Raw genomic sequence first — 72,089 nt, 5'->3', positions numbered from 1 at the left:
GTGTCTCTCTTCTTCAGGGTTTGTTGCAAGAAGCTTACTTTCCTGCTTTTTTTAGTTTTTATAGTTTCCCTCCTTGTGTTGGAGGTTTATTTTTTAATCTATTATCCTTTGTAGTGCTGGATTTGTGGGAAGATATTGTGTAAATTTGGTTTGTCATGGAATTTCTTGGTTTCTCCATTTATGTTAATTGAGAGTTTTCCTGGATATATTATCCTGGGCTGGCATTTGTGTTCCCTTAGAGTCTGAATGACATCTTTCCAGGATCTTCTGGCCTTCATAATCTCTGATGAGAAGTCTGGTGTATTCTTATAGGTCTGCTTTCATATGTTACTTGACCTTTTCCCCTAACTGCTTTTAATATTCTTTGTTTTGTGCGTTTTGTGTTCTGACTATATGTGATGGAAGGAATTTCTTTTCTGGTCCAATCTATTTGGAGTTCTGTAGGCTTCATGTATGTTTATGGGCATCTCTTTAGGTTAGGGATGTTTTCTTCTATAATTATATTGATGTGTACTAGCCCTTTAAGTTGGGAATCATTGCTTTCTTCCATATATATTATCTTTAGGTTTGATCTTCTCATTGTGACCTAGATTTCCTGGATGTTTTGGGTAAAGAGCATTTTGTGTTTTATATTTTCTTTGACAGTTGTGTCAATGTTTTCTGTGGTATCTTCTGCTCCTGGGAATCTCTCTTCTATCTCTTGCATTCTGTTGGTAATGCTTGTGTCTATGATTCCTGATCTCTTTCCTAGGTTTTCTACCTCCAGGGTTGTCTTCCTTTGTGATTTCTTTATTATTCTTATTTCCATTTATAGATCCTGGATGGTTTTGTTCAATTCCTTCACCTGTGTGGTTGTGTTTTCTGGGAATCTTTAAGAGCTTTTTATGTTTCCTCTTTAAGGGTTTCTACCTGTTTACCTGTGATGTCCTGTATTTCTTTAAGGGAGTTATTTATGTCCTTCTTAAAGTCCTCTATCATCATCATGAGATGTAATTTTCAATTCAAATCCTGCTTTTCTGGTGTGTTTGGATATCCAGTATTTGCTTTGGTGGGTGAATAGGGCTCTGATGATGCCAAGTAGTCTTGGTTTCTGTTGCTTCGGTTCCTGCTCTTGCCTGTTACCATCAGGTTGTCTCTGATGTTAGCTTGTTTTCTATCTCTGGCATTGGTTTTACCCTCCTGTAGGCCTGTGTGTCAGCACTCCTGTAGGCTTATTTTCTTACAGCTGGATCTTTGTACAGAGAGCTGTGGGACCAGTTAAGCTTCAGGTGCAGGCAGAAACCTGAAGGGTCCTGTCCCAGACTGCTCCTGGGTTTGTGTGTCCTGAGGCCTCCAGGTGGGTTGCTCAGAGGAGAAGAGTTGGTCTTACATCTGCTCTCATGTGTGTTAGCCCAGACACACTTTTATAAGTAAGGCCTTTCTAAGTGACCTGGTAAGACTCACTTGTTGATGTGCCCAGAGAATGACTCCCTAGGTACCTAAGATCTACCTTCTGCGAAGACTGCCAGAGGTGCCAGCTGGTGTCACATGGAAACATAAGGTTGTTGTCATCTATGACCTTTGACTAATGAAAAACAACAGGAACAGAAATATACTCATCTCTCTTTCACCTGATGTACTATCTCAAGTTTTATATTAAGTTTCTGGGGATGTCATCGGGTATGAATTACCAGCCACACAACCAACACTGACTTTTTAAAAATCTTTCCCTTCAGTATTTTACTTGATTTTCCTCTCCCTCTTTTTTTTCTGGAACTGGGGAAGCAAAAGAGAGTTTGCAGTAACTTTTGGCAGAACAATAGAATAGAACAATTCTAGGCAATGCATGCCACTGTGGGAATTTAAAAATTACTTGCATTTTATAAGTGAATGTTTGTTCACCTATAAAACAGCTAAACTCGTTACTCAGAATGTGTAGATTAACATAATCTTGTTCACTAAGGAAAGTAAGGACAACATTTAGATCATATTTTTCTCTCCATTTTAAAATTATTTCACTAAAAAATAGAGAGCAGAACCAGAATGTTCTAGAAACTTTAGTGAAGCTTAGTGGAAATGAAGAACAGGGTGGCCTCCTTCCTTCCCATGACCCAGGTAACATTTACTAAATACCAAGAGTCTGATTCTTCTGGGGTTATTGTCAAACTATTTCTTGAACTGAAGCAATCTCTCTGCTAGGAAGCTCAGAAAGAAACTAAAGAAACTGGCCAACTCGCAGAGACTCAGAAAGTTGCAAGATTAACAAGGCCTCTCTTTAAAGATATAGAAAAAGTAAGAAGTCATCAGGGGTACAAAGACACTTGGTTGGAATGCTTACAGCTTGGGTGGGGAGCTCCAGGGATGCAGCTTTCATGAGCTGTCACTCTGGCAAGATGGTCTTTTAGTAGCTTCTGTCCCCGTAACCCATCAATCATGCTCCTGTAACTAACCCCCTCCCCAAACCTCACTGCCTCGGCATCCTGTATTTGGGTGGAATTGTCTCTTTCATCTTTTTGTGCCATATCTGGTATGAACATATATTTGTTCAGGTCTCCCAAGAAATGTCAAACAGGTATCACTACTGAAGCTACCAAGGATGAAGTTAGAGTGGATTCTATTTATATTGAAATTCTCTAGCTAAAACTCCCCTGCTATAATGAAACAGCATTTTCAAATCTATTCTGCTGTGAAGAAAAATTATAATTATAAAGAGAAATCAAGCAAGAATAAAATTGTAAATAAATAAGTTGTAATTATAAAAGGAGATAAGGATTTGATTGGGCAGGGAGAAGCCTACAAAGCCAAGAGAATGAATAGAAATAGAAGCTTTGCTGGGTGAGGGACAGGGGAAACCACTAGACTGAAGGTAAGGCTATCCAGAGAATACCCCAAATTGGGGTTCATCCCATATACAACCATCAAACCCAGACACTATTGCCGATGCCAAGATGTGCTTGCAGACAGGAGCCTGGTTTGGCAGTCCTCTGAGAGGCTTGAACAGCACCTGACTTAGACAGATACAGATACTTACAGCCAACCATTGGACTGAGCCCCGGACCCCTATGGAAGAGGAAGGATTGAAGAGGCAGAAGGGGATTGCAACCCCATAGGAAAAACAACAGTATCAACTAACCATGCACCTCAGAACTCCCAGGGACTAAGTTACCAACCAAACAGCATACATGGACTGGTCCCTGCTATATACGTGGCAGAGGACAGCCTTGTCTGGCCTCAGAGGAAAGGCCCTTTGTCCTGTGAAGGCTTGATGCCCCAGAGAAGAAGGATGCAAGAAAAGTGAGCTGGCAGTGTGGGGTGGGGAGCACCCTCATGGAGGTGAAGGGGGTGGGTGGAATGGGAGCTCATAGAGGGGGTACTGTGAAGGGGGACAATGTTTGAAATGTATATATCTAAAATAATTAAAAAGTAAAAATTAAAAATTAAAAAATAATTATTTCAAATCATGAGATAAGAGCAATTCAGAGTACAAGAGTAAGACACATGCAGATAAAGAAGGTCTTCTTAGGATTCACAGTAAAACATCCAGACAAACACACTAATAACAGACCACATGTATCATGTTCAAAAACTAAGAAACTGATTAAATAATTGAACCTGTAATTTGGACACTAATCTAAATATTTGACATATGTGATGTAATTTTATCCTTCAGCATACTTGTAAGATAGGTTCAAAAGCAGCCCAATTAAGTATTGTCCTTATAAGAAAAAAAAAGTTAAAGACACAAGGACAAAAAGGCTGAATAGCTCACCAACTCCATACAGACAAGAAAAGGGTTAAAATAGGTCTTTAATTGGGCAGTTCAGTCTCCAGCCTCACCCTAACGAAGCTCCTACTTCCCAAAGTGCTAATGGGTAAGATAGTAAGAGTTTGTAATATAGAAATGGAGAGAGACATTGAAGAGATTCTTTCTATGAATTAGAAACTATGAAAATGTAAACTTAAGGGAGTGAGTGAAAAAATTAGGATGCTCTAAGCATGTAGAACAGCGAGGACCCTGCCTAGAAGAATAAGTGGGACTTTGCTGGGAAGATAAACCTGGGATGCTGAACTGCTATGTGTGATTGTATAGGGTTTACACTGCACAATGTAAACCTTTATTGATGGCTCCCCTGGAGATGTGCGGGGCACAGCCTGCTCTGCCTTCCACAATCTGCTCTGTACACTGCAGCATTTCTCCTCAGGTGGATCAGGGAAAGTTAAGACAAATAGACAAAAAAAAACAAAAACCAGAGGAAACAATGATTGGGAAGAGATGAAGTGTGACTCCCTGACATCCTGGTGGAACTGGACATCACTGTGTGTCTGCAAAACAACTGAGGTTCGGTGAAGGCAAGAATGATGATGGAGGAATTAAGCCACGCTGGATATCACTAAGGAGGAGGGCTGTGCAATTACAGTATGATGGGGAGTGCTCAACAGATGTGAGGAGACCCACTGTGTACATCATCTTCCCAACTGCTTGTTTAGCACTGGTAGCTTAAAGGCAACTCTGGTAGCATTATTTATACCATGGAAAGCAGCAAATGCTATAGCACTACTGGGCTTTTTTCCTCCATATGGAGTCTGCTGTTGGCATTTTCCAACATAGTACCAGCCATTAACAGCTCTTCAGATTCTTGTGAGCCTAGTGTCAGAGTGCATTTTAATCCAGCAGAGATTCTTAGACTCAAGCAAGACCTTGTTGTTCTCTACCCATAATTTCCTGAGCTAGGAGTCATAGATGTCTTAACCTTACACATCCTGGCTAAAGGAGTCCAGATGGCCCTCTACACTCTGTTGGATAGGGATCTGAAGCAATTCGTGCAGGCTGCAAAATCTGTAAGGCTTCTCAACAATTGGAGCCTGTTCCAACTGTGTGGTCAGCAGCCCAGTGACAGGGGTCAGTGTCCTTTCATTATCACTGACCATAGACCTCCTCTGGGTAATAGCTTCAATGCCAAGCTTGTTCCATGTGCCTAACGGTGCTCTACATCCCTTACATGTAGTGACTCAATTTAATGTTCACAAGACACATGACAGGCTACATATATTACAGAGATTATCAACTGACCAAGATACCAGCTGGCTTTGACAATCAAATAGGCAAACTTCCAAAGCCATGCTCTTTTCCAACATGGTAAATGGTCAGAAACAGGAAGCAATGTTTATTTCCATTGTTTTCACAGCAGCAACTGTGTTCACAGACATAGCTATCTGGCGCTCATCTGATGCATACCATGTACCATTCATCTCATCATCACAGCAACCAGAATCGCATGCTATGCATTGGTTGGTGTGGTGCTGTGGTCTCTTTTCTTTGGTAATTAACATCTTGAGTTTCTCCTGGGAAAACCCTTTCTATTCCCTCGGTCCACATCATTTGGTGGGGCTGGCTCACTCTTACTCTCGGTAGGGGAGATTAAGCCAATGTGGGTGGCAATCTGCACAGCACATCTCAGATCCCAGTGATTGAATTAGGGCTGAGACCAGGGTCATATTCAGAGCAATGAGGGTGAAGCTCAACGGTGTTCTCTCTAGAAAGCAAATGTCTCACCTCCCAGGCTTGGATACAGGAGGGGATGCTGAGGCTAGGAGCTGTTTCACCTCACTTTCAGATGAAGAATCTGAAGCTTTCAAAGTTAAAATTTCTTGGCAGTTTTAGTATTTAATTTATTTTTACTAATATATAAAATATGTCTATACATATTCATGGGGTATCATGATACTTTGTTGTGTCTATATAGTATGTAGTGTTTAAATCCACTTAAATGTATCCACAACCTCAGATTTATCAGCTCTTCATATTGAAAAGATATAAATTCCTAGTTTTAAAAATATTTAATTGCACTGATGGCAGATTGTGACCGTCGTTTTTACTATAGAAAATTGTATGGAGATTCAATGGTTAAAAACAAATCATTCTTTTCTGAGAGTTGTATTTGTTGCAAGGAAGATAGCATTTTTTAATATAGTCTTATCTTCAATATTATTTTCCTAAGAAAAACAACATCCTATATTCCTCCTTCAATCATCTTAGAACAGCAGAGAGAAAATGTCTCAGAACACTTTGAAAATGGAGTGGATACCTAGATATGTTCTATAGGGAAAGGAATACTTCCCACCCACCTGTACATGACTGAGCAGTTGTCAAAGAACCAATGTAAGGTGTGGTGATTCTAAGTCTCAAAGAGCTTATTAAGGAAAATTTAAGATTGTCTTTATCAGAGGTCTTTAGAGACAAAAACCAAATGTAATGCAGACATATAAGATGAGGGCTTTGGGAGACATTGGCTCACTTGGCTTTGAGGCCAGAAAGACCCACAGTATGACATCTGTAAGCTACAGGGTCAAGAAAAATAGTGATGTGGTTCAGTCTACATTTAAACATTGAAAACCAGAAAAATCTGATGTCTACAGGTGAGAAATAGTTGATGCCTCAGTTCATCCTGTCCCTCCCTTCTTACAAGGAGACCTTCACAAAGGGTATCACAAAATCTGTCTAAGGGAATAACTAGAAAATGGTCCCAGTGGTTGTCTCACAGAGTAAAGTGGTAATGATCTAACCAGCAGCTGAACTCATAGAATGTGCAGCACGAAATCCATGTTTGACAGAGTCTTATTTCTCTCTTGCCAGCAGGCTATTTTTGAAAGCAATGCCATGCTAGAGGGAAGAAGGATGAAGAGACAGAGAACACTGGGTCCTAGCAACTTGGTTTGTGCTTCTGGTCCTAGACACATCAAAACAATTTATGTACATAAGTTGATCTGATCCTTATTTTGGCTGAGTTCTCTCAAATTGGGTTTTCTGTTCCTCTGAATTCTATCCCATATGATGGTGACCTTTCCCTTATTAACTACAAGCAACTGATTAAGTGCCCTTTTAGAAATCAAGTCAGCTTTTCTCCTCGAGTCAGAAAGTTAATGCTTAGTTAAAAAGAATAACACAATGTAACTCTGAGGAGTTGTTATTATATCCACCTTTCCTTGATGGACTCCGTGCCACCACAGTAAACAAACCGAGCACCCCAAGCATCAGGTTGGTACCCTCTACAATAGATCTGGTGGTTTACAGGCTTAATTCTTCCTCAGGAAACTAATTCTACTTCAAAATAGGAAGAAGAGCACTTGTTTGGAAATTGGAGGAGATCCTGTCTTGTGGCTGGGAATCTATTCAGTAATTTCATAATGAGGAAGATTCTAAGTCAAATTACCATTCAATAAAGGCAGGGTCCTAGAAGTACCTCTGTCCTTACATATGTGCATGATCAGCCTGACCTCAGACTCCAAAAGCCTCAGTCTGCCCAGGCACAAAGTCCAGGGTTAGAGAAGCCATTGTACTGTCCATGCATCCTCTAGGCTTCATGCATAAAGCTGAGCACTTCTTCATGGTATCATCCCAAAGTCCTAAAAATGAGGATTCTGTCACACAATACGTATGTGGAATACAGATAACAATTGTGGGAATTGGTTCTCTCTATCCCCCATGTGGGACTCAGGAACGGAACTCAGATCACTGGTCTTGGTGGCACACACTCCTACCCTCTTAGTCCTCTCTCTGGCTTCTTCTAGCTCTTTGGAATATACACCACAACATCTTACTCTTCAACTGCAGCTTAGAACCCACTCATCTACTCTCTGTTTCCTTTTTTCCCTATATTCTTCCCAGCCTCTGGCCATTAACATCCTTCTCTCAACTTTCATGAAATCAACTATTTTTCAACCTACAAGAAGAAGATCTTATAGTTCTTGACTTTCTGAGCCTCCCTCATACCCCTGAGACTTCATATATAGGAAGATTTCATTTTTTTTGTCACAGGTGACTAGTATATTAACATGTATATGTACCACACTTTCTGTATCCATTCATCAGTAAATGGGTTGACATGTTTCTTCTAGACTGGACAAGACTAGCTGGCTCTTGTTAACTCACAGCACATGTGGTTGCCTACATAAGATCAAGCCAGTCAACATTAGTAGGATGAAGCAACTCTTAACACTTGATACCTGCTGGAGGGAGAGAGTCAGTTTTCTTTAAGGATGTCCCCCTCTTGTAGGTTGACCATGTTCAGTGATGGTCTCACAACCATGCATGTATGGGCAGCACAGTTTGGACTTGGAGAGAGATGCACAAAAGCAAATAGAGGATTTGAAGTTGGGATTGAGGGAGGGGAAGGATCCTGGAGGAATTGGGGAGCAGAATAGGAGGGAGTTGGAGAGAAAAGAAGGGAACAAACAAGATCAAAATACATTGTGTGCATGTATGAGATTTTTAATTAATAAAAACCATATTTTTAAACCAAGTAAGTGTCCCTGAACTCTGCTTTACTACAGAGATCTAAACCTTCTGATCTGGAGCAACAGAATGGCTTAATATGTGGGGAACCTCTGAGTTGAGAGAATGGGGTTTTTACTTCATCAAGTCTATTCAGTGAGCATTTGACCAAACCCATATTGTGAGGAACACACCACATGCAACACCCAATGCTTCAAATTCATAGCATTGCCTAGGCTTCTGTATCTGTGGTGAGCTGGGCAGACCTTGGGGTCAGGGCTGAGTGGAGCAAGATAAACTCCAAGTTTTCTGCTGCTGAGAAGTCAGCTGGACTCTGGTGAGGCTATGATGGGCCTGGCAGAGACACCATCCATGTGGACTCAGGTTAGTTTGAATGACAGTTACATAGCTGCTTAAGACAGTGAACAAGAACACGGAGTCCCTTGTGATCTGGCCATGGCCCTGCCTTTGTTCTCCTGTCATGTTCTCTAGGCTCACCAGGCCAGTCTCTGATCAAGGTCTGAGATGATCTGCTGCATCTCCTGAAGGAAGCTGCTAACAAGGTTTGGAGAGAAGCATTGCTACTTCTTATGGGGACTGTGGTGGTTTGAATGAGCATGGCTAACGTGTTTGATGCTCAAGTACCAGTTAGTAGAATGGTTTGAGACAGATTAGGATGTGCAATCTTGTTTGGTGAGGTATGTCACTGGACGTAGTATTGGAGCTTTCAAAAGCCCATGCCAGACCCAGTCTCCCTGTCTCTCAGCCTGCAACTTGTAGATCAGATATGAGCTCTCAGCTACCTCTTCAGTTCCATGCCTGGCTGTCTATTGCTGTGCTCCCTGCCATGATGATCATGGGCTAACCTTCTGAAACTGTAAGCAAGTCCCTCACTAAGTACTTTCTTTTATAAATATAAAAATAGCTGATTTTGGCATCTGAAAGATTCAAGGACAGACACATACACACACACACACACACACACACACAGAGACAGAGACAGAGAGAAACACACACACACACAGAGAGAGAGAGAGAGAGAGAGAGAGAGAGAGAGAGAGAGAGAGAGAGAGAGAAGAAACAGCAGCAGCAACAGTAGTAGTGGACTGAATGTGTTCATCAGGCTAGACCTAGCCAAAGAGAGAGGAAGAAAGGGAGGAGGAAAGTAAGAGATGAAAACAAAGATGAGGGCAGAAAGAGGGGATCAAATAATGAGAGCACAGCTAAAATTGCAGGGATATAAGGACATCTGTAGCTGGTGGGAAAAAAGCCTGTGAGCTGGGGAAGCTTGGAGCTGGGATGGGAGTAAGAAGAGCCAGAAAGCCAGTATGGATTCTGAAATGTGTATGGTGCATTTGGGACACTGAGGGAGCCTGGAGGCCAGCATGCCCTTTAGTATGCTAATAGGCACCAGAGGTAGCCATTTGTCTCCCTGCTGGTGATAAGTGAAATGGCTTCTCTGATAGAGGGGAACCAGCTTCACAATTTCCCCAAGGAAGACTGGCTTTTGTTTAACCATCAGAATTTGGGGAAATGGAATTCCCTTTGGACCTGCCAGGGATGGTATCCCCTCACAGGGATCAAAGAGTAACTAAAATAGAGATATAAGACATTAAAAAATAAATCACTGGCCTAAAGAACAACAGAGATCTATTAAACGTCATACAGAGAGCCATGGTCAGTGTTAGAGTACAGTTCTAGGTTTACAAGAAACTATAGAATCTTACGATCAGCTCACATCATTTCCAATGGCAGGACCATGCATATTGGATTTCAATATTTCCAATAACCCAGCCTGCAGCTTCTGTTCACATGGATTAAACTTCTTATATCTTTGCCTCTCAGCAGGGATCCAGTGTTTTGATGGCAGTGACACAATATTCCTGAGACACTAAGGCTGTTCCACGTTCCTTCTGTTTGACTTGGGAAAGTTGGAGACTCCTGACTTTTCTACCTTCCCCGGTGCTATAGTTGTCAACATTATCTGATTCTTCACAGCAATTAAGTCCCCATTTCTAGTTGTCCCCTCGACTGACACACAAATGTCTGCCTGGCATCCCACTGTGACTTCAATAGGAGTATCAAAGCTAATATCAATAAGATATTAGAACTGTTCATTTCTCCTCCAGTCCAGTCTTCTTTCCTAATGTTTCTCCACAGTGCCACCTGATTCCCATTGCTCAAGTCAAACAATAGAAACCACGCAACTATCTCTTGTGTAGACCTCATAACAGGTTTAGTGCCTTGCTCTAAACCCATTTCAAACCCTCATATTTCACTCCTCTTTGTCTCTATATCCCATTTAGGCTAGCTTCCTGCCTTAAGTTGCCTTAAATTGTCTTAGTTACTATTCTATTGCTGTGAAGAGACACCCTGACCAACGGAAACTGTTAAAAAAAAAAAAAAGAAAGGATTTAATTGGGGGTTTGTTTACAGTTTCAGATATCTAGTATATTAACATCATGGCAGGAGCATTGGTGACAGTCAGGCAGGTGCTGGAGCAGTAGTTGAGAGTGCGACATTCTGGTCCACAGGCAGAAAAATAAATGGAGTGAGAGACTAGGCCTGGCATGTACTTTTGAAACCTTAAAACCCATCCCTAGGGACACACTTCCTCTAACAAAGCCACACCCATTCCCACAAGTCCACATCTCCTAATCCTTCTTAGATGCTGTTGGTGAGTAAGCTTTCAAATATATGAGCTTCTGGGGGTCATTTGTAGCCAAACAGATACACAGTGATAAGTTCAGTGACTTCCAGTTCTATTCTTTGCCCCACCTTATTCTTTTTTAATCCTTATTTGCTTTGGCAGATTATTTGAATGTCTTCTCATCATCATTGAATCTATTCAGTGACCTCCCTCATCTGAGAAGACCAAACCTGTGTGCTAAGATAGGCACTCTGTACCAGGATCCACATCCTCCTTCAAGGTAATGAGCTCTTGGGTCATGGAAGTGAGCCAGAAAGCAGTCCTAGGGGCAGGGGATGTGCTCTGCAAGAGAGCTAGAGTCCTGAGTTATCATTTGGCTCCCTCCCTTTCACTCTGTGGTTCCAATCCAAAAGATTGCTGTATTACCAGTCCAACAGTTCTGACTGGGCCCAGGAATGGCAGAGAGCAAGCTGCAGGCCTTCAGCAGTACATGCATTCCTGAGTAAACTGTCATTAGTCATCTTTTTCTTTTCTTTTTTTTTTTTTTTTTTTTTTTGTGGATAAATTTTAGTCATGCTTTTCTTTGCAGCATATTTACCAGTGAAACCTTTTAGAATCTGGAAAAGAAAATCAAAGTCCCAATGTCCCATCTCAAGCTCACCCACACTGCTTCTTCTCCACTCTGTACCAGCTCTCCCACACTGGTCCTCTTTCAGCTTCTCATGCCTAGATCTGTGCTGCTGGTGGTCCAGGGTCCCTGACAGAGGGAGCTAGAGCCCTTGATTATCATTTGGCTCCCTCCTTTTCCTCAATCAAATTTCATGCTCACCTATGCTACCAAAAGAGCTCAATTGACTGGCTCTATGATATTTCTATGTGTTGTTTTGTGTACTGGATTATGGAGTGCATGAAAACTCAAAACATAGAAAACTATATAGAGTTGGGGAAAGGGGTAAAAGTTATTTTCCATCCATCCCAGATATCCCAAAAAGTAACTTATCTCCTCTTTCTTGCAGTCCTTCCTAATGGTGGCCTATGCAGGTAACCATTTGTTTAATTTGTTTTTTTTTTTTTTAAGAGCACGACAGGCCACTAAATGTATTGCCTTACAAGCTGCATTTTTAACTTAATGAAACATCGATGACGTCATTTCATATATCCAACTATCTATCAGTTGATTGGGCACTTACTTGACCTGTAACCTGTTTGCAAACTGCCTTACTTTAATAGTTATAGAGGGCTGTCCTTTAGGATTCTCCACTGACTGATGGATGTCTGTATTCTTTCTATTCTATGGCTAGTTCCTTGATACAGAAAGCAGCCTTGAACATAGTTGATTTACATGTGAACTAAAACATTTCAAATTAGAGAATCTAGGCATCAAACTTCGCGATCAGAATGAACTTGTCTGGTTTGAACCAGTGCTGCTGGGGTGCCCTCTACAAAAAATTATCCATGGCTGAACCTCTCCCAGTCTTGCCCTGCTCTAATATCTTGGTGAGCAATTCTTGCTGTATAGAATTGCTTATTGATGGTTACTGGGTTTGGAAGAGAAATGCACAAACCAAAGCATACAGTGAGAAGAGCTTTGGCATCCAAACAGCATCATTTCCCATTTTGCGTGTTTCACAACAGTGTGGCCTTGAGTAAATGACTGAATCACGCTGAGCTCTTACACTGCGTCTGGCCAAAAGAGATCCTGATAACCCCTACGGTGAAAACTGACTCTCGGGACTGGATGGAATCATAGTTTTGTCAAGAGCCATGCAGTGTAGATAGCCTCAAACGATGTGCAATTATTGAGATGGCAGCAAAAGCAAAGCCTTGGCCAGTTAGAGGTAAATGCTAAATCAACACATATTTAACCTCGGAGATGGGATGTGTTGAACTCCATAAACTTCCAATTAAACCCTTAGAGACCACAAAGACAATTTGGCAAGGTTTCTACCAGTGAACACTTACTGAAGAGAAGGTCCATTTGCCAGCAAATACTCCCCAAAGAGAAGCAGCTGTCTGGGCCCCAGGCTTAAGGCCTATTGAAGAAATCTAGCAAACTCCATCTAGCCCCTGCACACCACTGACCAGGACTAATTTTTACTAATTTTTAAAGTCATTTAAAACAATTGCTGTTGGAGAAATGAGTCTTGGCAGGAGGGGTGTATCCCAGGAAGGGTCAGAGGAAATGCCTTTCCCCATGTTATTTCCAAAGGCAGAGAATATCCCCAGGGAGTCAGCATGAAAAGGGCTTAATAGGTCCTATGAGAACTAGCTGAATTCAGTTGTAATTAGGACCTGCTGACCATCACATGCAATGTCTAATGGAAGCTGCACACTGAGAATTTGACTGTCTTATTTGGGAAGAAGGGCTGGCTAGCTTCCAGAAATCTCCAGGCATGAGGTCACCCTGCTGTCTGTTTTACATTGTGATTGACCACTGAACTGCTGCTCAAATTGATACGTCCTGCCCAGATCCTAGCCTGACTAAACAATCGGATGTATTGCCCTGCAGGCTACTGGGTCAGGAGTTCATAACTAACAGAGAACTCATTATGGGAAGACAGAGCCCCAGAGAAACTCAGAAGCTTAGCAACACAGCACCAGTCCTGGGGTCAAATCACCAGGAACATACCAAGAGGAATGTGTCACTGATGCAGGGGAAAGTGAAGTTTTACAAGTGGCCCAGCCTGAAGTCAAAAAACTTGCTATGGAAACTCAACTCTGTATACTCTGCAAGGGACTTTGCGAGTGCCACCGTCTATTCTGTTTGCCTCAGTTTTACCATCTAGAAAATGGAGGTGAGAATAAATACTATTTGAAAGTGGATTAGTAACTTTTCTCACTGCTAGGGTAAAATACTTGAAAAAGCAGTTAAAGAAAGAAGAGTTCATTTTGTCTCACAGTTTGAAAGGTACAGTCCAACATGCTGGGGAAGGCACAGCAATGGGAACTGGTCATATTGTATCTGCTGTCAGGAAGCGTGGAGAGACAAAAACTGGCACTTAGCTACTTTTCTCCTTTCTATTCTGCCCAGGACCTCAGTTTATAGGATGGTACCACATAGGTTTAGGGTGAGTCTTCCTACCTCAATTAATTCAGTCGAGAAACTCCCTCACAGACATGCCCAGAGATTTGTCTCCTTGATGACCCTAGATCCTGTCATGTTGACAGTTGGTATTAGTCATCAAAAGGAATAAAATGTGTTGATGACAAATATGGTACTGAAAACAATCATTATATTGAAGAGGCTATTTCAGTTTTTAGTGCCAGGAACCACACTGAGACTGTTAAAGGCTTGTGAATTAAGCTTGAGAACTAGTTAATTTAGTTATTCCATATTTTGCAGTGCAGCCTACACTGTTACTCTCCTCATCTTGCAGGTGAGAAGAACAAGGACTAAAGATTCGAAGATTCCACCCCTAGCAGGTTACAGACATACATGACTAGAAGCTACAAAAACTTTCACTGGAGACAGAGTGTTCTGTCTCCAGAGTTCATCCTTGTGAACACATGACAGGTTTCAATGGTCCAGAAAGCATTAAAAGGAAAAAGGCCCCAGGAACACCTGGCAGGAAGGTGGTACTACCTAAAAGGGCTCCTTCTTTCTCCTACTGGCTCTCATATTCAGCTGAGGCAAACTTTAATTCTAGACAAACATTAATTTACAAGGCAAGTAAGTATCAACCCCACAGATGGAGGGATACCAGCTTTTCGGCAGCCTCTGTCAAAATTGTAAAGGCTCAGAAATCTTATAAATGGTCAAGTTCTCCCAACTTCTCATGTGAGTATCATAGCATAAGTGACCATCATTCCCCATACCCCGTGTCTGTTAAGCACCTACACTGTGCCTGGTATTCCTTACCCATGCATTCTAGCCTGGCAATAGCTCTCAGAGACAGGATTGAGTCAACCCTTGTACATTGCTCTAACTGAATTCATGGAAGTAAAATGACTGTCCCCAGGTGACAAACACAAGTTCCTGACCTACAATTAGCATATCCTTTTTGATACGAACCTGGCCTCAGATAGATTCTGTACGTAGTGGTGACTGAGTGTTTCCACAGCTTAGGGTTACCATCCCGAAAAGGCCAGACCCCTAACCTGTGTAACAACTGGATCTACCTACTGGATTCCAACTGCTGAGACAGCATGAACGTATTCCTCTGGGACTATTGCTAAGTGTCTGGATCTTACATGAAGCATCGAAGTTATTCCTGAATGTACCAGAGTCTTCCATTTTCTGCAATGTGGCTATGGATCACACCTAAAATTCCTTCCAGATTGCCTCAGACAGAAGCAGGGGCACCTATCTCAAGCCTGAGCTACTTTCTCTGCCTCAGGCACACCTTGTCTTCCTGCTCTATACAAGGTACACCGCATGCTTCTGCTTGTTGGTTGCATCTCTACCTTCCCCACTGATTCTGAGTTTCCTGGGGACCTGGGGATGGCTTATCTGTTACTCAGGTTTACACTCATTAGAACTAAGCAACTCTTGGATATAGAATTGTCTCAATTTAATATGGCTTCATGGGGAGAAAGTCTCAAATTTTGAGTTGATCAAAAATCTCAAATTCCTTGACCTTGGTCATGGAAAAGTTAGAGAAAGAACAAGGGAACAAAAAGAAGGATGGAGGTCTCATTATCATTCACTCTATTACTCAGAGCAGTAGCCAGTCTGTGAATTTACTGGCATAGGCCTAGGGTACTAAGTCAAGCAGTGTCTATCAGCCACCAATCATAATCACCTTTATAAGGAAGTAGTCCTGGGGAAGGACTAAGGAAGGTGAGGAAGGAACTGCCTAGAAGAAGTCAGAATCTTCTCCAACCTCTCCATAGTCTTGAGCCACAAGGTCTGAGTAAGATAAGGTTGTTTAGTGTGCAATTTTTCCTAGCTAGCAGTTGATAAGAGTAGTTTTTGCCCATGTCACCACCTTGAGAACCCCAACAATGGCTGCTCAGGTTTCCCAGGTCATTTCAGGTCTTGAGGTAGTCTATTTTTGCTAGAGGTAGTTATGAACTTTCCAGTAAGTCCACCCATTTGCCTTAATTAAGCAACTGAAGTCTATTTGTATTACAAAGAATCCAAATCGCTTTAAAATGCGCAGATTTTTCCTTCCTCCATACCATGTACTCGCATATACACACTTGGATATATTTCACCACATCTGCCCTCGAGAGGCCCCAGTTTCTCAGCACAGGACTCTAATGAGGGACAGAAAATGAGCCACTGGCCTCCGTCCTGGAGGCTTGAATTCCCACAGGAAAACTGCACAGTTTCATGTCAATACACCATGGGTCAAATATTTCTAGTCATCCGTGAGCACAGAACTAATTGGAATTACTGTTGCTCTCTCCTCCTTCCTGTCCCCCCTCCTCCTCTGCTTATCCTCCCTGTCTCCTTTCCCTGTCCCCTCTCCACCAAGTGTATATAGCAATAGGCTCAGAAGTGAGTCCCTCCAGCAATCCTTTTTTTTAAATTATTATAACTCTTATATACATTTTCCTCCCTTTCCCAGTTTCAGTCTCCCCCTCCCCTTCCTTGTGGGTGTTCCCTCCCCACCTCCCCATGCTCCTCCCCCAACAGTCTAGTTCACTGGGGTTCAGTCTTAGCACCAGGACCAGTGGTGCTCTTTATATAGGTCAAGGGTCAGGCTCCATGTATAGTCTTTAGTGAGTCAGGCCCCAGGCTCTGGTAATACCTTTTAAAGATTCAGTTTAAGCAGTAAATTGCAAATTCCTGGCTTCCCCCACACATCCCAAGCTCAAACACGAGTGTTCATGGTAAGCCAGGTCTTCCATGCACAGAGGTTAAACAGCTCCTGGGGAGAAAGTTCTCACAGAGAACAGTGGGACCTTTTTCCAGAGACTTAGGGTACATAGGTGGTGGTAACCCATGGAGCTGGTAGCATGGACCTTAGGGGGAAGCAAGACTCCTTAAATAGTACTCCTGGGAAATTGAGCAGTTCATGCATTGCACACAGAGTGCAGCCCTGGGATTCAAGGCACAGCTGCTGCCTCACTCATCCCCCCAGGCCTAGCTAGAGCTTTTGGTATGATCCAGGCTCCGCAGTTCTGATGAAGCAGAGGGCTGGGAGTCACTACGGTGGGTTAGAGACAGGACTGGAAAAATAAAGTGGACAATGAGAGACAAAATATCTGAAGAAAAAGGCTGGGGATATCCCAGGGTTTGGGGGGTGTAGAAAAAGGCTGGGGATATCCCATGGTTTGGGGGGTGTCAGAGCTGTTGAGATTTGAAGGTGAAAATCTCCTTCATGCTTGTGTGTGTGGATACATGGTCCCTCAGCTGCTGGTGGGGTTCAGAAAGTTGCACAACCTTTAGGAGAGAGATGGAGCTTTACTGGACTAGTAAGTCATGCAAGACAAGCCATAGTGCTTTATAGCCACCTCCCACTTCCTGTATATTCTCCGATTCCTGACTGAAGAAACAATGTGATCCACTAGCCTCCTCTGCCTGTTGTCATATGGCAGGTGTTTTCTCTCCCTCTGTGACACAGGTATAGGCTAGATTAGAAGTAGATAAAGGCAGGTTTATTAGGAGGCAACTCTCAGGTGGGTTCACCATAAAGACAAGTGAAGTCACGCATCCAGGCTAAAGCAAGGGGACTTTATAGACTTTGGACAAGGAATGATGACGTGTCAGCTAGGAGCTGGGATTGTGCCTATACGTGGTCAAAAACTGAACTTCTGGGTGGGCAGTCTTGGCTATGCTGACTTGTTAGCCTAGAGTTTTCTCCAAGCAAGGACATGACACAGGGTGTTCTCTCTGTGTGTAGGATTGGGGGAAGTAGGGCAGATGGGGTTTACCAGCTTATGCAGGAGATGAGCAGGGTTTCAACCTAACACGATGATCACCTTAAATGATAAGCCAAATAAATGCTTTACCCTTTCAAGTGTCTCTTGTCTGAAACTTGGGTCACAGCAATGAGACAAGCAGTCAATTCACACACTCAAGTGAGAACCATCCTGATACCTATGTGATATTTTTTTTTTTTTTGCTTGTGGTTGACAGGGTTGCAAGAGGTTTGGGTGTATGTCCCTTTGGGATTTGACTCTGCTTTTGTTGAGGTAGAACTTACAAAGTAAAGTGCATAGCTGTTTACATATGCACCTTGCTAGTTTAATACCCACACATGAGAAGTAGCCAACCAGGCCGTGATTCTAGACAATGATATCACTCAGAAGCCCCTATACAAGTGCCCTCACAGATACCACGGAGGGCATCTGCCACATAAGTGGTGATGCTCCTAGACTGTATCTCATCTGTAGCTACAGGAGGCCATGGGTAGCTATGAGTGTGACCAACATAAAGTTGCAAACTTGACTGAAATATAATGAGGTTATCTATCTTCCTTCTTTCCTTCCTCTTCCTCTTCTGTGTTGGAATCCCAAAGATGAGTTCTACCATTACTTCATGATTATAGACCAAACTGGCAGAACTCACAGTAAGTGGCTATTGGTACCCAAGAGCATCTACCATCTCATGTAATTCTCATAGACAGCCATCAAGGTATGGGTCTCCTCATACTGTAAATGGAGAAAGATGACTAGAAAATCATGCGACTAACCTGAGGTCCCACAGCCAATAAGCAGCCTAGCACAGATTCAGACCAAAAATGGTCCAGATCATAACCCTGTTTTAGAAAATGTAGCTATTCAATTTTAAGAAACTGACAAAATACACACACACACACACACACACACACACACACACACACACAGATAAATAATAGAAAGTAAGATTTTAAGAAATTTACCTTTTAAGATACCAGAGAATTAAATTGAGCCTAGAGTTAATAGAGCCTACATCTTCCACTCTGTGATCCACTAAGGGGATGGCTTACAGACCTCCCAACCAGACTATCCAGAGCAGCCTTCTCTGGCTGTGTGTGGAGTGCTCTCTGGAGCTCATGCCTGTGTCCTCTAACTCACCAATGACTGCTACCTCTAGCCTAGACTTTCAGAAGCATAAAGAAAGACTTCCTAGCTCCAAGTAGACCTCCAAGGTAGAACTACAGTTCTCAGAATGTCATCATTTCCCTTCACTGGCCAAGTGAATTCAAGTATCTAGAATCAATGCACTGGCACTTGGAGATCTGTGGGAAGAGCAGAATGAAAGATATTGTTAAAAGATTGGAGAGAATGAATGAATGAATGAATGAGCAGTGAAGGAGAATATGAGTTTGTCAAAGCTCCAGGCCCTGAGGAGAAGTATTTTTCCCCTGCAAGCATATATTGTACCAAGGATGGTAAAACTTACAGTCCTATAGACCAGAGAAGTCTCTTAGGACAAGGGTTTGTTTAGACACATCTTTACATCTGGTCCTTTAAGAAAATTCATGTTTGGTGTGAAAACTCTGGTGGAACTCTACAATTCCATTCCCTTGGGGCTTATTCTCTGGTGGATATGTAGGGCTTTGAGATTGTGTTAATGTAACTAGTCCATCATCACTCAAGGACATAAAATTTGCTAAAAGCCAGATACTGAGCATCACAAAGAACGAGGTGGCCCTCCTTTATTAAAGTGCACAGAGACCTCGAAGCAAGCTGACAATTTTAATAGAGTGCTTCAAAACAGAAAATTACAGGATGTCATGGGAACGAAAGAGGCAGCCTGGAAGGAGACAGTCACAGGGGCTTTGAAACACATTTCAGGGACTGAGTTAGAACATCTGGGGATGAACAATGTATTTAAGTGCATAGAGACCTACAGAAAAACAGAATCTATACAACCACGCATGCATTCACCTACCCACCACCCAAGCATCATCACCCACCTACCCATCCAGGAAGAAAATATTCAGTTTCCCCACCCACTAAGATGTTCACAAGGCAATCCAGCCCTCTTCGACCCCTTGTCTGTCTGCGTGGCCCATTTACCACTGCCTCTGCTACTGTTCTTGCTCATGTGGTCCTCACCACCCTTCATGCAGCTGTCACAATGAGCTGTCAGAGATGCTAACTTAAACATGGCATTGCTGTTCCCATCCCTTCAACCATTCCTTTGTAGCCCTGGGGGAGATGACTCATAGAGCCCTGATACTCAGCTGTGCCAATCTCATCCTGGATGCATCTCCTTGTCATCTTGCCCTATCCCGGAATACACTCCCAACCTGCCTTGCTCTCACGCGCTCCAGACTGCATTGCCTCCAGAGTCCAACTCCCACTTTAGCTTTACCCCATGTCTGACTCAGATCTATCACCTAGCCCTGACAGGTAAGAGGGACATCCAGGAATCTGTCTGTGGATTCCCCTTTGTTTATATGCATATATATATATGCATCATAATTATTCCCAAAGTCTTTTCACTTGCTTTTTCCCACCTCCAAGAAAGTAAATTTCACCCTGGCAGAGGTCCCAGGTTCTTAGATCCCTTCTTACTCCCTTCCTAATACAGGTATATGAGAGGGTTCTGTGCTGTGTGTTTTCTCACATCTTTTCACCTTTAGATTTTAAATTTGGAGAGGCCCACAGAAAGGGACATTTGCCATTTTAGCACTGTGCCTTTGCTGCTTTGTGACAAGATCTTAGTTTCCTTGGCTGGCCCCAACTAGCTATGTAGCTGAGGATGACCGTGAGCCTCTGATCTTCTACCCATCTGACTTCTGAGTGCTGAGATTGCAAGTAGGCACTACCATCCACCATTTGTGTGATGCTGGTGATTGAACCAGGCCTTTCTGAATCCTAGGAAGTCATTCTACCAACTGAGCCACATCGCCAACTTCTATTTCATCTGTTCAGAAATTCAGCAGCATCCATTCTGCTCAGCTGTCTGCAGAACTTCTCATCTTCCCTGAAGTATCCCTTAAAGCAATAACGTCTCACACTCAAGTCCCCGGTAACCATCCTTCAGCACTATACCTTTAAAATGAGTAATGCACCTGGGAAACTTAGCCAAACTCATTCTCAGTTTCCCCTAGCTACACCCGAACTGTGTCTCTCTAGACATGTAGATAAACGATTTGTATGTGTGATAGCTCCTGTCTTTGTTTCATTTAGTACTTTGGAATTTACAAAGAAGACGGACACATGTTTTATCGCTTGACTCTCAAGGGACTTCAAAGAGGGAAGTTTTCACAGACTGTCCATGATGCAAAATGCATGGGTCCAGAGGTATTTTTTTCTAATTTAAAACCTACAAGTATCTGCCTAGACATACAAAGATATCTTGGCAAAAAGACTCAAGTCTAAATACAGGACTCTTCCCTGTGTCCTGTTCACTTTATCTCCATAGGCAGATGAAGTGGTAACTATGTTTAGTAATTTTAGTGTGCCTACATTTTGCCTTGACTAGTCCACTGAGGTCTAGAATTATCACTTGTACCATCTGATGCTCAGAAGTTTCAAGTTTGGTGGCATTTTAGAATTCAGAGTCTTGTATAAAGGATATTCATTTCATTTTTTGCCCTATTTTACAAAACATAATACTAAAAGGCTGACTTGAAACTGCGGGGTTAATAAATGTCTACTCATGAACCTACGTACCTACCTCTAGCCTTTCCATTGGTCAATAGACTCAGAGCTCCCCACAGACTAACTGATCTCGCTCTAATCAAACATGGCCAATGTGAGTTTCTGAACTTGAGTTCCTAAAACCCAGGAGGAAAAGGAAGAAACAGGAAAGACCAAGCAGGGTGTGGAGTTGGAATAAACTCTGAGCAGCACTACAACTTCCAAAGGGGACACAGAATATCCATTTGCTACCTAGACAGATGCCTCAACACCTCCAAGATACCTGCTGCAAAGAAAACTCTAAATCAAGGACGTGAGGTGTAGGGAATGGACAGAATGAAGCAATGGGATGTTTCATGAGCTGGAAGGAAAAGAAAGACACGAACCCAAGTCACCTGCTCTGAAGTCAGAACTCCCAACTGCTGTGCTGTTCTGCACATTGCTAAGATTGGGGTCAAGATGGAGTGAATGAAGAAGGGGAAGAGAAAGGGATAGCATGATACTAGTAGAAGATCTGTCCAGGTTTAGCCAAACAGCATTAGAAGCAGATTTTTCCACTGGTAATGAAAGGACTCCCCATTTCCAACAGGCCATTGCTATGGCTACAATCATGACACATCCAGATTGCTCTCAATCTCTAGGCAGTAAGGAACCCATCCTTGTGTCCTAACTAACCCCATTTAAACCAAGAGGAAAAATTCCTTGAGTGGCATAGTTTGAGGATCACGACCTTCTAGAAGGCATTGCCATCTGTGGTCCATGCAATCACTTATAGTCCCTCATTAACATATGTCTTAGGAACAGTGTTGATTGCTAAAATAATTATAAAAAAAAAAAGAGATGAATTCTAGTGTTTTGTTCACTTTGTCCCTTTGATTCAGTCTAGGATCCCAACCCAGAGAACCCAACCTTAAAAGTGGGTCCTCACATCTCATAATCTAACCCTCATAGACCCTCACAGGGGTGCTCAGAGACTTCTGTCTTCAGTGATTTTAGTTGCTGACAATCCACATTAACCAAAACATTCACCCAAAGCCACATCGCTGGAGACTAAAGCTAGAAGATATTCCTAGCACCAACTGTCATGAAAATCACTTCTCTTGACAGCCTCTTAGATTTTATCCCAAAGAATTTTCCCAGAACCTGCCATCTGCGCTGACTCTATTCCCTGTGTTGAGGTGCTGTGATAGAACAACTCACTGAGCTGATGGAGATGATTATAAACTGCCCTGTTCTCATGGCACCCTGACCTGGAAACTGCAATGTGCCAGCTCGGTTCCCGCTACAGCACAACATCCATCCTCCTCCATTACTTGTACAGCACTCTGAATGAGACAAGCTCTACTGCCTGATTTGACAAATGGGGAAGGTGAACCACAGAGAGCTCTGTGTGCTACGTCGTAGAGTCTTCCCCAAATATCATGCTCAGCTCAAGCCTCAGTCAAAGATGTTACTTGCAAATACAGTATTTACAGATATGAGTTCTTAAAATCATGTCATGTTAGATAGAATGCAGCAATCCACAGATCCAGTGCCTGATGGCTCTGGGTAGATGGTGACAAGAATTGAGGTAAGGTATATATAAGCCAATAAAGACTAAGGATTGATAGCAACACTCACTTGTGAGTTTGAAAAGACCTGTCCTCTTGGCTCTTTCCAGAGAGCCTGGCTCAGCAACCATTTAATTTCCAGCTTCTGACCCCAGAACTGTGAGAATCGTTCTAAGCCACTAAGTTCGTAGTCATTTGTTATGTGCAGAAGTCACAAAACACCAACACATCCATGTTGCTGAAACTCACACATCTTAAGAGGGGTGGGGCCCTGAGGAGTACTTGATCATCTGCCTCTTGGTTCCTCCCTTCAAGCCACAAGCAGCTGTTATGAAAATTAAAAGGGTAAATTGAATTGAGTGCTTGGCCCTGCACCTTTACAGTGTAAGCACTGCACAAACGCTGCCTTTAGTAGCCTCAATGATGTGAAAACTCCCTACTGTCTAATTTTAAGGGGGAAAGAGCATGATTGAAAAATGAATATGGATGGTAATCTTAAGATTCACATGATATAGAAAATTGAAGAGACTAGGCCAAAGATGCCTGCCCATAATTCATGAAGTTACAAAGACATTTTTCCATTTTTCATATTTTACCGTTAAGATTCTTGCTATTCTTTTCCATGAAGAGACATTATCTTTCCATAGTTAATGAGCATTTAAACTCTTAAAGAATAAGTCAATAAATAAGCAATGCTACCATTTACCAAAGAAGCCAAGAAGTGATTTGTAATCACTGACCTGACTCTCAAGCCAAGGTTTATCTCTGTAATCAGAAGCATAGAGTGCTTTGTTGAATCGTATGCAGTAGGAGCTGCCCAGGCTCTGTTCATCGCTCAACCTAACTATTGCAGCAGATCCTCAGACTTCTCATTCCTGTATTATCTAGGGACAGTGCCCTAGAAAAGGGCATCTGCTTCCTAAGTAGTTGTCATCCCAGTGAGGAGCTGCAGACACAGTGTTCCCTGGAGGAAATTCACAAACATGGGCTCATAGTCAACTGGTACTGTCCCTTCAGCCTACATGTGAGTGTGAAGCCCCTGTTATATATCAGATCCCACAGAGAACCACAGCATGGACACATTGACTTAGATTTCTTGACTTCTGGAGCCTACATCTTTGTGGTGGGAGTTAGCAAACTCTGAGAGATTGTGTAGGATGGACTTAATTTGAGAAATTACAAAAGAGAAAGATGATGTAGCTTAAAGAGATTTTCCTGAAGTCTGTGTCCATCTAGAGTTCTAGAAGATACCATTATTTAGAAATGAGGTGTTTGTGGTATAAAGTAATACTTAAGATGAGGTATTGTGGATTTTAGTGGAGCATAATAAAATTACCCTTCCAAAGGATCAAAACAAACACAGAATGGCATGAAAAGTTCACAAGAAGACACGGGCAGGTCTCTAGTGATGCAGCTATGAACCCAGGGAAGTCGGAAGCCACCCAAATCACATTTTCTCCCAAGGGTTTGAATAGGGTCAACAGCTCTGCTCCCATCTTAATGCCAATTTCTGGCCTCCAGAGCAACTATCAGAAGACACATTCTAATGTTTTAAGTTACCATGTTTGTGGGAGCTGCTGTCACAGCCTCAGGAAACTAATACAAATGAACAGACATGTGAAGTAAGTAGAGAGTGGTGCTCCATAATAGGTGGGAATGATCCACCCTATTGAAACACATTTGGGTAGAGGTAGAGTTACTGGAGAGAAAGCCATACCAGCAAAGAAGCATCCTTTGAGGGAATCGGACACTGCAAAGGCCGAGAAAAAGTGTGAGAGCACTAGAAAGAATTAGAGAACTGCAGTGTCACCAGACCAGGGAGGAGAGACTCAGAATGGTTAGAACTCTCTGTACAGATATTTACCTTGGGAAGACGGGCAGCTGTGAAAAGTCTGAAAATTTGACTACTCAAAAGATGCCTTGGCTTTTCAGAGGGTCAGTTTGCCCCTCTAAGCAAAACCAATCAATGTAGAGTGAGTGGCTTATATCTGGGTGGTGTGAAAGAGGAGGTGATAAAGCACGGTGTTCGGTCTGGATAGATGCTCAAGGCAGAGTTGATAAGGGCTTCTAATGGATTATGGTTCCCTTTTGAGACAACTATGTAAGTCAGTACCAAACAACTAAATACAACTTCACATGTCTGTTCATTTGTATTAGTCGCTTTATGGAGGACTGCAAAATGAGCAGGCTTTGAGGAAGAGCTCGTCTGCTTCCTTTTGCCTTGAGGCTGTGTGAAGCAAGAGAAATAGGTGTTTACCTGCCCTTTGAAAACTTTGTGGAGACTCCAGACTTCTGCCTGTCTTTCCTTCTTGCAGGTGGCTCTGGGCATTGATCATTCTAGTAGCCTGGATGACTGACTTACCCTAGTGGATATTTAAGTCATCATGGGGAAAACTATCACTTGCTAAAGAGTTTATTAATAGTTTCTCTGTAACCTCATGTTCAAACAAGAATCATGAACAAGTATTGGTGAGGATGTGCTAAAATTGAAATCTTAGAATACTAACAGTAGGAATCTAAGATGGCATGGTTGCTATGGAAAACAGTGTGGTAGCTCCTGAAAGAGTAAACATGAGTTACTGTATGATCCAGCGGTCATGCTTCTGGTGTATACAAATAAATTGAATGCAATGGCTAAAGCTTTTCTACCCGGGTTTATGGCAGCAGTATTCACACTAGCCAAAAGGTGGATCCAGCCCAAGAATCCATCAACATCTATGTGAATAAACAAAATGACTGTGTCAGTAGGATGTGGTCTCATTCAGTTTTCCAGAGACAGAAGCTCTGAGGCCTACTAGAACATCAGTGTGCCCTGAGGACACTGATGAAATAGTATGAGTTGGTGGTAATCTTGATTAACAGCCTGATAGAATTTTGCAGCACCCAGATGTTGTACTACAGTTTCCTCCTTGCATCGTGGAGGATAGAGGGTATAAAGGGAAGTAAAACTATGAGATACTTCAGGCCAGGCAATTTATAAGGAAATGAAACAACAGGCTTTTCTGGGAGAGGTAAAGTACTCCATCCTGTAGGGAAGCTCCACTAAGACAGAAAACAACTCAAAATAGCTTCACAACTCCCTGAAACTGACTAGACTCACTAGGCCCCTCCGTCACCGACAGTATATAAGCAGTAAGAGCTGAGAGTCCCTCTCAGACATGCTATGCTACATAGAAGCCTTTGGAACCTACCCTGCAATCTGGAAGAAGCAGAGACCAGCTAAGAAGCCCAAAAGAATCTAAGAACAACTGAGCCACCAGAGAAGGACACACTTCAGCCTGTTGAGCTGCCTACAGGCTGTGTCCTGTACCACGGGTCTATCCTTTTGAACCGTTATGCATGATAGAACAGGTTTTGGTGATGAGCAATCTTTGAGTTATTTCTGCTCCTATAAGTAACCCCTCACCCACAATCCTGCAAGTAATATGAATAAACCTCTCACCAAGTCAGACTTCAGTGCTAACTGTACTTTGTTTCTTTCGCCAGTTGTCAGTACCTATCATTTTTCATGTCTCCTCAAGAATTTTGTCACACAGTAGGAGGAGACAAACATCGAGGCATGTGTGGGAGGATGTCCCCACAGGTGTTTGCCTGAGGTGGGAAGACCTCTGAATGTGGGCAGCTCACTGCTTAGGCTGGGGTCCAGAGTGAATGCAAACCAGGGAGATCCTGACTAGCATTTCACCCCTCTCTGCACCCTGAGTAGGAGACCAATGACTAGTTGCCTCCCAGTCCACCACCACAGCAGAACCACTCCTTCAACTCAAGATAGACTCTAACAATGTGAACCAAAATTAGCCTGTTTCTTAAGTTAATTTTGTCATGTATTCTGTCACAACAATGAGAGAAGCAATTGATACATGGTTGTCTACTTATTATATGTACTATTGAATTTATAGAAAGAGAGCAGGGTGGAGATTCCAAGGGATGCTGAGGGAGACCCATGCAGCACTGTTTGTGATCATAGATTTTCCTTTGGAGATTATAAAATGTTCTGGAGATGGTTTTGTGAGGTAAATGTGGTGAACTGTACACACGTACAAATAGGTAACATAGCACAAGTTATGTTGTGTATGTTTTAGCACAATTTATCCTGAAGATAAATCCTGGACAAGTTGAGCATTAACCTGACATATATATTACATGACCTTGTACCTTCTCCAAGTCTGTTTGTTATCTGTAGAATGGATGGTTTTGACACAAACTCTCATTGACACCATGTACCACATTCTGTGATATAAAAATGAAATTTTTCCACCATCAGGAAAAAATAGTATGACTTAAAGATTTCTTTAGTCTGTTTGGGATGCTACAACAAAATCCTGTTGACTTATAACTCTAGGGAGTGAGAAGTCCATAAAGTCAGATACCAGTAGATTCAGTGTCTGATGGCCCATTCGGGTTCATAAGTAGTTTGTCACCAAGCTTCATGTGGTTGAGAAAATAAAGGATCATTTGGCATCTTCTTTTGTAACAGTACTAATCTCACTTGTGAGTGCTTCAACTTAACATAATCACCCCAAATAGCATCACTATCGTCTGGGATGGTGATGTATGAATTGGAGGGGTATACAAACAATAAGACCATAGATGAACCATATTTTTATAGACCTTTAACCAGGGAGGAGAAGCATTCAGCAAGTTAGTCCTTGGAATCAGATTCTGACCCTACCCTGTTGCCTCTCGGCCAGTCTTCATTGACTTTATGCTCTCTATCTGATCCAGGGTAGAAGGAAGCCTCTCCATGTTTGTCAAATGCTAGACAGTCTCAGAGCAAATGGTTTGTGCTCTTCAAGGAAAGACTTTGGCCTTTATAGAAACTGGAAAGAGGTTACATACCTTGTATTGGTCAAGACTCAGTAAGTCACATACGAGCCTGCTTTAATCATTGTAGAAGTCAAAAAGGTACAAAGCACTAGGCTCTGTCTCTTGGTTACCACCTCTCCACTTGTAGTACTAGATCCTGCTCTAGTAAATGTGGGAAAAATGGTAAAAGCCTTCATTCACTGGGACATTATAGACAGACATCTAAAAATGCGGTCACCCACTTATATGATTCCAAGGGATGGTTTGTATGAAAAAGCCATGTCCAGGAGGAATACAGTGAGACTCTTATATCCTGTTTAAAATTTTCTAGAACCACAATGGAAGGAATAAAAGAAGAAAGGGTGAAACTACTTTTAAGAAGCATATTTCATTTCACTCAGGACAGTCGATATAAAATACTTCAACATGTAGTCAATGTAAAAGCATGGCTGAGATAACTCACTTTTAAAAAAATATTGTACTAGTATTTTATAGGTAAAGCATACCTCAGCTTGGATTAAGCACAGTCATGTGCTCTGTGTGCTTGGAGCTATCACATTATACTGTAGTTCTGCAGGACTAAGTGAATATGTCAATTCTTCTTTGTCAAATATTGAGGTTGGAACTTAATAATCTAATTTATGGAAAATTTATGTTATATACCCTGTGTTTTTTTTTTTTAACAAAATCTCAAATGTTTGATTTTACAAACAAAGACTCAGGAGCCAGATGCTAGGGTAAAAACCTTTTACCCACCTTACCCTCTTCCTCAGCTTATGTCCCAAAAGGACAAGCAAACTCTTCTTCTCCATGTTGTCTCAAAAACCTTCAAACTGAATGTCCATTCCCTCTACTTCCTGTGTGTCATATCTATTCATCCTCCTGATTCCTTTTTACTCTCTTGTGGTTTTCTTCCTATGTTCATTCCCTGTCAACTGGTTGCCTTGTCTGACCTATGGTTGGCTTTATTTAATTCTGTTTACAATAAGCAGAAAGCTCTTGGATTAAAGCTGTGTGCTAGGGTTGAACCACACCACAACTAGAAATGGGTTTTCCCAGTAAACAACACAAATTTGGGTTTCATCGTGTTATTAAATACCCTGCAACAGTACCCTGAGTCACCTTTTCTTTCCCCATCCACCAAATCCAATTACTTTTTTTAACAGGAAAGTTTGACTTTGTTTAAAAAAATGGGGGGGGGGGTTGTCATTGTTTTGTTTTGTTTTTCAGATAGGGTTTCTCTGTGTGTCCCTAGCTGTACTGATTTACTCTGTAGAGCAGTCTGACCTTCAGTTCAGGAATCTATCTGACTCTCCCTCCCAAGTGCTGGGATTAAAGACTTGGCAACTTTGCTTTGAGATTTAAGTTGATTTGAATGCTTTATTGAGTAGTTTCATTCAAGAAATCAAAATCTGAGGGAATGGATGATTAGATGAAAGGATGGGTGGATTGGGGTGAGTAGAGAGAAACTGGGGAGTAACAGCTAGAAAGATAGATGAAATAAATGATAACTATGAGAGAGAGAGAGAGAGAGAGAGAGAGAGAGACTGAATAAATAAAAATAGAAAGAGAAGTAGAAGAGAGACCTGCTTTTGCAGGTATATGATGCCTTGAAGAAACAAAACACTATCCTCAGTGTTTGAGGGAAGCTCCTGTGCTTGGTATCCTCTGAGTCTCCTTTTTTAACCCCCTGCCCTAGGGATAGACACAGGTTAAAGGAGGCAGATGCTTTCTTTATGAAGGGCAATAGAATTACAAGAAAAGCAAGGTAGGAGAAGAATACTGACAGTTTCCTGACACCCTTCCCATGGGTCATTCTTCACAGCACACTGGCCAAGGCTGAGAAGGTGAACAGTGATTCCTTCAAAGCTCTCTTTATCTCCAGTACCTTTGGGAAGCCGTGGAAGAAGGCACACAGTTTGTAGCCTAATGAACTGGGCCAGCCTCAGGGCCCTTTAGTCCAAACATCAGCCCCAAGATGACTTAAAGAAAACACAGCCAGACCCATTGCCATTGGCAGCATGGGACAGTATACACAAGATCCAGGGTCTAAAAACATCTCTTACAGTTTGACGGTGAGACACACATGGCATTCTTCTCATAAAACAAGATGAATAACACCCTCATTTATGGCACCTTGATATAGAATAACTAAGGTTGCTACCAAGTTCTGAAAAGTACCCTAGAAGTGTTCACATCATCCCAACACCTGTTTTGAGTAGAACCACCAGGACCTTTTTCAAGACTAATGTCGGAGGTACTCTAGACTAGGCCAACATCGTGAGATCAAGATGCATTTCTTTGTTCTTCAAGCTTTACCATCCAACTCAACATTTGACAAATAGAATCTGAACTGAAGAGAACTGGTCAAGTCCAGAGTGCTCTGCAGTAGTTCTACACATTCTCCCATTCAAGTCTGATAATACCTCTCTCTGGAAGTATAGCTTATTACCGCATTTCTAAATGGATAACCTGAGGCAAGGAGAAATGCTGCCTTGTAGTTATCTTCCTCAAGACGAGATCAAGTAGTTGAGCAAGGACAAAAGGAGCTTCATTCATATCTTATCCTGTCTGTGCTGCTATAAGCAAATACCACAGTCTGGGTAAGAACATGAATTTCTCACAGTTCTAAATGGTGGGCAGGGAGAGACACAGATTTTTCTGCTCTGTTTCTAAGATGGCTCCTGGATTTCTGTGACCTCCAAAGTGGAGGAGGAGGCTACGTCTTCACAAGGTGAAAGGGTTGAACGCCCTACATCAAGCCTTTTCCTAAGGCCACTTGATTCACAATGTCCTGGCACTCATGACTCAGTAACCTCCCTAGAGGCACACTTTCCAGTAACTGACATGTTGTGAATTCAGTCTCAACATGAATTTTGGAAGGGAAGCAAGATTTAAGCAGTAACAATTTGTCTTTCCTACTCCAGCACATTTGAGTTTGGAGTTACAGAACAGCACCCTTAGGCATCATTGGGGAGCATGTATATCACATCAACCTTGGAAGAAACTATGTTTTACAGATTAAAATAGAAGCCTCAGAGGAGGAACGTGCCAGACTCACACTCAGGTGACAATACCTTTGTTCTCAAAAGAATGTATGAGAAGAAACTACATGCTGGCATCCTTTGCCAAGCTCATATAGCCAGTTCTCTGTCTGTACTTGCTCCTGAATTAGTAATTCCCCTCTGGTCTCCTCCATAACTCCAGCCCTCTTCCTCCAGTCCTAGACTACACACATGCCAAGACCTATGGAGAGCTGATGTTCATTAGAAAATTCTCTATTCGGTAATGTCAGACTTGGTGTCTTCGTACTCAGATAGGAGGAGTCCTTCCATATTGTCTTAGTTACTGTTTCTAATTACTGTAATAAATCCGTCATCTTACATTTCCAGGTCACAGTCCCACACTGGGGGAAGTCAGGGAAGGAATTCAAGCAGGACAAGAACATGGACACAGGAAGTAAAGAAGAAGGGGTGCTGCTTACTGCATTGCTGCCAGTCGCTTGCTTGGCTTACTTTCTTATTCATCCCAGGACCACCTGCTCATGGGTTGGCATCATTGACAATAGGCTAAGACCTCCCATATCTATTGTCGATTAAGAAAATGCATTGCAGGCTTGCTCACAGGTAAGTTCGCTGTGGATCAGGGTACCCTTTTCCCAGATAACAAATAGCTTTTGTCAGGTTGACCTAATACTAGCTAGCATACCACTGGTAACCATAAGCTTCTGTAGAATCATGAACTTGGCCTTGTTGTTTCCTCTAAACAGACGATACAGCCCTCCTGAGAAATGATACATTTTAGGCATGGGACTAGCCAGATAGCAATACTGACAGCTTTGCCAAAGTCTCACACAGAAAGGTCTCAAGGGTTCAATCTTTGCTATTCAAATTGAGAAGCAAAAATATGCAAGTCACACCCAGTAAAGGTAATATCTTCAAGACAGACTGCTACTGCCTGCTTGAACTATGAGAATAGAGGGCATAAAGGTCATAATTGATCTAAATTTTTGGTAGGCACAGTTTTAAGGATAGACAGAGCTACACAGTGAGACTGTCTTTCATAAAACATAAAACTCAAAATAATAACAGTAGAAATAACAGAGACTGTGATGGGTTAGGCCATTCCTCATGAAAAATGTGCATGTGCTTGTATTTATTCTGATTAGAAAATAAAGGTCAAATTCTGGATGAATAGGCACCATGCAGCTTAACAGAGATGATGTGGATTAGAATTGACCCACCCCAAAACCCTGAGCCTCTAAGTCCTAGATGCTCGCTCTAAGCATCAGCATCACAATAGGGCTTGGGGCAGACTTTCAATATGACTGAAATATGCAAAGAAGAAACAACATGGACATAGAAGAGCCATGCACCTTGAGCCAGAGCCCACATTATGGAAGAAGAAAACTGACTCCACAAGTTATCCTTCATACTCGAGTGACAGGATATGTATATACATGCATACAAATAGACAGCCATATGGACAGACAGACAGATGATATTTAGGTTATATATATATATATATATATATATATATATATATATATATATAGAGAGAGAGAGAGAGAGACACACAATGTCCTTACTAGGTATCTGACCAGGCACCCAGGCATCATACTGACCACAAGAATATAGCTTATATCAAGAGCTGTGGTCTGTGACACTGAAACATGTACTCAGGTAGGAGAGAGGAGAAAGATTCAGATAAAGAGTGGGGCCTTGGAAGACTGTTGGACCCTTCCAGAAGTTTTGAGAAGGAACTGAGGAATCATGTGTAGGCATTAAGAGTAAAAAGTAACATCAGGGAGCATGAACAGGATAGACAACCTACAAGAGATATTCTCAACACGACTGGGGACTTGAAAGAATCCTGCTCTTCCCCCTGTCCTGAATTTCAGTTCCCTCACATTCTTTAGATTAGGTGCTGTCTTTTGTTCCTCCAGTAAACTACTGCACCATCACAGAAAGCAGACTTCAACAGCGGGGAGACTGGGAGCCCCAGCTTCCTGAACATACCTCGCTCACTAGTTTTATTTACTCAATCTGCAGGGAGTTTCATGGCTGGCTGCTCCAGGAGGTGAACCTTGTTTTCATAGCATTTCACAAATGAGAGCATAGAGACTCAGAAAGGCCAAACTCATTGTTCAAGCACACCGTACTGCATAGGGGCTGAGTTAGGGCAATGTAGGCATAAATTTTTGACAACCTACTTTTACTAAGGGTTCAATCTTTCCGCTAGCCCACCACCCAGCAGAGATTGTGAAGGAGAAAAGTTGTAAGTATATGGGGGAAGTGGACCTGTTCAGCAGTAGTTCTTTGGGGTTAAGCTTGATCTTCTTGGGCAGCAGTTCAGTCTCCTAGAAAACATCAAATACGACTTCGCAGCTACAGTTCAGTCCTTTCAGCAAGCAGACACCAGGCAGCTGTAATTCAATCCTGAAGAAACCAGCAGGCTCGCCGTCCGGCCTGAGATGAGGCTGCTGAAGTGGCAAGCTGCTGCAGGAACCTCACAAGAAGTTCTTGAGAGTTTCCCTCAACGTCAAAGTTACCACAAGTGGAGCTCAACAATGCTACGTAAGGGAACCAATACGTGTTTGTCTTTAGCAAAAAGTAGCAAGGCAGAGCTAATCGAACCAAGGCTCAGTGCGCATCCTCCCCTGTCTGTGGGGTCGTACTTATACTCCTTCAAGCTTTCTTTCAGGTGTTTGCTATATCCAAACATCCTTTCACCTGTATCTGCTTCAGGAACAGTCTTTCACTTGTTTACTTTAACAAGACGCCCTTTCACCTGTGTGCTCTAGCAAACCGTCATTTGATATAACTTTCCAAAGAACTAGAAGTTTCCTCTTCATTGCTAGATCCCAGACTGTACAACATGAAACTCAGGCAGTTTCTGTGACACTTTGCCACTTCTCTGTGCATGGAAGGAGAAAGGAAGCTCTTCCAAAAACTGTCCTGCACCTCTCTAAGAATGTTCCAAGGCATTGGTTACAGGTCTGGGCTCTACAGCCAGAAGGACGTCACTCAAACCTAACCCTGGTATCCCTTTGGCTTACTAAACCCTCTATTTCCTACTCTAAGACTAAGTAGTGATATTCATTTCTGAGTATTCCAAACTCTGGCTAGTGGACAGCTTGCTTGAAATGCTCACAGCACATGGCAGGTGACTCTACTCATGATCATCACTTAAAAGGTCAAGCATCATGAAGCAGCTGAGGTCATACCTTATTTGAAGGCTGATGTTGGCTTGACATGGTTGCCAGATTGCAGTTTGCAAAATTCCCAAAAACCTAACAATCAGATTTTATGGGACATCCTGATAATTGGCAAACACTGGAATTTGCTTCTTCATTTAACAAACATGTTGTTTGTTGTTGTTGTTGTTGTTGTTGTTGTTGCTGTTGTTGTTGCACTGGTGGTGGTGGTGGTGGTGGCAGAAGTGGCAGTGGTGGCGATGGTGGCGGTGGTGGTGGTGGCAGTAGCTATTGTATTGTTTTAACAAATGCAGCATCCAGTGTCAGTGAAAATTAGGTCTGTGTCCCAACTTTGTACCTTCTTGGTCTTTTGATGGCCTCTGTGGCAGACAAGTCTCATTTAATCTACACTCATTCCTTCTTCAAGAATCTCCTAGCATCTATTCCCCCCAAACTGAGAGCCAAGAGAATAATCATCTAATGTCCCTTGGCAGTCCCTGCTCATGTCCAACCCTCCCCTAATAATGCAGTGGCTGTAGGAGACCCAGGAAGTTTGCTGGCCTACTTAGGCTAGACATGTTGCCTGGGACCTGCCATTTTCAGTTGCTACCTGAAATATGCCCAGTGGGGCTGCACCCCATTTCCTCTCTCCACGTAGACCTTTGTACATGGGAGGGATCCACACTCAGTTTCCTAGGGACTCAACTGAAAGAACTCTGTACTTATTCTCTTACCAGAAGGGCTCTGGCTGTAGACTCCCCTTCAGAGAGCTGGCAGGCAAGATGGGAAGCCTGTATGTCCAGCATCTGATGACTTGCTTGATTCAAGGTCTTCTTCCCTACTCCAGTTTCTACTGCCTGGAAGGATGCCTCAAAGCAATGCTTGCTATTACAATAAAGATCATACTATGAGATCACAGCTAGTTGAAGCTGAAATGTGAGGTAAAATGATTTGTCCCATCTGATTTGGTTCTTTCTGTGGCTCAGAGCCAACTCCAAAGTAGTAGCACCCTGAGAGGGAGGTCACATGGCCAAGGACACAAAACTTACAAATGATGGGAAAGGGACAGAATGCCAGTCTGCTCTAGTTCAAGTACATATCCCAGTCATCAGTGCTGCCTCTCGTCTGTAGCTCTATAAATGTCTGTTCAGTATGTACTAGGATCTGGACACTACCAAGTTTACAGAGATGGTTTACGTCCTCATGATGGTGACAGCCACAATTCCACTGTCAACAGTAACCTCACCTCTCAGGGCTGAAATGGGTGGAGTCTATTTGAAAAAGCTCTGCCACCAGACCATTCCCTGCTGATAATATGATGTCCTGATGTCCTTCTATACCCTTTTTAGCAGAATTCTTTATTTGTCCCTAGAGTAAAGACACTTCCTGGACAAGGCAATAATGATTTCCAGGCAAAATCCCAAAGGAGTGACAGGTGGTATTCCCAGGGGTGAAGATGGACTGAGCCTGCATTTGACTTGCCAACAAGGATGTTTTCCCAAGTCAAAAGTTGTTCCCTAGTAACACCCTGGTTGTGGAAATTTCCCGATCGCATCCATTGGCTTTTCAGAGCATTTCCTCTTTCATCTTATGTGAAAACTTCTATCATTATTATCTTAATGTCGTATGCATATTTCTATAACATCAGTTGTCTAGTAGTGTTCAGAGAATTTTATGTTCTCTGTTTCCTTTTAAATAGTTCACAAAACAACTTTTCAGCAAGGTTAAATCAACATCAGTATGTCTTTGCTCTCTATAGAATTAGTGGGTAAAGAAGAAACTCAAATGAAGAATTGTCTCAGAGACTGGCACTCTTGTACCAAGCTATGTACCCTCTCTATACTCGTGTGCTTGAAATAATTATTCTAGCACATTAGTGTGAGTTCCTTTAATGTGAATAATTAACTGTATTGATCTATTTTTCTCAAATAGTATTTCCTTAGAGGTGACACATCCCATCTGTATTTGTGCTGAGCTAAGAATCAATAATGCCCGTAATGTCTAAGCACTCCCAGCCCTCCACAGGGCAGAAAAGGATCCGATGCTGCATTTGTATAAACTATCTTGGGACATATTTGATCATATTGTGGCCACACGCGCCAGCACTTACTTCATTTCTGCTGTTATTATTTAACTAAGTAAGGAAGTTAATACCTTCTGCATGCACAGTACATTGCAGTGTGTTTGTAAAAGGAACACTGGGACAATATGAGGAACACGGGTCGATGTTGCCGGTATTCATTTATGCTTTCTTTAGTGAGCTATCTCCTTCCCTGTGTTTCTACAAATCTATAAATATTAGTTTTTGACATGGTCTAAGTCCAGGCTGATGCCCGCCTAACAGCCTTTATCATGAGGACCCTCATCCTTTCATAGAGTGCCATTTATATATGGGACCCACTACTCACAGCAGAAACCTGACCATAGTGGTGAAAACAAGCAGAATTCATTTATGTCCCAATATAAGCATCCCAGTGGTGAGTAGCAGAGGGCCAAAGTAAAAGCTCAGGGATGCCAGGAGGGCCCCAGACTCCATCACTTCCGAGCAAGGACATCCTACCATATGGGCTTTTCTTGTTCTACTTAGGACCTGGTGGCAAGATAGCTGCTGTGTACACACTGTGCGCAGAATGTCAACATTACAGACAGATGAAGAGACAGAGCAAGACACGTGGGTTTCTTAAGACTTGGCTCCTTCATTCACAGACGCATTTTAGGCTAGATGCAGTAGCCACTGAAATCCAACAATGAGTGTTCACTCCGCATTGACTATAAGTAAAGCTTGGAAATAAGACATTTGGCTGTCCAGCCTCTGTAAGAGAAGTCAAAGGATGAGGAGATCTAGATGGGGTGTGAGAAACAGCAGGTATCTATGACCGGAGCCTTGCATACATTCAGAAAGCAGCTTGATGGGATTCTATAGCTGGAACCCTGGGCTGGGAGTCAGATTTCTCTCTTTTCCGCCTTCTGAGGTCAAGATTTGGGAGTCAGTAAACAAGTAATTCAAACACAAAACACTAAGTGGCAGGAGAAAAAACGGGAGGTGCAGTTAAGTTCAGGCAGGTGAGGAAGGTTAAGTTAGGCTAAGAATGAAACTGGCCAGAATCCCACTAAATAAGGAGATAGTGACTGTCTTAATTTGTTCAGGCTGCTATAACACAGAAACCATCGACAGATAACTTCCTTAAAGGAAAACAAAAAACAAAAAAAAACAGTAGTTGGTTTCTCATGGATCCACAGCCTAGAAAATCTAAAATTAAGCAATTAGGTATCTCATAAAGGTCTGCCCTCCTGGTTTATGGATGGCTTCTCTTTTGCTGTGTCAGCACATGGTGGAAAGGATGAGGAACTTTTTAAAGTCTATTATAAGGGTATCAATTGATTCATGAGGACTCAATCCTCATGATCTAATAACTCTTTCAACCCTCAGTTTCTGGATGTTTTCTCACTGAGGCTTTGATTTGAACATAAATGTTGGGGCAAAACAAGTGTTCATTTGGTAACACTGTGTAAGTTGAAATGAGGGAGAGGAAGAGGGAAAAAAGGAAGAGGTAGAGGAAGAAGAAGAGGGAGAGGGAGAGGGAGAGGGAGAGATAAAGACAAGAAGTTGCAGGGCTGGAAAGATGGCTCAGTGGTTAAGAGCACTGACTGTTCTTTCAGAGGTCCTGGGTTCAATTCGCAGCAACCACATGGTGGCTCACAACCATCTGTAATGAGATCTGATACCTTGTTCTGGTGTGCCTGTTTTTCACTAACAGTGTACTCACACACATAAAAATAAAGGAATTTAAGAAAAAAAAAAGGGTTATATAGGAATGAGAAACTGAGTGTAGGGAAGTTCACAGATTTAGATTAGGGCTTTGGGTGAGAAATACCAGGATACCAGCATGGGATATGTTAACAAGTATTTGAGATGTTGAGACACCCTGGAGGCCAGCATGTGCTTTGGTATGCTAATAGGCATCACAGTTAGCCATTTGCCCTAAGTTTGTTTTGGATCAGACAACCACTAAATGGAAATTCTACAGTGTGGGGTAGCCTCCAGTGTGAGGGAAAAGACTGAAAATCTTACCCTACAGTCCCAGCAGCAGTGAGGAATTGAGCAAGTTCAAGGGGATATCATGGCATTATGCATAACAATATAAAATCACCTCTAAAATTATAGAAACGTGCATATGAAATTATAGTTGAACTTGCTTCTATGCTAATATAGTTAGTTATTCTTTAGTATCTATGGGGGTTTCTGGGAAGACTAGGTCTAAGAATAGTTCTATCACGTCAAACTCTGGGGATGTTTAAGTTCTTCACATATAAAACAGCACAGTATTTTCATATAACCCACCTACAACTCCTGGCATATTTTAAATCCTTTCTAGATTACTTATAATATCTAATAAGATGTAACTTGCTGCAAATAATTATTCTGTCTTGTCTAGGGAATAATTATGAAACAAAAATATGTTCATATTCGGGTCAAACTGATTTATTTTGAAGACTTTTCATGCATGCTTGAACCTCTGGACTGAAAAGCTTTCAAAATGTCTCTGTGGCTACATCTCCCTTGTAGAAATTTACAGAATAACCATGGAATCCCAGCACTGCCAACTGGGGAAGAGATGAATGATAGGCAGAGAATAGGACCTCTAAAGTTTTCGGGTAGTCCTTCATGGTAAAGAACAAATCCAGACTGCTTCAGGCGCTGTTTTTTTTGTTTTGTTTTGTTTTTTCCCTCAGTATCAAAATCAAATCAAATCCAATAAGGATTAAACTAAATGTGCAACAGTGTTTACTGAATGAATTAGTGAAATGCCCAGGGAACTGAGTTCACTTACATAATCCCTCACCCTGGGATACATTTAAGGAGGCGTAAACTGCTTTTGCAGTTTGGAAACTTGTGCCCAGAGTATTAAGATGATGAAGCCCCGGTTTTTCTAAATCTTTTTCTCTTGGTTTGCTAACTTAGTTATAATTAGTAAAATAAATTAGCATATGGGGACTTCAGCACACAGCACAGTAGAGCTCTGGACCAGTGTGATGAGCGTGAACTCACTTCTGGTTTGGTGTTTTGTTACTGTACCTTAGAACTGCTGTCTCAGCAAAGCTTCATGTGTATAAAGTTAGGTTACAGCACCCCCAGCTCACCTTGTACAAATGAAGGTGCTACTGCCCCACTACGAGTCCTTCTCAAAAAATCAGTTCAGATTTCACTTTAAAATTGTCAGTGCTCCACACCAGGCAATTCCAAATTGCCCAGGGAAGCTGTTGACTAAGGAGAGCCCACCAGTACCAACGGAAAGGACCCTGCACAGCACCAAGAATTTCCCGTTAAGTAATGCCTGTTTCCTGGGATTATGACTGGCACACACTCACTGCAGAATATTTTGGAGGCCACATGAAAATAAGAAAAAGAAAATAAATTTTACATACAATCCCCAGACCCAGAAAGAAAAGGTACTATTAACATTTCATTTGATTCTCTTAATGTTTATTTTATCTCTCTCTTATGCATATGTCAATACTTTTTAATTTTCTCTTCCTCAAACTCTTTTATGAGTGAATCAAACTTTACTGCCTCCTATAAATATTTACCACCTCTCTCAATGTTATTTATTATTCCGCCTTATAGGGCACAGAGTGTATCCGGGAGGCAGCCCCTGCTACTCTGACACGGAGAACTCTGTAATTTCAGATGAAATTTGTTTGTGCAGGGGCTGTTATTATTTTGTAGGATGTTAAACCTTAAAATATAAATTTTTAAAGACGTTCTCCCTTTATTTAATAAAAGATTCTGGAAGGCCGACAATGCAGAACGCAAGTGCTCAGAGTCAGTGTGAATAGAAGCCGGAAGACCCGGTACAGTTTGTTCTAACTTTTCATTTTGAAAATACAGTGCACAGGGGAGTCAGGAGAGGAAACAATGGAACATGAATCTTCTGTTTTACAAAAATGAGGCCCTGAGAGGGTGTGCGCACAATCTACTCCTAGCACCTACTTCTGCCTATCACGATTCCCAGTTTGTACCTCTACCTTGGACATCCGATGGAAATCTCTGCGGGGAAGAATCGTATCTTCATCACCACAAGTCTCCCAGTGGCACTGAAGAAACGAGCACACAAAAGATGCTCAAGAGATCGTTGCTGGACTTCAGTCAGGCAGTAGGGGGTTCCATGAGGTGGCCAAGTCCTCAAACTGCTGGTGTGCATCCTGGGTCACTGCAGTGGATGAGTAGTGTAGAATGAATAGGAAAAGAAATTAAAATAGAAAAAGGAAGGAAAGGAAGGAAGGAAGGAAGGAAGGAAGGGGAAGGAAGGAAGGAAGGAGGAAGGAAGGAAGGAGGAAGGAAGGAGGAAGGAAGGAGGGAGGGAGGAAGGAAGGGAGGGGAGAAGAAAGAAAGGAAGGACGAAAGGCAGGGAAAAGTAACGGAAGGACGGAGAGAGGAGAAGGAAGGAAGGAAGGAGGGAAGGAAGGGAGGAAGGGAGGGAAGGAAGGAAGGAAGGAAGGAGGGAGGAGGAAGGAGGGAGGAAGGGGGAGGAAGGAGAGGGAGGGAGGGGAGGAAGGGAGGAAGGAAGGAAGGAAGGAAGGAGGGAGGGAGGAGGGAGGGGAGGAAGGGAGGAAGGAGGGAGGAGGAGGAGGGGAGGAGGAAGGGAGGGGAGGAAGGAAGGAAGGGGAAGGGAGGAAGGAAAGGAGGGGAGGAAGGGAGGAAGGAAGGAGGGGGAGGAAGGGGAAGGAGGGAAGGAGGGAGGAAGGAGGAGGAAGGGAGGAAGGAGGGAAGGAGGAAGGAAGGGAGGGAGGAGGAGGAGGAAGGAGGAAGGAAGGGAGGAGGAAGGAAGGGAAGGGGGAGGGAGGAAGGAGGAAGGGAGGGGAGGGAGGAGGAAGGGAGGAAGGAAGGAGGAAGGAAGGGAGGGAGGGAGGAGGAGGAGGAGGAAGGAAGGAGGGAGGGAGGGAGGGAGGGAGGAGGGAGGGAGGAGGAAGGAGGGAGGGAGGGAGGGGTGGAGGAGGAAGGAGGAAGGGAGGAAGGAGGAAGGAGGAGGGAGGGAGGGAGGAAGGGAGGAAGGGAGGGGGAGGGAGGGAGGGAGGAGGGAGGAGGAAGGAGGAAGGAAGGGAGGAGGAAGGAGGGAGGGGGAGGATGAAGGAAGGGGGGAGGAAGGAGGGAGGAGGGGAGGGAGGAAGGAGGGAGGGTGAGGGGAGAAGGAGGAAGGAGGAAGGGAGGGAGGGACAGCAGAGAAGGAAGGAAGGGAGAGGAAAGAAGGTTGGAAAGGAAGCTGGAAGAAGGAAGTGGAAAGGAGGAGGGCCACAAGAAGGAAGAGGAACTAAGACCAAATCCACATTCACCCTTGCATGTGGTTGCCAAGCAGCTCACCTGTGTGGTGCTTCAGTAGGAACAAGCTCCAGTCCCACTAAGTGCAGCAGTGGGACACCTCACTACTGTAAAAAGACATCCCTCATGAGTCACTGTCCTGCTTGCCCAGCCAGCTCTGCCTCTCCAGGCTGTAGGAAATCTGCCTGGCCTGTAGACAAGCAGCCTGGCACCCACAGCTCCCTACGTTGGAACTCAGCCATCTTTCCCACTCAGACTCCAGCACCCACTGCATACACCATAAACTGCCTCAGCCATCGGTTTTGCTCACCCCACTCTCCCCTTTTAATTAACAAAATGACACCTTATTAATTATTCGCTCCCTCCGAGAAATGCTCCTCAGAGATGACAGGAGAACATTCTGGAACAGATGTAGCAGCCATGCAGCAGTTTGGAGTATAGGTACTATCGGTGCCAAATGGTTCTGTGACCTTTGACCTGTCATGCTTCTCTGAGGGATCAGAAAATGTACTAATGAAACAAAAACAAGTAGTTTAAGCTGCTTAGAGTAGAGGCTTGAGAGGAGTGTCACTGAGAATATCAACCACACTCCACCCAAGCCCCTGTGCCCAGGAGTAGTTGACCAGCATAACTGTGCCACATATTGGGGGTGGGGGTCGGGGGGTTCCTTTTGTTTTGTTTTGTTTTGCTGTCTTTGGGTGCTTTGTTTCTTTGTTTCAGAGAGAGAGAGAGAGAGAGAGAAAGAGAGAACTTAAAATGGTAGGAAGAGTCTAGGAAAGAGCTGGGGAGGGGAAAGAATATGACCACAGTATAGTGTGGAAAGAATGAAAGAAAAAAAAGAAAGAAAGAAATACTAGCCCACTAAAGATACTAGCAGCTACACAGCAGTCTTATCCAAGGTCACCTTCCTCCCTCCCCCCACCCAGCTTGTTTTCTGACCACTTTAACCTACGTGTGTTTCCTATAGGACAACCCCAGGGACACTTCCCTCAGTGTTCCTTCTGCTCCACTCCCCCCATCCTATAATTCCTATGCAGCATTCACCTTCCCAGAATTCCCTTCTGCCTTCTTTCTAGCCCTTATCTCCGAGCTGCCTCTATTGTGCTTCAGACTTATCTACAACCAGTCACCTACAACAGATTACACAAGATTTACACATCCACTTCTTCACTTGACTGCGAACTCTGAGGACAGAATTTGTTACCCTATCATTTCTTTGATTATCGCCACTTTAAAAATGCTGCCTGGCAGGTGACTACTACACAGATGGATGGGACCTGCATAAATCAATTTGTAGACTGTCAAGTGCCTTCGGTCTCCTACTAGAGCCTTACTGTTACAGTACTGTTGCCCTATAATAGAGAAAGGAGCTGTGTTCTAACAGTTCCAGTGAATATCTGAAATTAAAAGTAGCCATGAACCTTATATATAAGCACTGTGGTACCATGATGACCGGGATCTTGATAAGCAAGATTGCTAGTAAGTGGCTGAGGAATGGGTAGATATGCAGTGTGGATACACTGAACAACAGGATCATTCTTGTCCCAAATGGGATGGAATAGAATAACACAAAATGTCACCACAGTACTCAGAATGATGCATAACTGAAAACTTACACATTTTTTCGAAAATGTTCTTTAAATATGTTTTGTCTTAAAATCATTATATGTTATCACTCGCAATTGTATAGGATGATGATAAAGTTTGCTAGAGGGACAAAACTTACTCCATATAGAATAGACTAAGGTCACCCTGTGATATATGTGTCATGGTCTGTCCTGGCTACAGAATAAAGCAATTTCTTTGCTCATGCAGCAAACTAGAAGAAAAGATTCATTCATAAAAATTAAGAAAACTCTGTGTGTACCCTGCATCATGGATGTCACATGTGGGTTTCTTTCATGATAGCTCCTATGTACAGACAGCTCAAAGAACCAAGAAGTCTGGGTAATGAGCAAAGCTTTTGATAACTGATGACCCAGCTATACAAGTCCAAGTTTTCACCCCTGGTGTATTTTATCATTCAAGCAAGTTAACAACTCAGACAAAGGACATGTAGAGCTCCAGCAGAGGGAGGATGTGTCCCATCAAGATACTGAAGGTAGCTCATCTGTCCACCAAAATGTGTTCGGGACAGCGAGTGACAGAGAAAACATGCAAATATACTCCAGTAAGACTCATTTGCTGCTCATTTCCTGCAACATCCAATTTCTGCCAGTCTCAGTCAAAAACTCCAACCACACTTAAAACAGGCTTAATATGACTTGAGATGGGGATAAAAATGGTATCCAATATTCAGAAGCTTCCAACTGGTGGTAATAGAGCAGGCTCTGAACTGACACTTCATTACAACAGTACTTCCCCTTCTAAAAAAAAGTAGGACAGGAAGTCTTTCATGCCTTGAAAGAAGTCCAGCCTTCTAAAGCCCTATATTAGTGTGCCAATAGCTGTAAGCTTCTCTGGGTGTTCCCTCAGCTCTTATTTAATAGTTTTGAACCATAGCTGACTACAAGCAACTGTCACTGCATGGGAAACCACTATGGAGATGGGTCTACATGGGCAAGATGGCCATTTCAGAATCTGTCAGTTTCTACACAGTCAGTGACAGCACCAGTAAGTCCATCCAAAGTCCACACTCCACCCAGGCCACTATAGCTTGCTCTGTCACACAAGGCAGATACCAGAGAGCTAATGACAATGTCTCTGCTATAGAGTCAGTCCTGGATCCCCACAACCATCCCTTCCTGTAGAAACCAGAGCACAGGAAGTGTTCTTCACCTCCTCTGCCCCTCCTTCCCACCTTGATGCTTCCCTTGCTGTCCCTCTGGCATAGCATGGTATGCCTCTCCTTTGGGGAAACATGCATAACCAATCTTCTTTCCAACAGCAGTTGTTCTCCCATCTGTGGCCTCACAACTCTTAACTAACAACAAAGACAGTACTAAAACATGGTTCAAGTGTTACTGAGTTTCCCCAACATAAAATAGGATAGTAACAGGACGTACCCCACCAGATGATCAAACGGATTTAATGAGCTAATCAACATAAGTGGTTAGGGCTCCATACGTGCTTGTTCTTATCATCACTGCTCGCATTATGATGAGTGAATGAGACATAACAAGCCATTGGGGGAAGAGCACTGATGCTGGGCCTCTCAGAACATGAGCTGTAATAGTTGCTGGGGGAAAAACCAAGGGCAGCTTTTCGTCCCTTAAGCTGTTCCTGGCAGGCATTCTGATGACAGCAACCAAAAACAAGGCCCAGAGGAAGTATGCAAAATTTCTTAGTAAAATTTAAGTGACGCAAATGTTCCAACAACCCTTTATGAATCATACACCATTATAAGAACGGTGGAAAGCATCACAGCCAGATGTTGTAGGCTGTTCACCACTGAAGAATCTTCATGGGGCCTTTAACAATGGGCCTAGGAAATGGTTACTGGTGGTGGTAGGGTGTAGACATCAGCCCCTTTCTGGATTTAGTACGAAACCCTCCATCACATCCTGTGATTGCGTAGTCCTAAAGATGCTATGACAAGAAGACAGGCATCTGGAGGCAGCAGATCCAGCATCCTGGTCCAACAGTAAGATGCATGCATGAAAATCTGTAGAAATGAAAATTCTTCATCGTCAGATTGGAGCTACTTGGAGAATATAGGGGCACAAATTGTGGCTTCCTGGAGCATGGGCGGTCTCTCTGGTGCCCATGAGATACGCAGAATTGTAGGTAAAAAGAGTGGATGGTACTGGACTTTCAGAATACTGAAGTGTGTGCGGCCTCCAACAGATTTCAGGAAAGGCTGTGAAAACACAACATTCTTTGGACTTTCCAGGGCAGAGGTGAGCAGGCAGAAGTGCTGAATGAAGCTCAGCAGGACGAAGTGTGGAAAATGTCCACTGTCACCCTGAAGATAAGGTTCAACTTGGTACGATAGACCAGTGCATAAAACACCATGCAAGTGCATCAAGGGTCTGACTAAAGCTCAGCTCTGACCATGGTGATGGAAACTGTACTTTTACACAGCTATAAGATGATGCAGTTGCTGAGCTGGCCACATATCATGGGGTGAAGCTTAAAGAAAGCTGCTACCTGAGTGGGTCTGTCTTTGAAATTAAACACCAATGCCTCCTGTCACTGTCACACCTACAACTGCTGAGGGCACTGGAACAGGTCCAGAATCTTTTGAAATCTCAGTGTGTCACAGACCTATGGTTACTTTCCAAGTTACAAATGATGTTTTGAGTGTGAGAGGCAAAGGCATCCAGACAAGAAGTAACACAGCCCCCAGCCACATAGGAACCAGGGATACTAGATATTACTTGTGAAACCTGTCTTAAATCACATACAGCACCCAATTCTGGCTCCATGTGTCAGACCTTCATGGGTCATATTTAACTTCACCCACAGGTTTAGTGAACATTCGTGGCAGCAACTGAACAGCAAAGCACTTTTATTTCCTATTTCCTGTCTTTTGTGCATAGGCCAGAACGGGATGTGTGCTTGTGCGGAGGGGAGTGAGCAGATGGCACCCTAGGGTGACTCTCACTCAGTAAACAAGACATCAGCCTTCTGCTCTCAGAAGGGTGATTGAAAAAGCACCTTCTACATGTCCCAGATACTTAATGACATCAAGACACCATGGTGTCCATCTGCCTTCCTCCATCTGACAGCCTCCTGCTGCTACCTCCTCCCCGTCACTGCCTCATGTTCTCTCTCTCTCTCTCTCTCTCTCTCTCTCTCTCTCTCTCTCTCTCTCTCTCTCTCATTTCTGCTTCCTGGGGCTGTCTCCAAAACAAACCATTTGTGCCCAAGCCCTCCTCTCAGACAATTCAACTGGACAATCCAAACTTAGATGGAGTTCATAGGGCAGAGTGGAAGAAAGATGAAGGATATTAGAAGAAAGGAAGGAAGAAAATGGACATGCGTAGTGTCGATGCTCTGTAGAGTGTAATTATGCATGTCAACTTTGTTAATTCTCAAATAGTTTGTGGACTAATTGACTGTTCCCAGGGGAAAGGAAGTTAACTTCTGCTTCAGACGGGTCAAAAATGTCTCCGTGGCACACTACCCAACGGCCCTTTCCCACATTCTACTTCAATCTACATAACCCCACCTGGCCAATCCAATAACTCCCCAGCATGGTAACAACCAGATGGCTGTTTCTTGCAAGAATCAGGAAGTGGTAGAATACAGAGCAGGGCATCACTCTCTACCCTCCCAACCAAGTACACTAATAATGTTCAGCTAGGCCAGGACAATCATCAATCAATTGGTTCTGATCTTTGACTTTTACCACTTTAAAATACAGAATTGGGTTATTGACCAACTACTTAGGAAATGGATTGAACTCATGTTGTTGTTTTTTTTTTAAATGTAACCCACATGGTTTTTCCTATTGTTTACATTTTGGAGTATTTGTACCCACCCAAGGGTGAGGTTAGCGAGGTAAGGTCATGAGCAGGCAGCTTGAGCACTTCTCATGACCACCTCTGCAGGGCTGAGAGAGTCAGAGAGAAGCAACCAGAGCTCTTTTTATCTGACATGCCCTGCACAATACTAACCAGAAGGAAAGCAATGAAAACAAGGAGCATATGTGACAAGGGTTAGTTTTGTTTATTTTCACACTCCCCCACTTTTTTCATAAAGTGCCTTGATTGTCAAAATAAAACTTGACACAAACTTCACAGCTGCTGGGACGCCAACTGGAATAACTGTAACAAATCAGTGTGGAGAATCCTCACCATGCTAAAAGTCACTCTCCCATATCATCCAGCTATACACTTCTTGCTATATGCCCAAAGGACACGGCACCCTACTCCACAGATACTTCCTTAGCTATATTCACTGTCATTCTATCCACATACTACAATTCCACACAAAACTGACTGCCTCAGTGAAGGATCCCTTGTTACACCATAAAAGGGGTTTTATATTTTCTCTAGAATAAAGTGATAGTTCTGGGGGCAAATGTCTCCATGGTTAAGATGCGGTTTGCAACACCAAGGTTCATGTGCTGGAAAAGTGTTCCTCCTGTATAGGCATGCTGAGATTCTTGAAGCTCTAAGAGCTAGCCTCAGGGAAAGGCTACTACAGGCTACACTCTTACTGTATTGATCACTATTATTTCAGGATTAAATTAGGACTACACCTGGCCAGTGAGCTATGATAGCCTTTAGAAGTCTGATCCCTCTTTTTCTTCCTCAACCCAGTTTTCTTGTTCAAACATACTCCCCTTCTGCACATGGCTAATGTCTTTCTGCCTTCTGACATGTTGGAACACAGCCAAGACTCCCTTGCCCCTAACCAGCACTATGCTCTTGAGATAGCCCAGTCATCATAATGGTGATCTATAGAAACGTCTTGTCTTTAAATACTGCCAGTATTTAGTTATGATCCAGAGGAGAAGTGCAGTTTTCCTGTCAGGTCTAGATTATGAATCTGTATGACCATGAGTGTGACACCCACTGAGAAGCACTTGTCCCATATGAATGAAAAGAGGCTGAAGGGATATAGCAAGTACACCCCGCTGTGTCCTTTCATTCTGAGACATCCTCTTCATTTTCTAACATCTCCAAAACCAAGTTGGACTATAACTCCTAGAAGATGGACTACTGAAGGTCCAAGATGAGGAGCCTTGGAAAAGCAGAAACCACAGCCAGTGTCTTCCATATGATTGATAGCTGATTTTGTGCCTTATGGGTGTTATATAGCTTACCTTGGAAAATTCCCGTAAAATCAATTGGGAATAGAAAAACATTTTAAAACAAGAAACATGTAGCAAAGCTCATGAAGAAAGTGTAGGCTAGTGTAGAAAACACGAGGTCAGGGGACTGGGATACAGCCAGAGTTAAGACAAATTTCTACGATTTAGAAATTAATGAAAGCATAGGTTAAGCTCCAGCCTTTATGACCAAGAATACAAAAAGTGACAGTGGCTCTCAGGATCATGCAAACGGCACAGTCATATGAATGCCTCCTTAAAAGTGACCCCAGTGGTGGACCTCAGTCTCATTCCAGCCCTGATGCATTCTGAATTTTATTCATTATGGTCTTCAAGCAGCTCAGTGTCTCTGTATTGGCCTCAGTTCTTTGATCTATAGAAATGTGAGGCAGGAGTCTAGATAATTCCGGAGGGTTTTTACTGAATCCAATTTTGTGGTTACAATGACATTATCTGACTATGCCACGATACAGAATGGTCTTGAAGGACCCTGACCAGGTTCAGCTTCTATGCTACCATAAGGAACATGGATGGGGTTAGCTGTGCTTGCTGCTGAGTAGCTACAGTGATAAAAATCCAAACAAAACAACAACAAAAGCAAAGAAACAAACAAGCAAACAAAACAGTGTATTGGTTCCTGCTGGAGCAGATCTGACTCTGATACCATAAGTTAAGAATTGAGCAGCATTTCTCATTGGCAATAATATATCATCTATTTAAAGATGAATCAGTTCACAGTATCATTGTTAAGTATGCTCTTACAAAAGACCTGTTTTGATCAAATCTTCAGGAGAGATTTGACTAAATATCTAGATGATACTGAGACAACCTTTACCAACATAATTTCTAAGACATCTGAACTTGGTCTTGATTGTTGGGTAACAATTTACCTAATCCTTAAAGGTATAATATGTACTATCTCATAATTTCTATTAGAGAGGAGTCCAGAAGTGGAGTAGCTGGTGATTCTTGATCAAGATATCGCCTAAGATTGTCCTCATGATGTGATGGAGGGTTGAAGTCATCGGTCATCTCAAGCCTTGTGTGGAAACAACCTGCCACTAAGCTCACACTCATATGACTGTTTTCAGGCATCAGTTCTTTATCAGCTAGAACTCATTGACTGACTGAACCTCTGGACACATGAGTTAGCTTTCCTTTCTCCTGACACCTCAGATGATTCATTGAGTAAAAGCGAAGTGGGATCGCATTGAAGATGGAAGCCTCGGTAACTCTGGAGTCTAACTTCCTATGTCTACCCAATCACTCTTCTGTTCACTAGAAACTACACACAGACCAGTGAAGGAGAAAGATATTAGCTTCTGTCCCCCAAGGGAGCCGGATTAAAGCACTCATGGATAAACATTTATTACAGTCTCTTAACTCAAATGGGTACCTCTTAACTAATGATATTTATGTATATACCTTGACTTTCTCATCCCAGATAATTGTCCATCTCCACTGTGGTCACAGTGCCATGTGTGATACCTCCTTAGATTACACCAATGCCATGTGTTGAATCTTCTACCACACCCCACCCCACACTATATTATAGGACTTAGGAAAGTCTCCACTTATCTGGCTGTCTATTCATGGTATGATGATTCAAACAACAGCCATAATCTGTTGAGAATTTCACACAGCTCATAAAACAGTCTTTCCACAGTCTCATGCTGCCATAGTGCCTGACTCTTCTTAATGCAGCCAGAGAGATCTTTTAAAAGTGTATGTCACGTAACATCGCAACTATCACTATTCCCAGTATACTCCAAAGGTATTCTAGAACAATGAGTCAAACCTGGAGCTGAGTGAAAAAGGACCTCTTTGAGAACTATGCTCTCTTGACTAAATGCCAGATTCTACTCTTTGCTACTCCTGTTGCTCTGTCTTCCATAAGCCCCTTGACTCATCCTCTTCCTCTGGATTTGCTATTCCTGACACATTCTTTGTCACCACTGGTTTTCATTCTCAACCTAGTATTTAGGCCTTGAAACAGAGTTCCTCAACCTCAGCACCATGTAACATTTAGAGGTAGAGATTCCTTAGTCATATTGCCACTTAGAAAGATAGTGACAAGCATGGACTCCACACACTAGATGCTGGTAGCACCACCTGTTAATCCCACACAGGAAAGCAGAAAAACCACTAAATCAAATTATAAATTCAAAACAAGCTGTATCGTGTACACACCAGAAGGCTGGCTAGCAGCTGTCTCCTCCTAAGGTGGGGTTCAGCAGACTAACTCTAAACATAGAGGATGTGAGAGTTTTGTAGAAAAAAACAGGGGCTTTCCAATAAGGAACTTAGCAATTAAAACACAGAAGCAGATAGCAGGTTTAAGATTATGTGGGAAGCATGGTTTTGGGAGGGTGTAGGTCAAGTCAAATTCCATGAAGAGTCAAGGTATGGTCAGGGCAAGTTCCAAGAACAGAATCTTAAGTTTTAGAGTAAACAGAAATTTAACTTAGCTATAGACTCAAAATGACTCCCTGGAACAAAATGAAGCTTGGCTACTTCTTCATATCATGTCTCTTATTGTCACAACCAAAGTGTCTCCAGATATTGCTAAGAATCTTCTAGAAAAGTGAAATCACTCCATAGAAAACCAATTCTTTGGATTCTAAAACTTAGACGGATCTGACTAACCAGGTCAAATCTCGAGTTTGCGGGTGCAGTATCAATCCTTTAGTACCTCCCATAACTTTAATCATACTTATATCACAAATAAAATCTCTATTCCTCAACAAATGGGCCTCTAAGAGGCTAAGTACCACCTGTTGTCATCTATTGTCATACTCCAGTGTTGAACACTGACATATGCACATAGACTGTTTGCCCAATGAGAATGTTTCATAATGTCTTCCTCATATGCATCCACATTAGCAAGAAAGAGGGATATATATATATATATATCTCCACCAAAACTAGATAAGATTGATGAAGCTAAGAAGTGCATGCTGAAAGGAACAAGATATAGATGTCTCCTGAGAGACACAGCCAAAGCATTCAAATACAGAGGCAACTGCTAGCATCAAACCATTGAACTGAGAGCTGGATCACTGTTGGAAGAATTAGAGTAAGGATTGAAAGAGCTGAAGGGTCTTGCAAGCCCATAAGAACAACAATGCCAACCAACCAGAGCTCCCAGGGACTAAACCACCACCCAAAGACTATACATGGACTGACCCATGGTCCAGCTGCATATGTAGTAGAGGGTGTCCTTATTGGGCACCAATGGAAGGAGAAGCCCTTGGTCCTGCCAAGGTTGGACCCCCGGTGTAGGGGAATGTCAGGGGGAGTGGAAAGGGGATGGATGGGGAGGGGAACACCCTTATAGAAGAAGGGGAGGGAAATGGGATAGGGGGCTTATGTCTGGGAAACCAGAAGAGGGAATAACATTTGAAATGTAAATAAAAAATCCAATAAAAGGAAAAGGAAAAGAAAAAGAAAAAGGGGCAGAAAGACAGAGAGAGGCATGAGAGAGAAAGAGAAAGAGACAGAGAGAGACACAGACAGACCAATAGACAGACAGACAGACAGAGAATTTCAGGAAAGAAAGTGGACTAAAAGTTGCCATGACTTGGAAAGGGAGAAGTCAACATAGCATGTAGGTTCTATTCTAAAGAGAATATGTGCTTCAGAAATTCACATTGACAGTATCTAAAACAGTGGAGGTAGTTGGTGATACACAAGAAAAAAGACAATACAAATATAACTCAAATGCTCTCATCCCTCAGCACTGTTGGGGCAGAAACTAGTCTATCTCATGGGCTCACTGGAGAGACAACCTGATCTAATCAGGAAGCTCCAGGCCAACGAAAGGTCTTACCTCAAAAAAAGTAAAGTATACAACTCATTAGAAACAACTGAGGCTACTCTCTGGCTCCTATACTCACCGACACACACACACACACACACACACACACACACACACACACACACACACATGCACACACCATCACCATCACACCATCACATGCAAAATCTGGAAAGCATTTCAACTCAGTTAAAAGATGAGTACATAGGAATAATATCAGATCTTACACAACCAGCTCTAAAAACCAGGAAAGCATAATAAAATAATATGTTTAAAGATCTGAAGCTAAATAATGGCCAGCCAAAAATGCTAAATTCAACAAAGCTATCTTTTTCAATCGGTGATAAAATGAGTATATTTCAAGTCAAGCACAAATTATCATTGCAGCAGATACTTGAATGAATACTGTAGCTATCAGAAGATGAAAAGCAATCTCAGTCAAAGAAGAATAGGAAAAAACACATATGATAGAGAAACAGATTGTGACAGGACAGCTGGGAAGGAGTCTACCATGAACAACACAGAAAACAGAAAAATCCTGGTACTATTAGGTGAGAAAAAAGTATGTAACCTGAAAATATAAATAAAATCAAAGAAATATGTGTGCCTCTTACAATAATTACTATAAATGTAAATGGACTCAACTTACCAACATTCATATTGGATTTAAAAACAAGATTTAAATTTCTTTGTCTATAAGTCTGTAAAGATGCTCACAGCCTGAGTCAAAGTTTGGAAGTCATCAATTGAATGGAAGCCCCAAACACACTAGCATAGCTATTTGGGTATCTGAAAAACAGACGTAAAATGAAAATTAGTCATAGGATATAAATAATCCACTGCACATTAGTAAAAGGAAAAATCCAACAAGATGTGACTATATATATATATATATATATATATATATATATATATCCACCAAATGTTGGAGCTTCCAGTTTTTTTTATCAAAACAAGTAGGCATAAAGGTCTGACAGGTCCTAATATAATAACTGTGAGTGCTTCATTATACCATTCTTGTTTTTAGAAAGCCATCCTGAAGTTAAACTAAACCATAGATCAAATGAATCTAACTAGTATCTACAGAATATTATATCCAGTAGAAATAAAATACAGTTTATCCTTGATAGTCCATGAAATCATCTCTAAACAGATGATATTCTGGGTCACAAAGCTAGTTTTAATAAGCTAAACAATACTGTTAGTTTCTCTCTTCTTATTAAGTCTTATTAGAATAACACTAGAAATCAATATAAGGGAAACCAATAAATATTGTACAAATACAGGAAGACTGAACAGCACACTCTCCAATGACCAGTGAGTCACTTAAAAAAAAAGTAAGGCAAGTAAAAACTCATAATATCAAATTAAGGCAAAAGCACAACTTCCTAGAACCTTTGAAATACAGGTAAAGCAGGCATACAAGGAACATTTATACATAGAAGTGCTTGTATTACAAAGTCAGAGTAATTCCAAATACCCTAATGATACACTTAAGATATAAAAAAAAGTGCAGGAATAAATCAATCCCAATGCAGCAGGTAGCAGGAAATACTAAATGTTGGAGCAGAAATTAATAATATGGAAACTAAAATGATAACACGGGACTGGGGATATAGTTCCAGTTTGTTGTGCAAGTCAGAGGACCTGGTTCAATCCTCAGAACCCATGGTGCCACATTCCCAGTACTAGGAAGGTAGAGTTGGGAAATTACAGGGATTGCTGGCCAGGCAGCCTAGCTTAATCAGTGAGACCCAAACCATTGAGCAACCATTTCTCAAAAAAAAAAAAAAAAAAAGTATGCTGAAGTGCTTGAGAAATGACATCAAAAGTTATCCCTGGCTACCATGCTCACATATACATTTGGACATGCATATGCACACACATATATGCATGCACAACAACTACTTAAAATCCATCAAAGAGAAGTTGGTTCTTTGAAAAGATATGAAGAGTAAGCCTCCTAGCCAAATTAATCAAAAGTGAGAGAAGACACGGGTTAATAAAATTAGAAATGTAAGGAGGGGGTGTTGTGTTACCACAGATAGCAATAAAAACCAGTGAATCACTGGAGACTATTTTGAAATTTTATATTTTAAAGAACTAGAAAATCTAGAAGTAATGGACAAATTCTTAGGCAAATATGACCTGCCAAAATTAAATCAAGATGATAAAACCAATGTAAATAGATCCACAATAAGCAGTGATATAGAAGCAATAATAAGACTTTCCTTCTGAATAAAAATGTATGATCAAGATTTAATACTGAATTCTACCTAATTCTTAAAAATACCAAGCACTCATAGCTCATTTCATCTTCTTGGGACCCAGCCTATAGTAGAGACGTAGGGACCCCTAATTATTTCCCACCACCATCCTCAGCCATCCTCCTAGCTCATTTTCATTCCTTTGTGTCTCCCCACTAACCACAGCACCTCTCTGTGTCACAAACTCCACAGTCACAACACTTGGCAGTGACCCAGGTAGGCTCCCCATGCTCCCTCACATTACTTCTGTCTTCTATATCTGTTCTGTTCTCAACCAAGTTTAACTTGACAGTGGCAAAGCTAGCAACCTTGTTAACAACAAGCTCCCAATCCTAATCTTTTATTTGGCAAACATTCCGATGAAAACACACACACACACACACACACACACACACACACACACAGAGAGAGAGAGAGAGAGAGAGAGAGAGAGAGAGAGAGCTCCAATAATTTAACTCTCAATTTGTGTCATTTTCTAATTAACTCAAATCTGTGTATGATCATAATCACCTGCCACCAGGAAGGTACTCTCTTCTGCTTGGCCTGGCTCATATGCCGAGCCTCTAAAGCCAATTAGAGGTGCCATCCACAGTGCCACCCACAGATCATATTTTGTGAGTACAAGAAGAAAGGCTCTACTGCTGACCTACCAATGAATCTCTGCAAGAAAGGTTGGGCGAATACTGGAAAGACAAACCCAAAAAATATGAGGCTGTGTCTGACTCATAGCAGGACTTCAGTAAGGTTTCCTGAGTTATGGTGTTTGATTACAAATTGCCTTTAGCTGGAGGTCCACAATTAAGGGGAAGATGAGCATTGACTGAGTAAGTGTATTGAGTTGGCTGAATTAAAAGAACATGACACAGAGTAAGGAGCTCTTACCAATGAACAGCCCTGGTACAACTTGACCATAGTCATAATGTCTCACACTTCTATTGACAAGACATGACAGAAGAGAAAATAGCCTTTAAGTCAAAGCAGCCAAGGGAAAAATAAATTTACTAAAGTTTTATTAGATACAACTGAAATATGCCTATGTCTGTATTTCTACAGAACAAACAGAGGTGGCATTGCTGGGTACAACACCATCCACATAGTGTTAGCTGACCAATAAGAAGTGTCAGGGTCTTGGCTCAGTCCTGAAGGAATACCAACTGGACAACACTTGAGAAAACATTTGATCAGATATCCTAGGTTTCTAGTTCTTCTGGGATTTTCTGGGTCCCAGGCTCAGAAAAGACAGCCTCTTCACCCAATCCAGCTAACAGGGAGGAGGGTATACAGCCTACAGCAAGTGGGTTTCTTTAAGGTGGGACATAAGAGGAGTAAGTGGCATAAGGCCCCAGCCCCTTCCACTGTTGATTTTCCTCTCTATTTTTCTTTTAAACTTTCTATTCGTCCTCCTCACCAGGAATCCAGCTTAGACACAATTGATCTAGGCTACTTCAAATTCTTACTTCAATGTTGTGAGTTAAGCATTCACATCTCTGATTATCCAAAAGGGAAACTGAGGCTCATAGGGTACCTTCCCAAGATAGTTCAGCTGGGCAAAATCATGATTCAGTTGCAGGTGAGTCTGTAGGCCAAGATCATACTCTCCCTCCTCTTGGTGGCCTCTGAGAATCTGGAGGAAGCTTGTTACTGCTTTGAAAGACTTAGGTCTCTCCTTGCCAATACAGATTAGCTCTAGGTTCACCATTCAGGCCATGATGAGCAATACAGGTAGCTTCATCTTCTAATGGGAGTGATAACTTCCATTGTGAATTTGTCCCTCCCTCACAGTTCCTTCGTAGGAAAAGGGCCTTTCTCTGAACCCACAAGACCTGGCCTGAGATCAAAGTCTTCTGCTGGACAGTGGAATAAGGCTGATGCCAAGTCAGGAAAAAAGGCTATGAATAGTTTAGCTTGGGATCTTAGCAACCATATGCTACCAGAAGGTCATGGGGAGCAGTGTTACCGCTCAGCCTGGTCTCTGGAGTGAATACGTGGAGCACATCTCAGTCTACAAGCAGCCTAGAGTAGAACCCCAAAGCCTGCCCCACATCTCTATCTCTTGCCTGCTCTCATAGAGCTGTAATCTCCAAGGCATGTTCCATTGCCCAACTGAACAGGTACAACTTAGCAGCTAGCCAGAGATAGATTGTCCAAATCCATGGAACCAAAAATTCTAGGTATGAGGAATATCATGACATAAAGAGATATGATTGTGTATCAAGGGACTTGTGGTGGCTATTCTTGGTTGTTAACTTTACTACATCAGGAATTAACTAAACCTGTGAACAATTTTTGCTTAATTCAAAGGGGTTAGATCCACTTCTAATGAGGATCTTTGAGGTAGGAAGACACAGACCTTAGTCTGGATTTTGGGGTGGGAAGACATACCTTTAATCTGGGCCTCATCTTCTTGGAGTGTCTGTGGAGATGCAAGGACATAAGATATGGTGACATCTTGGAATGAAGTTTCCTTCAGTCTCAAGCATAGCATCCAAACATTTCATATTCTTATCCCTAGCTTTGTACTGACCCAACCCCACAGAGACTGACACCCCTTGCTCATCAGACCAATGAAGCAGCTCAGAGAGCAGTGTGAGTAGGCCGTTTGCAAAGTCTGCCAAAGAGGCAAAAAGATGTGCCAAATGCCAGGGTGAGGCTTGAGTGCTCACTCTGCTTCTGAGCCCACACAGCACAAGAGAAAGGATTTACATGTGGACAAGTAGATAGTATCTGCTAGTCTGTGTAGTGTAGGAGAGACTCCTTCCCATTGTTATCTTTTATACTAAGCCCCAGATCTCCAGCCAGCTGACCAAGAAAGCCTTCTGGGTCAAAGGCTTATATATTCCCAGCATTTTGGTCCTTTTCACTAAGCTAGCATGGGACATCTGTCACATAGGTGCAGCCATTTCTGCCTCAGAGCTGTCCTCAAAGGATAGCCAGTCCTTCCATGTGACTCCTAATGATATATGGGTCTGTAAGGACTGTGTCTGTAAGTGCTTTAGCTAAAGAAAGTTGTAGAATCTACCTCCTTAAGATAACCACTTTTGCCTCTATCTAAGATGTGGGAGGGGCAATTTAAAGGAATCTTGGTTAGGAAGGGATGAACATGGAGACAGATATGCAGGAAGTGGTCAGCCAACACTGCCTGTCATTTCTCACACTGTTATCTGAGGCTTAAGAGTGAAAATTACTTGTTACAGAGTTAGCATCCACGCTGCCATTGCCAGGAGTTTTGTTGGTCATCTGTGGCACATCTGGCACTGTAACAATGCAGCCCCCATGTTCTGCCCCAATTAAAAGTTTAAAAAAAATGCCTCTGTCCAGCTTATCTGTTCTTGACAATAAAGATTACCTCAAGCGTCAGCTCCTCCTAGGAGGTGTATGCCAGTGCTTTCTCCGTGGCTAGCGATGGAAGCCTCTTTTCAAACTGGCTTAAGTCCCAAATGAAATGTATTAACGTGAGTAGCTAACAGTTTAGGCCTGGCTTGGTCACTCGTAGGTCTATCACAATTCTGCCTCCTTGGGAAATCTTATTCAATTTTTCAGACCAGGAATGTAATCAATATGAGTAAAATTTCTGGGTACCAATTCATCACTACCCAGTCTCTTGACCTTCAGGGAGAGACTCAATCTGAGACCAATGGTTTTCATCTACAAACATACAGGAGGACATAATCTATGATGTGGTAACAATTAAATGAGTAATAGATAAAGTGCTCCTGCTGTTGCTGCTATTAGTCCTGGCATGTCGTTAATACTGAGTAAATGGTGGTGGTGGTGGTGGTGGTGGTGGTGGTGTGTGTGTGTAACATTTATACTAAATACATAAGCAATCTAAAAAAATGTAATGACTACTTTTTCATTATCAGAAGCTCCCAAAAGCACTATGAAAGCCCCTCTTTATAGATTAGAAAGCAGAAACACACTGTGGGTTTAGCTCTCTTACACTCCTAGAGCTAAGTGGCTGATATAAGGGAGCCATGAACACCTTCACGGGTGTGTCAGAAGGCAGCAGGATGACCACTTACTTAACTGTGGTTTCCTGATTTCTCTGCAGCCTGGATTCTCATAGGTTTTCAAAGGAGAAAATAGCCAGGAGGGTAGCCACACATACATATATCCACCCCATTTTCAGTTGTTGTTGTTGTTGCTGCTGTTGTTGTATTTGAAGTTTCTATGCAATAGTAAGAGTTAGAAAAGCCTCAGTAGCTTAAAAAGAACGAAGAGCAAAGAAAATAGATAAATGTGCAAAACCTCAGAGTTATGGTGTCTTTACTTTAGAATGGCGTCAAATAGCCTGCTCCTCACCTCATTTCCGTGTTCAGTAAATTTCACGTGACAACCAACACTTCATTACAAAGTAGACTTTGCACCAGGTGATATGGACCAACTGTAGAATGACGTAGGTGCATGGAGGCTGGGGTCACCTATGATTAATAGAGTGTCTTGGATGCAACACTACCTACACCAGCTTCATCAGGACACAGCTTGAGGGCTACCTGCACTTGTGACAGACTATCGACTCATCCATCTGCCCACTTAAAAGCGCAAAATGACCCAGAAGACGGAGAAGCTGGCTATGTCCCAGATGCCTCCTCTGCAAGTCCTCAATATTTCAGTTTTTTTTTTTTTTTTGGCAGGTTGGTTGGTTTTTGTTTTTGTTTTTGTGCAATGAGTTTGGCTGGGAAACACTGGAACTTTTTTTTCTAAAACACAGGGATGATTCTGTTTCCTGTGTCTCTGTTCAAAATCACTATGAATTCAACTGGAAGCACCCAACTAATGACATCTCACACTGGCATAGTGCCACCAGTGCCTGCTTTACTAAGCACAGGAACGCTAATATAACATGTGCAATAAATTGCATTTCAAAAGCATCATGGGAGACCAAGATTTCTCCTTGAAAGAACTCCATAAAAAATACTTTGATAAAATAAGAAGGGAAGAAAGCCTTTATGATGGCTCGAAAATTACTCATTTGTGTCTTATAAATCCAGACTTTGGTATATGAGTCTTTCTTTGAATACATTGCTTTTTATGTGTATAGCACATTCCTAAACACCCCTAGTTAAATCAGCTAGAATACGCTGGCCAAAAAGCATCAAGTCCACCTCCCACCTTTTTGCATTGGTCTAACATTTCCATATGAAAAATCTTACTTTCTACCCTAACAATTATAAGTGAGCCAGGTCAGGGTGAATTAGAGAAAGGAGACCAGCTCTGATGTAGGAGACTTCAGTCAGTTCCAGTGCTGTGACTATGAAGAAAGCCTTGCTGTCATTCTCTGAGGCTTCCATTATGAAGAACATATTTGCTCATTCTAAGTCGGAGACAACAATACAAACGCAAGCAGGCTGAGTGATCAGGGACATGGAGGCAGAAGGAACGTGAGCTCTGGAGTGGAACTCTTCTACCTTCTCCTTCATCTCTACGTACCGTCTCTCACCAGGTCTGGTAGATTCTTCCTTGCCAACTTCCCAGAAAGTGTGTCCTCTTCTCCATTCTGTGACTTGAGACATTCTTTTTATTTTCACCCACTAAAATGTCTTTTTCAGCTGTGTATGGTAGTGCATCCCTTTTGATCCTAAAAATTGGGAATTAGAGGCAGGTGGACCTTTGTGAGTTCAAGGCCACAGAAAAGAAATTTTTTTCTGTTTTAATTTCACCTAATAAAAAAGTTTCATCAGTGGGTTTCATTCTCTACACTGTGGCTGGGGTGATTTTTCTGAAATAAAAGTCCCATGGATCCTTGATGCTCATAGGACCCAGATGCAACCTTCTACAAAGCAGATATAAGCCACTGCCCATCTTCTGCTGTCCATGTTCCAGTGCCATGATTTGTTCAATAGCCACCCTGAGCTATTGATTGGCAAGAATCTATTTCTCACCTCCAGGCATTTTTGGGTACTATTTTCTCTGCCTTTTATGGTGCCTCTGTGAATTAGTTGGGGTGATAAAGTACTGCTCCGGAAACAAATGTCCCATAAATCTCATCCACATGACCAATGTTGTCACTAGGAAGCAGGGGAAAGGAAAATGTCTGCTTATTATAGAAACTTTATGACTCAAGCTAATAGAGGCTGCATCCCAGTATTAACTTCCACAAATACCATAGTAAAAGAAAGAGGGTGTGGAAAACCGTCTCCTTAGCTTTCTAAGTCAAATTCCGCTGGACAACGTTCTCTGGAGAACTCGGGAATACAATCATCTTGTGACCCAGTAGAGAGCTGATGCTATTTACATGAACAAATCCAATGATTTTCATACTTTCTTTCTCATCTGCTTGTTCTATAAGCTCTGACAATTAAGTTCCGTTCCATTGTCTCCTCCTCCAGCAAGACTTCCTTATACAAATTCATCATAAGAGCACTTGTTTGCTTTGATCTGCTTTGTACTCCCTGCTGTGGTTAGATAAATGTTTCCCAAGGGTCTGTGTGTTGATGACTTGATCTGCAAGGCTGATGGGAAATGGTAGGACCTTTGGGGGGGGGTAGCATGTAGGTAGGTCTTCAGATCCTTGAAAGGGGTTGCAGGACCTCAAACAATGGTGTCTCTGTAGCTTCTTGGTTATGGTATGAACAGTTTACTAAAAACCCCCTGCCACTGTTGCCCAATATCTCCACCAGAAACCCAAAGCAATGAAGCCTCTCAGTCATGAACTGGAACCTTGAAAATGTGATCCAAAGCAAACATTTTTCTCTTTATAAATGAATTACCTCAAGCATTTTGTTATAGTGACACAAAGCTGATTAACATTTTTCAATACAAAGAAAGCCACTCCAAGAATGAGTAGGAACTATACGTTATTCATAACTATATTTGGAATTTTAAGTAGGGTCTGGGGACAGGTAGAGACCAAGTGTCTCTGACATCAAGGGACTAAATACTTCAATTTATTGTCTCACCCAATAGCTAACTGGTCAAGAGCCTAAGCCCCAGTTTCCTAGGTGGCAGGACAAACAGAAAGATTCTGGAGCCATCGAGCCACCCCTCAAGTACCTGGAACCTCCAAGACAACACAGAGATCTTGCTGTAGACACCAGGAATCAGAGGGAACTTCCCTTTCTCACCTACCTCCAGATCAACAAAGGCCCTGTGTCCTGGTAAGAGGGCTTGTAAGACACGGCTGGCTTGTCCTTCCCACCTGCCAGTCCCTGTTGCTGTGACTGACTCTTTTTCAAGTAAAAATGACTGCGAAGGATTTAAAAAGAAAAATAAAGCCTACTCTTCCCAGCCTCCCTTGCTGCTTTAGCATACTCATGTGATTTAAGATCTGGCAAACAGATGAACCCACACAGGAATTAGGTGTGGAGATTAGTGGGTAATGGAAAAGACAGTTGCGAAACACACGTTCCTCAAAAACAGCAGAAAAGAAAGGGGGTGGCAGGGAGCAACTTGCTGACTTTAGTGACTGTGACAGGAAGCCATTCCTTCATAAGCATCCCGGGAGTTGGTTTCCGGTAGTCATTCCCACAAAGCCAACATCTCCACATGCGCAGATGTTCAGGGCATATCCACCAATAAGTACCTTCTCCTGTGGAGACCAAAACAAAAGTCCACTCACCCCACATAGGAGACCAATAGCAGACCAAGGAAATCATTCTGCACAGGTCTAGCTAGCTGACCAGTGAGATTATTAGAGTTCCCTTACAGGAGCATGTGTGAGTCAGGGCTCCTGCAGCCCAGGTGATGACTCACAGAAACTGCAGCCTGGAGCTTTGCTCTGTAGCGCTCTCAGTTAGCTTCCCCAGCAGGAGCCACCTCTCCCCAACCACAGTTACTGCTTATGTAACTGTAGGGAGAAGCCCTGTGGGTTGTAGCCTCCACCAGCTTACTGGCCTTATAAGGCTCACTCCCTTCCTGAATCTGATGAGCCTTCCTTCTCCCTCCAGGAGGGAGTGTTTCAATTTAGCTAGACATCGTCCACCTGGAAAAACATGAGCATAAGCCAGCAGCCATCCCCTCCATCAGTCTTCGCTGAAGGCTTTTTCCCTTTTCTCAAAACATCTCCTCCAGGCTGTTTCCTGTTCTTTATCCCCAGTCCAGATGTGAATTGATGCGTCTCCCCATCTTACCAGATTTTGGATAAAACAATAGGACCAGGGGCAAAGGTTCCACTCTCCTTGAATACTCATGGGGAGCCTTCGAGGAGCCGGTTGATGAACTGAATATACTTGAACTTATTTTGAACTCAGAATTCAAGTCAGTCTCTGAGGACAAAGGACCATTTCCTACCGGACTGAGTGATCCATCAGCTAACTATAGTCCTATAGGTCCCCGGTAGGGATGACCCAGGAGCACAATGAAGTGATAACAGGTGAAAATCTAATGCCAGAGCTGTGTGCTTACAACTTGCTCCACACCAGACCCCACATTCTCCAGAGAGATGGCTTGAGCTCTCAGTAGAAGTACAGACTCCAGGGCTGCCCACCCCACCTCCTTCCAGCCACTATCCTTCCTTCTACTTTGCCCCGGCTAACTAACCTTCCTGGGCTCATCCATAGCCAGCCTCACTAACAGTACAGCCCTACCCCTCATAGATGAACCAGACCTCCTGCATCAAACAGGATGAACATGAGAGGTAGCTTCGATCTGCAGATCCACTACTGAGTCCATGGCGGTGAGTGAGTTTGGTTTCCTTATTTGCAAAAATCAAGAAAAGTAAAAGAACTGGTTTGATGATTGAAGACAATTGCATATCTGTATAGCCTTTACTGAAAGCCCAAACCAGTTGTCTGCTTGGTCGGAGGAACCTGACATGCAGTAGTTGGCTATAAGCTGTTATTATATCACATCCATTCTCCATTCCATACATTCCATCAGACTGCTGTGGATGGATAAGCTACATATCTGAATGCAAGCTAGAAACCTCGCATATCATGTAACACACTCCTCCCTCTCTTAACAGCTGGTCCTCAGGCTGCCTCTCCCTAGACCCTCCCATACAAGATACAGAATGCTGGCTGAGGGTATCCCTCCAAATGAGTCCCTCACATGCAGCGGACCAGTGGAATTTCTGGCATTTCCTCCATCTCTTTGGGCCAGGAACAGGAGAGGACCTTGGGCATCTGGCCATTTCATTTAGCATTTTATTCATCCCTTGACTCTGGCTGCCAACAGCATCTGGTTGCTGTCACCACATAGATGACACTTGGGTCCCAGGCTCTCTGACCTCACAAGGACTCTGAGCATTGATTGGGCTTATCAGAATGCTGTGTTCTGAGCCAAAGAGATCTGCCAACAATGAGGAAGAAGCAGTCTGAACCCAGTGGGAAATCCAAATGTGGACGGGGAACTGGGCATAAGATTTGGCTCCAACCAAGCTCAGCTGCCCAGAAAATCCTTCAGAGGCCCCTGTCTGCCCTGATCTCCCCTTCCCAGGCTTGTTGCTAAGAGCTAGAGAAGCACTGGAAAAGGGAGATGTGCTGTGCTAAACCTTCTTGAACACGGAGAAATCCTCTCTATAAGACCACTTTTCTGTCATGATTCTCATTATTACAAATTAACAGTTAATTAACAGTCTTACCTCATGGTTTAATCTCCTCCAGGTGCACAGAGCAATACTAGAATCTTCACCTTATGAAAAGGGGAAAAATAACCAATCAGGAGGAGCCACTGAACTCGGTTCTTTCACACATGTTTGCCTTCTGAAGTTACGGAAATCTAACCCTTTCGAGGCCAAGTGAGCTTTCCAGTGGCTCACTCTTTGGGAGCTGAGCCTGAATGCAAAGTCATTTTTACATAACTGAGAATCCACCTTCTATCTTTGGATACTTCGTTGCATTTTTCTGCCATTGACTTTTACAAATAAAACAACAATAAGCGTCCATAAGCAAGGTTTTATATGAACATCAATTTCTTTTCTCTTGGCTGTGTACCTTGGGTTGGAACGGATGAATCATATGTTAGCTTTATAGTCTGAGGATTTCCAGACCCTTTTACATTCCAAGCAGCAATGCGTGAGGGTCCTGGTATCTCCCACCCTCATTGATATTTTCTATCAATATACAATATGTTACAATATCAATATATTGCAGTCTGCATGGATGAGAAGTAAAGTGCCTTTAACACTGGCCTACAGTGAGGGGTACAGAGCCTCCTCTTGGGTGCTTGATAGCTGTCTCTGCTGCCTTATAAAAGTTCTCTCTCTTTCTTCGATATGCTCATAAGTTCCTTATAACAACCTCCATTCTGTACGTTGCTTATCACTAGTCATTCTTAAGCATAAACGTTTAATTTTTAAAGAAGCCAAATCTATCTACTCTTCACTGTGAGCTCAAGGCATGATGTCTAAGGAGGGTTTACCTAATCAGAGGTCACGAAGGTAGGACCACAATTATTTTTCTTCTTCTGGTTCTTTCTCGTGAATATATTAATCATTTTGGAACAAGGTTCGTTGTGTACGGTGTGAGGAAGTGGTTCATGTGGATGTGCAGTTGGCCCTTATTGTTGCTGCACAGAACGTTATTCCCCTACTGAACTACGGTCAACTGACCAGGCAAGCAGGGGCTCAGCTCTGTGCTTTCATTGTCCTCCGCTGATCTGCATGCACTGTTGAATCCTGTGCCAGCTCCATGACTGGTCTCCAGCCTGGTGTCTGCAAATTTTGAAGTTCAAAAGCATAAGTTCTCCAACTCTATTCTTCTGCTTATTTTCAGGATTGTTTCAGATGCAGTGGGTCCTTTGGTTTCTACATCATTCTAGGATGAGTCAATTTCTTCAGAAACTAGTAATAGCAATGCAGTGAGGCTTGTAGTTATATGAAGCCCACTTGAAGGGCCATCACTTGGCTGGAAATTTTAAGTCTCCAATCCATGAGCCTGAGAGACATGGCCACTTAGTGAGACATTGTTTCATGGTGTTCTGTGGTTCCCACAAGGTAATATTTTTGTGCTGCTTTTGGTAAATTTGTTTCTAGGTAATTTCTTCTTTTTTATTTGTTTCTAGATAATTTCTTCTTTTTATGCTATACTATAAGCAAATTGTTTTCTTAATTTCATTCATATATATATATATACATATATATATATATATGTATATATATATATAAACTGTGATCTTGTACTGCATGACCACGATGAATTCATTTACTAGTTTTCATAGAGTTAAAGAATAAACCTTAGGACTTCACACAAATTATCACAATATTTGCAACTAGAAAACATTTAAAGATATATTTTTATTTGTGTATATGTGTATCTGTCTGCAAACATGTATGCCCGTGGGTGCTGGGAACCAAACCTGGCTCTTCTGCCAAGGGTAGCAAATGATGCTCTCAACCACTGAAACTTCTTGATCACCCCATGGAAATGCTTTCACATCCTTCTTTTTGATAAAGACTATATAATCTCCCCTCCTTCTCTTCTTTTTTCTTATTTTGTCTTCTTTTTCCTTTTCCTTCTAATTGCATTAGCTGGGACCTCCAGAATGATATTGAATAAATTATATAATAGCAAACACATTTGCCATGTTATCTTGCTAGGACAAATTTTATACTTTTCACTATTAACTGAGTGAGTAGCTGTGCAGTTCACAGAGAACAATTACCAGCCTGAGAAGTTTCTGCTTGTAGTATATTAAAGGTGTTTTTATAAATTTAAAAATGTCAGGTGAACGTGATAACCACTAGTGATTGCAGTTATACACACCTGTAATCCAGTGCTTGAGAGGCAGAGGCAGAGAAAACAGAAGATCAAGGTCATTCTCAGCTACTTGGCCATTTCAAGTCTAGCCTGGGCTATAGTATAAGAACCTGTCTTAATGCGAACAAACAAGAACTCTCCACAGATTTTGTCATTTGAGTTTTCTGTACCTATTGAGATTATTAAGTGAATTTAATCCATCAAATGTCTACAGACATTAAAAACTGTCCCGCGGTATCAAAGATCATCCCATTGAGTGCAGGGAGTGGAGGAAGGCCAAGCTAGTGTTGACATGGAAACAGGAATATGAAGGGCCACAGTGTCCCAGCCCAAAGGCAATGGCAAAGCCTTCCTGCAGGATTCGTGTACAAACAGTGGACCAATGTGGAGAAATATTAGTAATGATATCTTGCTCCTACCATGTGTTTACAGCCTAAGACTGCTTCCCTATAAAGATATCCTATCAAGACCAGTCAGCCCCTCCTTCTGTCTGTATCTGGGCTGCTGTGCTATAATGACTATGTCAGGGAGGACACAACCCAGCCAATCCCAGTTGTTCTGTCCAAGTGTCTGTCCTGTCTTCATTCCCTGGAGACCCTTAGTCCGGGCTCCAGTGCTAAGCTGTGCATGGAGGCTATTGAGAGTCAGACTTCAGAGGATGATTGTGAAAATCAACTTTGGTAGGGGCGTACAGTAGCTCTCGCCATGCTTGTACCTTGATGAATAATGAACACCTGTCACTTTTGTTTTATATGCCCACCCCAAGAAACAGGTCAGGGTTTGAGGGGAGAAGACAGTTTGGGAGACAGTTGCCCAAGCTTTTTGGAGTACTCCTGAGTGTCCTCAGCTTGAGAAACTTCAGAAGTTTCTAGACACAAGGCTTTAGGGAGTCTTGTGGATTGAGCCTCAAACCCGGTCTCTTATTGATCTAAACTGTCTTTGCTTCTCACAGCCTGCATGTGAGAAACTGGAATACATATCAAGAAGCCCCCTGGATAGGGGCTTGTGAAAGTCGGATACCATCAGTTTCTTTGCTGGTGTTGGACGGACCCCTAAGTGTTACTGCCCCTGACACACCCTACTGAGCCACTTCATTGTCCTTATTCAGGTATCTTGCCAACTGATGCAGCCTGTGGTGTGTCCCAAGTAGAGTAGTGAGCTTTCCCTCTCTGAACAGTAGAAACGATCTCAACTACATACAATAACACAAAGTGAGTGTTTAGCATCACGAGGACTCAAAGATTACATCAATTTTCTTCATGCCTTCTTTCCAGAGAAAGAGATGTGAGATGGACCTCTTTAAAAAGAATGCCCTGGCCACAGGGTGGAGAAGGACATTGCCAGGATGGATGGCAATAAGGGCAGGCAGGAATGGAAACTAATCTGGGGTCCAAAGGGAAGGACATGGGTGTGCACAAGGGAAGGAGCCTCTAGAAAGTGTCCAGGGTGGGAGGGGAAGTGGCAGCTGAGGATGGGAATCATAGATGAGAGCTTTAGTGTGTGGGGCCCAGCTTCTCCCATGGCAGGGGGCATACGGGTTTTTATGCCCATATGACTGAAAGGTCTATGCTTCCAGAGAAATGAAGAAGGGAAGGAGTAATTAAATGTGCAGCTTTGCCTCTCTGGAGGAAATAAACAGAAACGGATGCTCCCAACCGTGGATGATTGAATGGAGGTGGAGATGAATTACAAATGCCCTCAATGTCAGCTCTAAAAGAGTTATGAAAGGGCAGGAAATCCCAGGCTCCACCTGTACCTTTCCTGTTTCCTTCTAGCTGGTAAGCCCTCGCCTGTTTAACAGCCTGTGATGTGAGGCCATCACTCAGGAGAGAAATGTGTTGACGCTTGAGACTTAGAAACTTCTAACTAGATCTATAGCATCCCAGAGAGGCTTGCTGACTATCCCAATATTTATATCAACCTACTTTATCGTGTGTGTGTGTGTGTGTGTGTGTGTGTGTGTGTGTGTGTGTGTGAGAGAGAGAGAGAGAGAGAGAGAGAGAGAGAGAGAGGAGAGAGAGAGAGAGAGAGAGAGAGAGAGAGAGAGAGAGAGAGAGAGAGAATACTCAGCCTCAACACTATGTGAGATGCTCTGGGCTATGGGGAGACCTTGGTAACTAAAGCGTTACTTCCCTAAGAGATCTGCAGTGCTCTTTACTGTGAGTGTAAAGTGGTTAAAGTTGTCTCAAACAAGTCAAAGCTTCCAGTGAATTGAAAATATGCTGGGTTCCATTTCTACTCTTTCTTCTAGTTCTAGCTGAAGGAAGTCCCAAAAACCCTCAGGTGGGACTGGGGAGATGCGTAGCAATAAAGAGTACTTGCTGCTCTTCTAGAGACCCAATGTTCAATTCCCAGCACCCATGTCAGACAGCTCACAACTGTAGGTAACCCAGTAATTAGGAGACCTCATGACTCTGGCTTCCCCAGGCACCTACATTCATGTGCACATACCTGCATGCACAAGCTCACACAGATACAAATAATTAAAAATAATAAAAGTATCTTTAAGTCTTCAGATGTTGAATTCTGTTACTGTCTCTTCCTTGCTGACATAAAACTCTTGCCCAAAACACAGCTTAGCTGTGGATCTAGAATAGAGCCCCAACAGAATTCAGGCCCAAAGTCTGTTCTTGAAGCATACGTACAGAACTGCTCATGGATTAGGCCAGCACTCTCAGAATGTTGACACAAACTAGCAATAACCTTGACACCTATGGAAACTATACAGAGAGAAGCAATACTGTATAATACTGTGAGCTCATACTCTAATCTCACAAGAATGAATGACTGCTTGACTCTGGACCTCACCAGCCAATGGACACAGCAACTATTGAATCTCTCAGTGTCTCATTCATCCTGTGCAACTGAAAGGTCATAGCATAGGCAATAACGTAAGCGGACCTCAAAGGCTGTTGGGAAGACTTAATGAGTTATATGCATAAAGCAATTAACACATGCCTGGCACAAGACAGGGACTTTCATCCTGAATGGAAGATGAGGTTGGCAGAGGTTAAACACATACCCAGTGTTTCCCAGCTGGTAAGTGTGTGAAGTCTGCAATCCAGCACTAGAACCAAGGTTCCTATATGTTGCCTCTTGCAGACCCAGAACTAACATAAAGGATGAATGAAGGATAATAAATAGATGGGGGGGGCAGATGGATGGATGGACAGATAAATGTGTGCACTTAAAATGGATTATTAACACCTATTATTCCAGGGCAATTTTGCATTTGTTATTTCAGTTGGGAATAAATTGCTTGAGGTTGAGTACTATGCTCGCTTTTAGATATTAAAAACAAAGCAAAACTAACTCAATTCAAAACAATAATAATCTATCTGCCCTGAGCAATACTGTGGTAGGAAGATTCAGTCATAGATCCTTGATGCCCCAAGGTCAGAACTCTTTCTTTTTTTACCACTAGGATAATTCAACAACTGGTGTAAATCCAAAGCAGATGCTTCCATTAGTCTGCCAACTCCTCTCAGGGAAGTTAAACCAAGGAGAATCACATTAGAGTCCTAGCTTTGCTCATCTCCACTCAGGGTGTAGGTCTTTTGCACATCCATTCATTCTTTGAACATTGAGATCAGTTCCCATACTTTGGGTAATACCATTTCTGGATGAAGACGACACTGCATATGACTAGCATCAGACCTGAGATGCAGGAGACATTGTATAGACCAAAGCCAATTAATGACATCACATAACAATTATAAGTATTTATTAGTAATGTTTTCAGGGCCACATATAGTGTCACCATAACCAGGAAGCAGAAGAAGGTAGATATCTGTGAGTTCAAAACCAACCTGGTCTACAAAGCAAGTTCTAAGCTAAGTAGGGCTTACATAGTGAGACCTTTTATTAAAATAGTAATTATTATTGTTATTATTATCCTAGCATAGAGTTTAAAAAGGAAATAGAGAAAGTGCAGCTGAATGGAAATGGAGAATGATCTGGTCTTTGCTGTCCCTCAAACTACTTACATGACTTTGTCAGTCAGTGACCTTGAGGGTCACAGTGAGCTTGGTCAACTTGGTTACTTCAGACAGGATTCCCAACCCTAAACTGAAAATGCAGTCATGTCACTGGACAAATATAAAGTTCTATAGACTCAGCATCCAGAAAAGGCAACAATGTGTGGATCCTTAGACATGTAATAGCTGTCACAGAACAATACACCTAGCTTTCCTTATAGAAAACACATTCTTCTAATGTGTTAACAACACTTGCTATGACTCTAATTGAATTCTAACATTAGTTTGAATTTATGGGCTACAAGCAAAAAATATATTCTATTCAAAACTGTTCAGACAAAAGGAATTCAGATTCACAAAGGACCAGAGGAAGGTGGTTAGTTCCAGGGCCGACTCTCTACTCAGTAGCCTTATCATGAGTCCCAAGATTCTCATCCTTGCTCTTGGCCCTTCCATCCTCATTGTATGGCAACGATGTCAGAAGTGTTTTGTTTTGCTTTTTGCTTTGTGTTTATATGGCTGATCTGAGACAATGGGAAGTTACCTAATCATGCGTATTTTGAGTAAAGTCAGAAGCATTTTGCCAGAAGCATGTAAGCAGATGTCTCCAGTGTCTCATTCACTGGACTGAGTTACATGGCCTTACAAAACTCCATATCCAACGAGTAAGAAAGAAATCACCATGAGCTGTATATGGGAAGAGATTCACCTTTGAGGTAAGGAGCTACAATTCACATGACTGGTGTTCCTTAAAGGGCCATACTTAAAGACCTGCTTTGCAGAGTTTCCATCATGGGAGTTGCTATCACAATTTAGGAGTGGTGCCCTATGCAAACTAGGTCAGTGTTACTATCTTGCCTTCAAATCACCCTAAGTGACTCTTAAAATCTATGTCCCTCTACTTGAGACTATGCTCAGCCTCAAGTGTGATCTTGGATAGGCATCTCATGCCCCTGGAAATGTCCTGGAATTTGTCTGGAAGGACTTGTGTTGCCTTTGGGCCTACATAGTAGAAGCCATATCAAAACAGAACTTGTAACCTTGAACATGGAGTGAGCTAATGGGTGGTCTCTAGTCATTGGAGGGTGTCCACACACTGGATTATGTATCTCTAGTTTCAGTTTGGGATGGGATAGTTTGTTTCTATATATGATCCCTACAGTTTATCACCTATCATCATTAATGGAGACCTAACCATAGAGCCATCTTATCTTACAGTTAGCACTTCCAAAGCTGTGCATCATAAGTTGTCTTCATAATCACACATTGTTGTGGGTATTTACATTTTGTGTCTCATTCCAGCCTCTCAGAACTCTCTAAGAGAGGAAGGCTTAGGGAATCTTACTCCTATTTCACACATAAGCATTGCTTATACATCTTCTCACTGTCCCACCCAGGAATCAGGCCACACATTATCTGCAGTTAGCATCCAATATAGTTATCAACATATATACCCAAACCTATAAGAACAAAGAATGCCCTTTGTTCTCTAGAATTTCAGGCTCCTTTCCTTTACCCCTCCCCCCACCACACTGTTGTAGAGGTCCAGAACTGAATGACCTGTCTCTCCCTTAGGACTCCATCATTGCTTCCTGGATGACGTTCTTGCTCTCTTAATAAAAAGAATCTGAAGAGAATGATGACTCATCTCAGTTTCCTCTCTGGGAACTTGCAGTCTTGTTTCTAGCAATATATGAACAGAAGATCCATGAGGCTTAATAGCTCATTCCAAGTTCAAGCTTGCTAGTTCTGTTCTGACGTGGCTTCTACTATATAGGCCCAAAGGCCTTCCAGACAGATTCCAGTACATCTCCAGGGGCAGGAGATGCCTATTTAAAGTCACCCTTCAGGCTGAGCACAGTCTCAAGTAGAGGGACACAGATCTTAAGAGTCACCTAAGGTGATTTGAAGGCAAGATAGTAACAGTAACCTAGTTTGCATAGGGTTTTCACAGAATTCTCCAGCTGATAGAAAGATGAGCCCATCATACTTGTGAATGTTGGAAGAAACACACAGAAGGCAAGGGTACCCTCCAGGCCTGCTGGTAAATGTTTAAATGGCCACTTCTCAGATCACAGATGCCTGTGTCACAGAGTGGGTTATTAGGGCTTTAATCCAGGTTTTTAGAGGGGAAGTGTTGGGATAAGATTCAGTGTCCAGGACAGATGCCTGGGGATGGTAAACAGGACTTTCTGTGTGAAATTGGTCTGCAGTGTAGACTCAAGGATGGCCTCTGTTGATCACCCTGGAGCATGAAGTTGAGGTGGACTAGCCAGGCCTTACAGGCTGGCCCTGACCTGTACTGACTTGTCATCTCCTAAATCATTATAAGGAGAGGGGCTTGTGACCTTGGGAAAAGAGGCTTTCTTCATTTCTGCATGGCTACAGCTCCTGCACTTACATGCCCACCAGCTAATGGAGTAGTGACTCAAA

Source organism: Rattus rattus, chromosome 1, assembly GCF_011064425.1.
Source record: "Rattus rattus isolate New Zealand chromosome 1, Rrattus_CSIRO_v1, whole genome shotgun sequence".
NCBI lineage: Eukaryota > Metazoa > Chordata > Mammalia > Rodentia > Muridae > Rattus > Rattus rattus.
This window is presented reverse-complemented; position numbering follows the sequence as displayed.